Source organism: Lactuca serriola, chromosome 5 (genome assembly GCF_051521515.1).
Source record: "Lactuca serriola cultivar US96UC23 chromosome 5, Lser_US96UC23_V15, whole genome shotgun sequence".
NCBI lineage: Eukaryota > Viridiplantae > Streptophyta > Magnoliopsida > Asterales > Asteraceae > Lactuca > Lactuca serriola.
The window spans coordinates 126,986,136-127,058,224 of NC_136412.1; the positions used below are offsets into that span (position 1 = coordinate 126,986,136).

The 72,089-nt window shown below is 40.1% G+C and overlaps 3 protein-coding genes across 8 annotated transcripts; all 3 read left to right on the forward strand.

Moving 5' to 3' along the window:
• Positions 1-6,659: 6,659 nt before the first annotated feature.
• Positions 6,660-9,391, forward strand: LOC145052949 (uncharacterized). Of its 5 annotated transcripts, none has more exons than XM_079000887.1 (6): positions 6,660-6,960; positions 7,503-8,434; positions 8,519-8,569; positions 8,645-8,743; positions 8,832-8,984; positions 9,063-9,391. In XM_079000887.1, the coding sequence occupies exons 2-6, from the start codon at positions 7,571-7,573 to the stop codon at positions 9,210-9,212; spliced, it is 1,317 nt and encodes a 438-aa protein (XP_078857013.1). In that variant the 5' UTR covers positions 6,660-6,960; positions 7,503-7,570; the 3' UTR covers positions 9,213-9,391. The 5 variants fall into 5 exon arrangements, with proteins under 5 accessions (XP_078857013.1, XP_078857011.1, XP_078857010.1 ...); XM_079000885.1 differs by having other exon boundaries at positions 6,661-6,960; positions 7,546-8,434; XM_079000884.1 differs by having other exon boundaries at positions 6,958-7,101; positions 7,546-8,434.
• A 7,443-nt stretch (positions 9,392-16,834) lies between these two features.
• EMB269 (GTP1/OBG family protein) lies at positions 16,835-19,851 on the forward strand. The gene is made up of 7 exons (XM_079000889.1): positions 16,835-17,881; positions 17,968-18,241; positions 18,344-18,632; positions 18,775-18,934; positions 19,097-19,205; positions 19,331-19,479; positions 19,608-19,851. Exons 1-6 carry the CDS (start codon positions 16,851-16,853, stop codon positions 19,418-19,420), a joined length of 1,953 nt encoding a protein of 650 aa, XP_078857015.1. The 5' UTR covers positions 16,835-16,850; the 3' UTR covers positions 19,421-19,479; positions 19,608-19,851.
• A 12,125-nt stretch (positions 19,852-31,976) lies between these two features.
• Positions 31,977-33,839, forward strand: LOC145052952 (NADH dehydrogenase [ubiquinone] 1 alpha subcomplex subunit 8-B-like). 2 transcript variants are annotated; one of them, XM_079000890.1, is made up of 4 exons: positions 31,977-32,077; positions 32,243-32,431; positions 33,080-33,112; positions 33,498-33,839. In XM_079000890.1, exons 2-4 carry the CDS (start codon positions 32,244-32,246, stop codon positions 33,628-33,630), a joined length of 354 nt encoding a protein of 117 aa, XP_078857016.1. In that variant the 5' UTR covers positions 31,977-32,077; position 32,243; the 3' UTR covers positions 33,631-33,839. The 2 variants fall into 2 exon arrangements, with proteins under 2 accessions (XP_078857016.1, XP_078857017.1); XM_079000891.1 differs by lacking the exon at positions 33,080-33,112.
• The last annotated feature ends 38,250 nt before the right edge of the window (positions 33,840-72,089 follow it).

A 72,089-nucleotide genomic window follows, 5' to 3' on the forward strand; every position in this document is an offset into this window, starting at 1 on the left:
ATTACTATACAACCGATTTAAATGGGTCTTAACACATCAAAAACATAGATATGGCCTCCTAATGTCCCTTTTACACGTAAAGTTCCAAACTTGATGCACATGCATGGGGTTTTTGGCTCAAAAATCCATAAAAGGTGCTCTACAATGTGCATGGGGCTCTCATGGCCATAGAGTTGGCACCTTTATGCCATGAGACCCCACCAATGACTCAGATCTGGAAGTAGAACCCCATGAATCACTTCACAAATCCGAAAATGGCTTAGGAAGCCCTAAATGCACCCAAAATCTAAGCCCTAAAGATGAACAACCAAATGGAAGACCAAAACAGGGGGCATTTACCTTGATTGAGCTGAAGATGGAACAAGATCTCTGGATCTACAAGCCCCAACTCGAATTCTCAAGCTTCTTCCTTTCCTTCAAGCTTCACAAACCACCCAAAAGCACCAAAATGGATTTAGATCACACAAAAACGCATAGGGTTTCGATATACAGCTTCTTAGGCTGAGTTAAGTTGTTTAAATAGGGTGCAAACCCTCAGATTTAGGGTTTTCCTCAAACAACACCTACTCGCCGATTCAGTCTCCCGACTCGTCGAGTAGGTCACTTAAAATGCCCGCGGATCACGAACCTACTCGACGAGTTGGGCCTCCAACTCGTCGAGTCCCAGAGAAAAATACAGAAATGCTTAAATTAAATGCGTATTGGGAATCAGGTGTTACATGGCGGCAGCCACAACGGCTGTCACTGTTGCCTGGAACACAACAGGATCGTACTGAGGAGGTGGCGGCGGCGGATTTGTTAGAGGATTGTAGTTCTTTCTGTTGGACTTCTTCTTCGGAGGCATCTTTCTCTAATAGATAAAGCATTCTATTAAGCGATTTTACAGAGGAAGTAGACTAATACAAGTAAACAATCGCTAGAAAATAAATAGCAACACTTGGAATGAAATGTCTACAATGTGTTTGGCTATAGATAAAATACTCCTATAGTATTTTAGGTTGTATGTTATGTTCTGTTGTTCCATTTTTGTATGGAGTTTGGTAAGTTTTAGACTTGTCGCACACCACTATCACTCCCAAACACATGTTGGTCGTATCTCAAATAAATCTAGTTGATCAGGTTATATTTATCCCAGATATGATTACATAACTGTCCAGGTTTAACAGTAGTGTCCAACATCTAAATACTTTTATTTTGTTCTTCTAGTGATATTGTTTCTGGTATATATGTATACTTGTATACTTCTTATAAAATACTTAGATTTTAAAAGTATACTTTTAGTTCAGAGCGCTTCGGCCCCTTAGTGTTTATAGTTGTATACCATGTAAGGTTTGATATACTTAGTTCACTATAAACAATAGCTCTGATACCAATCTGTCACACCCCCAAACCGAGACGGCGGAAACATTCGGGGGGTGGAGGATGTCATGTATAGTATCACAACAATTGCATTATAGTAATCAAAGTAAGGACAACCATTACATTGAATATATATAAGGTATTTACATCTGTTTGATACATAATTTGTATACAACAAAAGTATAAAAGACGTGACTCTATATGCTCCGTCTTCTCAAAAGCCTGCGGGTGTACTTGTCTACTAGTTCCCTGAGAATACAAGCGATTTTGAAAGAGTATCAACATTTAAGTTGGTGAGTTCATAAGAATGTTTTTGTAATGAAGACTTGTCTTTGAATTTGTGAAAACGTTTGTATGTTTTCTCAAGAAAATCCAATATTTTTTTTAGTAGTGTAAAGTAGTCTTAAGCCCTAAGACCCGGAATGTATGTTCGTTATTGTATCATGTAGTAGTATATGAAATTATTAGTTTGTATGTCTGGTTACCACCAGCTATATTATATTGAATTGTTTTGTATGAAAACTCTTGTATGAAAACCCTAGCTACCACCAATATGTATAGTATGTTCTGTATGAAAAACCCTGAATAACACCAGTATGTATAGTATGTTCTGTATGAAAAAAAACCTTGGCTATCACCAGTATGCATAGTAGTTTTATTACTTAAAATAAAACCATGAGTTGTAATCCCTGGAATCATCCAGTTGTAGTGTATGATAGTTCTATTAATTCAAATAAAACTATTTGAAGAATGAAATCCTGTAAACAAATGGTTAGTGTATACTGTTGTGAGTTTGGTATAACCATGCTTGATGTGACCTAGTGACATCTACGACGTTGTTTAAGCGTCAGATGTTATGACATTTGTCACCCTAGGCATGCTTGCCTAACTGTAGCTAGCAGTTCAGGTGTGGGATTGTCAATCTTGTATAGATCTATACACAAATCTCACACCCTCCCTTGAGGAGACTTTGGTTATACTGTAGTAGGATTTATTTCCGTACTCTCGGAGGGTACAATTGAAGTAGTGCCTCACAACCTTGTATTAACTAGTTTACATGTAGTGTAGTGTTCTCTTGTACTTGAAATTGTATGTATGTATTGTAGAGTAAAAATAATTATACTTAAATAATTATTTAGTATTGTACTCTTGTATTCGGAAAATAGTATTGTATACCATAAACTATATCTACCATATTTTATATGTTTGTTATGACGTAAGGTTCTTAAATTTGTAAAACTGTGTATTGAATCCCAAACTATACCTATTATAGTTTACATGTATGTTATGTATTTTTTTTGAACGGCATGTATGTTATGTATTTGATTCACGTATTGTACTGAAAACTTTGCAATTATGATTGTATGTTGAAAACTTCCTTTATGCTCAACATGTTACAAAAAAGATAAAATATCTAAATATTTTATAAAATGTAGTGATCTCTTGGTTGAATCAATTGCATAAGTTTTAATTCTATTGAAATCTTTTATATAAGAACACAAAATTTCCTTGTGTTTTGCTTGTATTCCCCCTGAAAACGTTAAAAACAGTAAAAGTGTAGGGGTATGAACTCACAGTTGGTTATGTGTATGTGCCGGACAGCGAGACTTGGAAAGACGACCCTCGAGTTGTTGTATGCGGAATTAACGGAATCTGAGACTTGTTTGAAGTGGAAAAAGAGAGTTTTCAGCCAAGGTTCCCGGCTCAACGCTATTTGCGGCCGTGAACTAGGTTTGCGGCTGTAAATAGGTTTGCGGTTGCTTGAAGATTTGAAGATTTTCTTGGTGAAAATATGAAGATTTGAAGGTTTGTTCTTGAAGGTATGAATGTTCTTGGGAGGTTCTTGGGAGCAACTTGAGAGAGTTTTTGGGTGAAAATTGTGAGAAATGAAGAATCTATCTGGGAAAAACCTTTATACCGGTTAGGTTTACGGCCGAGAATGGGTTCTCGGCATGTGAATGGTTTACAACCCAGGGGTTTACAGCCCAGGGGTTTACAGCCGTAAACGTGTGGCTGAACGAGTTTCGCTGATTTTTCGAGGGAAATCTTGATTTTTCGTGTGTTTTTGGTTCTGAAAATTCATATAACCTCTAATTATATATATTAGTTATTTTCTAACCCACATGAACTTAATGGAACAAATAAAATTCGAAATTTTATTTAACAAAATTGACTTTTGTTGAATAAAAAGTATGGGGTTGTCACATCAAGATGATGGATGATGATTCTCTTGAAAGGATGAAGAACACTAAGTGAAATTAGCAAGATCCTAAGGAGAAAATGGTGAATTTCCGTATGATATATGAGAGAAAACAAGTTCTCGGTTTGATGATCTTGGGAGAAAAAGAAGTGTTTTCGGTTTGAGGGTGAAGAAGTGAGGATATGTTTTCGGTCCCATGAATAAATAGGAAGGAAAAGTTGATGGGATAAGTTCGTTGGGATGCACAAATTTCCTCAAAACCCGTGACAAGTGGATAGGAATTGCCTGATTTCGACCGAGAATCGTTTGCGGTCCGAGGTAGGTTTATGGTCCAAGAGGTCTGACCGAGAATGGTTTTTGGTCCAAAGATTTGAAGGTTTGCGAGGGTTTTCGGCTTGAATGATTTTACTTCTAATTCTCATAACACCTTTAATAGAAGGTTTATACATACTAATATTATTAATTTAACTTAATTAAATTAACAACACAATAACTTTGACTTTTATTTGGCATGTTTGACTTTTACAAGATAGAAAATAACGGGTTGTCACATTTCAAAACAATGTCAAGATATCGTGAAAGATATTATATCAAATTCACTGACGACTTCAGTTGATTTGGTTATGTGTATTTCATGAAACATAAACATGAAGCATTTGAAAAGTTTAAATTGTTTCAAAGTGAAGTTGATAATCCAATCGATAAACCAATCAAAATCCTTCGTTCAGATAGAGGTGGCGGGTACTTAAGCCAAGAGTTCCAAGATCATCTTAGGAGTCATGAGATTATCTCACAACTTACTCCATTCAGAACACCACAACTTAATAGTGTGTCTGAGAGGAGAAATCAGACTTTACTTGATATGGTCTGATCCATGATGAGTAGGAGTATTCTCCCTTTATCCTTTGGAATTATGCCTTACTCACCGCAGCTCGTATCTTGAATATGGCACCAACTAAGAAGGTAGATAAGACACCTTATGAGATGTGGTATGGAAAAGCTCCATCCATATCTTATATGAAAGTTTGGGGTTGTGAAGCCTATGTTAGACAATAGGCTTCCAACAAACTCGAGCCTAGGTCTACCAAGTGCATCTTTGTAGGATATCCTAAAGATTGTATATGATATTGTTGTGATATGTTCTTTGAGCTTAACGTCGTCCCAGAATAGCTTCACCTAGGTTAAGCCTAAGAATCATAACAAAGAAAGAACCGATGTTAGTCGTCGTCCGGGAGGTGGTCTTGAAACGAAGCTCCGACGGTCTAGTTAGTGGTCGTATGAGATAATTAGGTTTAGTCGTTTAGGTATGGGATAGAGAATAAGGCGATCCCTTCTCTTGTAGAAGAAAGGGTCATTTTATACCTGTTGTCTTCTACGTATGATCCCGACGGGATCCTTTGTCCCATCTGGGCTAAGAGGACATGGAGGATTCCTATTGGCGGATCTGTCACTACTAGCGGTTATCTGCTATTGGTGCATAATTAACAGAGGACAGCGCCTTGGTCGCTACACTTGTTGCTATGGGGAGTGGTCAGTACTATTTGGTCTTATTTTAGACTGGAGTTTCTTGTTCTGAATTGGACCTTGGTGCTAAAGCGATGGGTTCTAAGCGTGAGGCCGCGAGGGTGAAGGACCATGACCTAATTACTTAAATTGGGTAGTGACCATTACCTAGATCGTCCTTTAGATAACCATTTTGTTATCTTTGACATATTCCTAGAGGGATACGTTAGCAAGTCTCTTAGGCTAGTCTAAGTCAGCGTTAGCCTGGGATAACTGAGTTGTTATAGCTTAGATCACGACACATGGTTGGTGTAGATGGTTCTGATGTCCATTGATGTGACGGAGCCGTCTGCGCAAACGGTTTCATCATGACAATTGTTCGATTTTCCCGCTTTGTATTTAAACCTTCCTTTATCAGGATCGATTTTACTTTCTTTTTTCTACTTCCTCTTCTTCGATTGCCTCTACCTTCTCCTTGCTTATTTTCTCTTTCGTCTTGTCGTCGTTATTGGAAGGCAATGACGTCCGCGTGATCTGGGAACGATCCGACACCAAAAGAGTTCGAATCCCTTTAGTTTCGGTTTGGGTTTATGTCAGAGCACGATATGTAATTTCCGAAGGAAGGGCTATCATCTATCAACCACCGGTAGGGAAGGTTGGAGTCCTTGTGTCGATTTTCGAGGCAGTGCTGTGGTTGCTAATATCAGATTGCTTTGATGAAGTCATGCATGAGTATGGATTCTCTGTGGATGATCTTACTCCTAATACCGTCAATAAGATCGTCGGGTTCGAATTAAACTGCCAAGCCTTGGGTATTCTTCCCCAACTTCGGGATTTCCAGACTTTCTTCAATTCGTCCACCCAGTCTGGTGTGCATACTTTTTCTCAGCGGCAAAATAATCACGCGTTCATCGTTAATCAAAGAGCGAACATGAGGAATTTGCAGGATCGGTGGTTGTAGGTTAACAACGACCTGGTCGGTCCTGGTTATCCTCGCATGGTCATCTCCTTGGATCGAGCACCTCAACTGTCGGGCGTCAGTTTGTCTGTGGTTCAGGCGTTGAAGGACATTTGCTTCAACGGAGGAGATTGGAGGACCGCATCCTGGTGGCGGGGGGGATGAGCGTTGCTCGTTTTGTCGGTTCATGTTATACAATGTAATATTTGAGCTATAAACATTATTTAATCAATAGAATGTTATAATTTGTATTATGATCTTTGTGTAATTATCATTTACTGTTTGTTTCTTGATTCAACAAGTTGGTTGGGGGCTTGGGGCAAGCCGTTACGATGTATTAACATAAAAAATGCTGTGGTTAAAATATACTTAAAATTGATATAAGTATTAAGCGATAGTGGATTAGGTTGTTTTTTTAAGTTAATAGATTAGGTTTCTATGAGATTTTCTATTTTTCTTAAAATAAAAAACTAAACAAGATTACAAAACATATTTTATTTATTTTTGTTCAAAGATTTTACAACCTAAACCACAATCAATTCCAAATCGTTTCAAATCCCAATTCTTTCACAAATTTAAAAATATTTCGACAAATTCAAATCCTCACAAAAAAACCATCAAGCAATCCAATCGTCCTTAAAGTTCTGGTTTTAGTTGCAGGCCAAAGGCAACCGACCCCACCGAGTCCATGTCCATGATAAGCTCCGGATCATGATGCCACGATCCACCTGAGACGGCCGTTGACATTGAACGAACGGATTCTGATTCTGAGGTTCAAATGCGACAATTTCTCTCGGCAGGCCGGAATTTTAGCTTCTTTCAATTTTGTCATCTTTCCATATTCTAATCGTCATTATTATATAGTGGATGGATTAGTCCCACATCACCTTCGGATTCTCTCTCCTCCTGTTTGCTTTATCTCATACACACGACCAATAAGGTAAAGCTATAACAAACCCTATTCATTCTAATTTTGTATCATCGGCGATTCAGGTTTATCGTATTTTTTGATCAAAATACATCTTCTTCCATCTCTTTACTTGATCAAAATACATCTTCTTAACAAGCGACTTAATATTAGGTTCGTTGATTTGCTTTTGACGTTTGATGTTTAAGGTTGATGAAATACGTTAGGTAAATTCATCGATGATCGTGATTACGATCGTATCGATATCGAAAGACGGAATAACTTTACGTACCTCGTTCTTCGAGTTTTTTTTTTTTTTTTTTTTTATGATTCTTTAATTGAAAAAGATAAGAATCATATGATATACTTTCTTCTTTGATTATTTACCTCAAAGCATGCAAATAAACTTTATATGTGCATCTATCTACACACGCAGTTAATCAATCGTTTCGTTCTGTTTATATTTCTTCGAGGAGTTATTGTGAATTACTTGTTTCTGTTTGGGATTTTAGGGTGTATCCTAGAATCGTTGAGCTTTCTGATTAGTAATTCGTATATTTCTTGCTTCAATTTAGGATTTTAGGGTTTTCTATGGCTTGATGATGAGTTTTGTGGCAGATAGGAGGCTTAAAGGGGCAGTTATATGGATGTAGATTATAGTAAACAGGCTGTTGGTGGGATTGCTGCCCCAAAAAAGAGATCAGTCACTGCTTTGAAAGATACTGCTGGCTCTCAAAATGGAAGTCCTCAATTCTGCAACCGAATTGGTTGCTGTGGCAGACTTAACCACACTAAAGTTGCTAAAAACAAATGCCTAGAGAAGCCAAAAGCTTCAAGTTCAAAGCCTTCCCTCCGTTCATCTTCTCTCAAGGAAGTTACAGGAAGCTCATCAAAGACTTGTTCTTCAGTGACCAATGTGAAAAAATCTCCACCAGAATCCGAGAAAAAGAAGATAGAAAGGATCCCTAAAGACTCAAGTAGTCTTCCAAAAGAGTCTGGAATTCAAGAACGTAAGTTGAAATCTAGAAACACTGAAGTTGCATCATCAAGCTCAAGGGTTAAGAAGGTTTACACTCAAAGTGGTTCCTCTGTGATGGAAAATAGTCAAAACGAGTCAAACAATGGCAGGAGGAGAAGATTCTTTCAAGGAGAAAGCAGTTCATCTGGTAAAGGGAAGAGAGTCATTGGGGTATCAGCAAATGAAGGACGCCCTGTTGTCTCTACTTCTGGAATTTCCATTTCTGACCCTAAAAACTCAAGAAACTGGACCGCTTGCAGAGCAAACAGTGTTTCATCAGTGAGGACAAAGAGGTCATTGAAGATGGACCCTTCAAAAGAGTCCATTGACTTATCATCAGTCAACTCTGCTGATGTGGTTTCTGATTCATCGCATGTTGAAACACTTTCATCTTCAGAAGAAACTTCTGTTACTTCTTCAGATCATCCTGTTGTCCGATTTGTGAATCAAAATCGAACACGAAGCTATAACATTGATGGGATTGCAGATGTAATTTCTCTCATTCTGTCCAAAAGACATTAATACCCTTGTGGCGTGTATGTGTTAATAATAATCTTGTGTGGTGATTTGTAGGTACTACTGGCACTTGATAGGATTGAACAAAACGAGGAGTTAACATATGAGGTAATAAATTAGTCTTTAATCTCTATTGGAGGGTAAACTTGTAAATAGTTCTTGACTGAACTTGTTTATCTACAGCAATTACTCTCACTTGAAGCAAATTTATTCCTTGGTGGGCTTAACTTGTATGATCAACATAGGGACATGAGACTGGATATTGATAACATGTCATACGAGGTTTATTTTATTTTCTATTCTGTCATTTCTATTTTTAGAAAATCTGTTTCTTTTATGGTTTTATGGGAATTATTTTTTATTGTTACAGGAACTACTAGCACTTGAAGAGAAAATGGGTACAGTGAGCACAGCATTATCTGAAGAGGAATTATCAAAATGCATTAGAAAAAGTGTGTACGAGTCTGATGAAAAAATGAGGCATAGTTTGGGTGCAGAGGACAACAAATGCAGTATTTGTCAGGTGATTATTATTATTATTATTATTTATTAATTTTGATGTAAAAAATTTGAAATAAGGGTTACATAAAATGTGTTACAGGAGGAGTTTGTGAGAGGAGATGAAATAGGAAGACTGGGATGCAAACATGGTTACCATAATTCATGTATAAACCAGTGGCTCGCATTAAAGAATTGGTGTCCAATTTGCAAATCTTCACCAAAACCTTCTTCATCTTCTTCTCTTTTATAAAGAATCCGATATGATAATCGTACAAATCACATGTCATTTTAGTCTTTCATTTTCTTTTCATATGTACATACATTAAAACATAGATTTCTTTTTGGAAAAAAAAAACATTAAACCCAGGCTTCTTATATATATATATATAGCCTTGTGGACCCATTTCAGTGGAATTTACTTTCTCTTTATTGGTTTGGATTATTTTTCATGTTGGGTTTGCAGGGATTAGCAATGTACTCTAGTTTATACCTATAATAGCAACACACTTATATTAGCATTGTGGTTTATTTGTTACATGTTGCTATTATCAGTAAAAAAAATGAAAGTATGTTGCTATTATTTGCAAAGAAATGGAAGTTGTTGGTATTATAGGTAAAAGGTAATGTATGTTGTTCAACTTACTTACATTTCACTACAAATATAAGCATTATGCTATTATTTGTAAAGAAATGAAAATTCATTGCTATTATAAGTAAGGAATTGTAAGTATATTGTTGTTAAGTGTAAAGGAAATGCAAGTGTGTTGTGGTAATGGGTTACATATTGTTATGTGTAAATAAAATATATATGTATGTTGCTATTATGGGTAAAAACCGAAATACATTTTCTATATTGTTAAAAAGAGTAAAGTATGTTGCTATTTATTGCAATTTTGTTTTTCTTCGATTAAATACAAGGAATATCAATGTAGCTTCATTAATTTGTTGATTACAAAGTTCTACTTTCATTTCTTTATCCAAATGCAAAGCAATTTTTAAGGCCATATTTGGGTAGATTTTTTAGACTAAAATGCCATGACTAAAAAAAAAGTGAAAGTATAATGCTATGATTTGGTAGATTTTTTCAAAGTACAATATCTTATTAACAAAGGTTTAAAAGTATTTAATGAAAATGAAAGTAGGATGTTATAATAAACAAATAGATGAAAGTAGATTTGCCACGTGGTAAGATTTTATAATACACAAATAGATGAAAGTAGGATTTGGTAGGTTTGAAAGTAGAACGTTATAATAGAAAATGAAAGTAGGATGTTATAATTCACTATTTTTACTGATGATAATAATAAGTTGTAGGGTAGAATATCTACCTTTTTTATTTTATTATTATTATTTTCATGTCGATTTTTAGAGTACATAAAAGCTGTGGCAAGATGAAAAGTGTATTTTAAGAGTGTTAAAAGCAATTTATTTTCAGGATCGATAGTATATAATTGTTGGGTTTAAAGGAAATTTACATTGGTTTATAATTACCAACCTAGATGACTTGTTATATCTATTAATTTATACTTGATAATATTCCATGAGTGAAGGTAGATTGCCATGTGGTAGTGTGGGCATACCTTTTAATATTTAGTAAGTTGGTGAATTCATGAAAACATTAATTTAATTAGATTACATTCATACAATATATATTACAAGTAAATAGTGAGTTGATACTTGATAGGGTTGAATGTGCATCTATATCATAAAAGTTTTTCCAAAATTTATTGGACAACTAGGTTAATGCCGTGTGCATTTTGTATAATATAAATTAATATTAATAGATATATATCTTAAAAATAACTAATATATCGCTATTAACTATGATAATTATTTTTATACTAAAATAAAAAGTTTATGCAGATTAGTTATTGTATTAATTAGACCATATGATGAAGGAGATCTATTATTAGACTGGACGGAGTGGGAGCGGAAAAGGGAAAGGGGTGAAGGAAGTTTCCCTCACCTCTTGAACACCACTCCGTGGGTGAGGGAAATGAGTGCGGGAAAAGAGGTGGGGGAGGGGGTGTCACACTCTCTCTCCTCTTCTCATTGGCCAGTTTTTTTTATTTTTTTTTTTAATATTTATAAAATTATATACCTATTATAAAAACATAAAAAATATATCAAAATTCATAGTTTTTAATTCCCTACAAAATGAGTATAATATATATATATATATATATATATATATATATATATATATATATATATATATATATATATATATATAAAGTGAGGGAAGGGCTTCTCACCTATTCCTTGGCTTTTAGGTGAGGGAAAGGAAAGTAAGGGAAAGAGGGATATGACCCACCAAAAGTGAGGGTCCCACATTAGAACGCTGGAAGGGAAAAAAACTATTACTTTAATTATTTTCAATATTGATAATGATGGATTTTTCAAACCATTATTTTTAATGTAATGTAATTTTCAATTTTACATATATTTTAGTTAAAGTTAAGTATTGATTTAATATTTTCTTCAAGTATTTGTGCTATTTAAATTAAAAAATAACTTTTGGAAAAAAAATTATTTAAGAAAATAGTATCAAGCCATTTTAGTAGTTTATTTGATATTTAGCACCATATTCAAATTAAAAAAAATTAAATACAATAGGTTGGAAATTATAATTTTAGTATTATAATTAAATTAATAAATTCAAGATATTTATAAAAAAAAGTATTCTAATTGATTACATATTAATAATTAACATGCTACCTTGAGAAGTACCATAAATTAAACATTTAATATCACAAAAGCCTTATATAAATAAAGTAAGTTTATGATAAATAATATATTGCAACCATTTTACGAAATATGTTATATATTGATGCGTTGTTACCCTGCCGACTCCTGTTATGTGTGATGCGTTGTTACCCTGCCGACTCTTTCCCCTTAGATGAAGAGGTACTGAAACCAAAACTAAAAACTGTAACCACAAAGCTTAGTGAGTTCCCCCGTCATACTCATACCAAATAATGCATAATCTTCGGTCACTTTCAACCGGTAACTGTTGGGCATAGCCAAGAGATGGCTCCTCCTCGGTATCTTTCAACCGGTAACCAGGAACTAACCTCCCTTTTGGTATTTTTCAACCGGTAACTGGGAGCTACCCTCTCATTCGATATCTTTCAACCGGTAACTGGGGACTATTTCACCCCTACTACTACTAACACATATCAAGCAAAGTAAACATATCAAACACAATAATCATATTGGGCACAACAATCATATCTCATATCAACACTAGATAATTATCACAAAGACAATCATCTATTCAACACTTTTACTTGTGGGTCGGCATTGTGGCCGTAGACCCACTCCTACTAGGAGAAAACTCACCTAAAAGTCATGTAGTGTCTGCACTAATCTCGGTATGAAAACTAACTCTCCCCGAATCCTCAATCCCTACACAACAACTCTTCTAACTTAGCAATTCGTACTCATAACCCTTACAAGGGACAACTAAAGTCCAAGATAAAGTCAAGGTCAACATCGAGTCCATCTTTATGTGGTCGGGACATTGCCCTGAACTCGCCGAGTCTGTTCATCCACTCGTCGATATCTATGATTTCCATGTCCCTAGTGAGCCTAAACAACCGAAGGACCTTCGATCTTAGCATCTGGTCCATCAACAGAAAGGATTTTGTGGAAAATACACCCCGACTCGCTGAGTCCCTATTTGTCCAAAACTATACAGTCGATTATAATGGGTCTTAATGATGGGTTTTAGCCATAAGAACTTTCCTATGTGCGCATGCAAAACCCTAATGCTTGGATCTAGGCTTTCTAATTAAACATGCTTTGAATCCAAGACTTCTAATGACTAATTAGGTATAAGAACAATACAAAATCAGATCTAGAAGCATACCTTTGAATCTCTTGTTTGATCTTGTTGTCTTGGAGCTCTAGAGTCACAATTATCACTCCTCTAATGGCTTACAAACACCAAATAGCAAAGAGGATGATTTGAGAGAGAGAGAGAGGCTAGGAGGAAATCGGCCAGGGGTTCTCTATTCTCAATGAGGTGCCGATTTCCCTAAGCCATGGGGTCTATTTATACTTGTAGACTCCTTAAGGGTTACAACTTAAACCCTAGTTGGATAATCTTCTCTTAAAGCAATCCATATCCTTACCATAGATAGCCTTGGACGATTTTGAGCTATCCTTAGCTCTAGAATTCGTCCAACCCCTATCCAATAAGGATTTACAGTCTAAAGTTTAACTATCAAACAATTGACAGTTTATACCCTCTTATTTAATTAATCTCTTTAAGTCACCAAATTAATACTAATTAATTTATGACTTATATTAATCAAATAACAATATTATTATTCCTTATATTATTCTCATAATATATTAATAATATTTATTCTCTCTTAATAAATCATCCTATCAAATTGCTATGGTGAAGACAACCCAAAATGACCATACACAACCGGGTCAAATACTTGCCTAATATAGTTGCAGCCTTAGACACTATTCCAACAGTCTCTCACTTGGATAAGTCTAGTAACTATATGCACAAGTACAATTCGATTTGCAATCGTAGCTCTCAAAGACGCTGTCAAACTCTGATCTAATCAATCTTGTCCTTTAGATAAGGGATCGTACAGTCCTCTGTTAGATATCATGCTGACAATTCTATGGAATGATTAGTCAAGCATTTAGGTTTCTCGATCTCTGATTTATTCGACATAGAACTTAATCGAACACATCAATTCAGTTCTGACCGGGCCCGACACATAAGTCAAATCAAATCATCGAGCGGCCGAGATATCGCTTTTACCCTCTTGGGATAAAAGTTACAGATAAACTTCGACTTATATGCATTTACTTATTCATTAACCAACTATACACAACAATGCGTTTTATAACATCAAGTTACTGATGCGTTTTCGCATTATCAATGTACAATCAATTAACAAATAACAAACCATATATCTAGGTTTTAAGACTATATGATATTATCGTCTTGCGATCAGCCTTTTATATCATATTCCATAAGGTGATTCCAGCAAGCGTGAGTTTGTTCCAATGCTCAAAACTAGTTCATAAGCACTCATGAACGTTGCAGCAATCCTTTGCTATGTCTAATACCATTTAGACAATCTACACACCAATTCACGACAATCTTCATTCATATTTACTTCCAACATATGAACGATTGTGGACAATTTGAATAATTCGATTATTCTTAATAAATTCAATTATTCTGGAAGTCAAAACATGCAAAGTGAAACAATAGTTAAACAATTAACATAAGATAGTAACATTACTCATAAATAAAACTCCTTTATTTAATCATCAAATGTTAATTACATTTATCTATTACATGTTTCTAATACTATCTATCTAATCTATGCTAATATCATCCTTCAGTCCAATACTCCTAGCATGCTGCAAGTGCTTAACCCTACTCAGTCCCTTCGTAAGCGGATCTGCTGGGTTATCTTCTGATGATATCCTTTTCACTACGAGTTGTCCTTCTTCTACACGATGTCTAATAAAATGATATTTTCTGTCGATATGTCGTGATCTACCATGATCCCTTGGTTCCTTGGTCAAGGCAACCGCTCCTTCATTATCACAGAAAATCTCCATGGGCTCCTTTATGGCAGGTACAACTCCAAGATCACCGATGAAGTTCTTCAGCCATATTGCCTCCTTCGACGCTTCGCTCGCTGCAATGTACTCTGATTCACACGTTGAATCAGCTACGGTTTCCTGCTTGGTACTTTTCCATGTCACTGCTCCTCTATTCAAGGTAAAGACCCAGCCCGACTGCAAACGGTAGTTGTCCCTGTCGGTCTGAAAGCTGGCGTCACTATACCCTCGCACCTTCAAGTCATCACTCCCTCCGAGGACTAAGAACCATTCCTTCGTCCTCCGAAGGTACTTAAGGATATTCTTCACCACAATCCAATGGGCTCTGCCAGGATTCCCTTGATATCTGCTAACCATGCTCAAAGCAAAGGCTACATCAGGGCGAGTACAAGTCATATCGTACATGATTGAGCCAACTGCGGAAACGTATGGTACTCGGCTCATTTATGCTATTTCAACACTTAACGCATCAAAACCATAGATCTGTCCTCCTAGGTCCATTTATATGTAAAGCTACAAAGTTGATGTCCATGCATGGCGCATTTGGCTCAAAAAGCCACAAAAAGAGGTCTACAAGATGCATGGGTCTCCCATGGCCATAAAGTTGGCACCTTTATGCTATGGAAACCCTCCATGGTTCCAGATTTGAAGCACAAACCCACTTCTACACCCAATCCCGAATATAACTCCACTAAGACTTCGAAAAATGTAGAAAATAGCCCAAAATCAAGATCTAAACAATGAGTAGCCAAGGTTTCAGCTTTATACCTCAAATAAGCTGGAAATGTGCCCAAAACTCTGGATCACTCACAAGCTTCCTTCTCCTCCTCAAACTTCAACCACACAAAAATGGCACCACCAAGCTCAAGAACACTCAATAAATGGCTAGGGTTTCGAGTTAGGGTTTTCTCTGGGTTGGGAGGGACGATAAGGGCTGGGTTGGGGTGTTATAAGGTGTTTAAATAGGGTGCAAACCCAAATATTAGGGTTTCATCCAGACAATCCTACTCGTCGAGTCGGTCTCCTGACTTGTCGAGTAGGTCACTTAACCCCCCGATTAAAAGTCGAGTCTACTCGACGAGTTGGGCCTCCAACTCGCCGAGTCCCAGAGTAAATTACAAAAATTACTTGAATTTAAATACGTACCAGGAATCGGGTGTTACAATTTTGGAATGTCATTCACAAAAAGATAGTTCATTGGTTGTCTGCATTTGATGTTGTAGTCTATCTGATATTATTTATTAAGCACTTCAGCCTCGAAATGGTAAACAACCAAATTTTGAAGGTATAATCCATTTTCATATGTTTTTGTAATATATGATTGTAATTTACTAATAAAATTATTGTTTTGTCAGTAGGTATGTGATTTTTTAAAGTTAATTTGTTACTTTCTTTCACATTGTCTAATTTTTTATTAACGAAATCTAAATCATTATCGATGCACACACGTGTGGTTTCATCAACAAATGTATCACTCATAAACAAAGACAGGTGGTTTCCTCAACAAATGTATAATTCTTAAGGCTTTGGGGTATCATCACAAGTGGTTTCTGAGTGAATGAAGAGGAGGCCATGACATTATTTAACCATTTCACAACCAATCCACTGAGCTATAAATGGTGTTTACTAGTAACTAGACAGTAAAAATGCAAACATAAGAGAGAAAATGTGAGGGAAAGAAGAGGGAACCAATCAAATTGATCGTCTTACTCCGTCTTTAGAGCCACTTCAAGCCACTCTACAACCAAATCACCGGTCCATGAGGCGGTGTTCACGTGTCCTTTGAACTGTCACGTCGAAAATCATGTGTCTCTTTGCCCACCATTCCGATAGCCTAAACAAAGACAATACAAAATCATTAGAAAAATATCAAACTTACTTGAAAAATCTAAATTATCACGTAAACTTACTCGAGTTTCATCCATGAAGGTATGAAGGGGCACCAATTTTTATCGAAGAACGATTTTTTTAAGGCTTTTACGGTTTATGGGGTACCAATTCGGTACAAGAATATGTTGGGGCCGATTTATTTATTTATTTTTGAAGATTTTGTATAATAATTTGTGTTAAGGTATAGTATTAATTTCCGGTTTGGGTTCGGTATCTTCGGGAAAGAAAAACTCAGCAAACTAACTGGGTACTACCGAATAACGGGGTACCAAGGCAAGTACCGGTTCGGATTTGGGTCTAAATACCGGTTCGGGTTATGTATTTGATCCGCTTTCGAAATGAAGTGTCTGACTTGTTCCGGTTGTGCTGAAGTCTGAATGCTAGTGCTTTTATGCTCAAAACATCGATTGAGACCCAGAAAATGGCGTCTGTCTCTTCCTTATCCTTATGCTTCCTTTCTGCTCATGCCCAAGCTCGCTCCAACAAACCTCGTAAACAGCTTGCCCCCAAAAAACCTAATCCCGAAAAGTTCAACAGCATTACTACCCCTCGTCCACAGTCTATTTTCTCCCTCTCAGGCGGCCAAGCCACCACCTACACTCGCCTACCTCCCAGAGACGATGACTTCTCCGATTCCTTTGCAGAGATCAAACTGTCCGATTTGGCAGCATCGATGCAAAAACAAAAGAAGCCTTCCTCCGGTAGTAAAGATAAGACAGAGGATAATGCAGAAATAGTTAGCGATGAAGAGGATTCAGGGTTTGATTATGGGAAATTTGAGTTATATGAGGTAAGTTCCGATGATGAAATTGACGGAGACGAGTTTGAGGAAGACGAATTAATATTTGAAAACAAAGGGGAAGATGAATCAGGATTTGAATACAAAGGGGAAGAAGACGAAGGAGAAGGTGAAGGAGAAGAAGAAGATGAGAGAGAGAAGGAGAAAGGAGTGCCTGCAGTGATGAGATGTTTCGACAGGGCGAAAATCTACGTAAGGTCAGGAGACGGAGGTAACGGCGTGGTGGCGTTCCGCCGTGAGAAATTCGTGCCTTTCGGTGGGCCATCCGGTGGTGACGGCGGACGAGGAGGCAACGTCTACATGGAAGTCGTTAGCTCTATGAATTCTCTGTTACCCTTTAGGAATAGCATTCATTTTAGGGCCGAAAGAGGGAGTCACGGACAGGGGAGCAAGATGAATGGAGCAAAAGGAGAAGATGTCGTTGTGAAGGTACCACCTGGAACGGTGGTCAGAGCCGCCGGAAAAGATGGAGCTCCCGGAGATTTCTTGTTAGAGCTGTTACATCCAGGGGACAGGGCTTTATTGTTGCCTGGTGGAAGAGGTGGAAGAGGAAATGCTTCCTTCAAATCAGGAGCCAATAAAGTGCCTAGAATTGCAGAAAATGGTGAAGAAGGCCCTGAAATGTAAGTTCTCCATAACTTTTGTAAATCATTCACTCAATTTCCATAACCCACAACTTTTAATCATCTGTAATGCTGTTTTTTTACAGGTGGTTGGAATTGGAGCTAAAATTGGTTGCTGATATAGGAATAGTGGGTGCTCCAAATGCAGGAAAAAGCACCTTTTTAAGTGTTATTAGTGCTGCACAACCAAACATTGCAAATTACCCCTTTACCACTCTTCTTCCTAATTTGGGTGTGGTTTCATTTGATTATGATGCTTCCATTGTTGTAGCAGATCTTCCAGGTTTACTAGAAGGGGCCCACAGAGGCTTTGGTTTAGGCCATGAGTTTCTTAGACATACCGAAAGATGTTCAGCTCTGGTATATTTAATATTTCATTTCGCATCGATCCAACATTTTTGCTAAAAGACCAAAATACCCTTACTGTGAACTAATAGTTGTGTGATGGAAATGGAGGCTTAGGTACACATTGTTGATGGGTCATCTCCACAACCAGACTATGAATTTGATGCAGTTAGACTTGAGATAGAAATGTTCAGTCCAGAACTTGCTGAAAAACCTTTTATAGTTGCATACAACAAAATGGATCTTCCGGAAGCTTTTGAAAAGTGGGAATCATTCAAAGAGAAGCTTCTTTCAATTGGTATTGAACCTTTTTGCATTAGTGCAATCAACAGAGAAGGGACTCGAGAATTGATTAATGCTGCTTATGAGCTTGTAAGACAAGGAATTGAAGATTCAAAAGATGAAAGTAAGCTGAGTTTATTAGCCACATGTTTTTCTGTTTTATATGGACTTTATAATGTTAAAACACAAAATGAAAATGAACATGTTCAAAAATAATGTTATATTTATTATTATCCAATTTAATTAGCAAGTGGTGTCTAATGCAGTTTGGAGAGATCCTGTAGAATTCAGCCACGTGGCTGAAATGGTGAAGAAGCAGCGAACTGCTCCCATTGATGAATTTGAAATTTCTCATGATAGTGCTTCAGATACATGGCGTATTGAAGGTGCAGGATTGCAGCGATTTGTTCAAATGACAAATTGGAAGTAAGTTTTTTCTCTCTCCTAAATAAAATATTAAAATAAGATCTTCAATCCCAAAAGTTCTTATAATATGTTGTTTTAGAAGGGCTACTTTCATTTCTTTCTGTTACATAGTTGTACTTTTAGTTTTATTCTTATTAAAACTTTTTACTTGTTGTATAATAGATATATGGATTCCGATAGAAGGTTCCAGCATGTTCTAGAAGCATGTCGTGTTAACAAGACTTTAATTAAACGTGGTGTGAAGGAAGGTGATACAGTCATCATTGGCGAGGTATGTTACTTTGTTCTCAAACTGATTTCCCAAAAATACCCCTCACAAACTGAAAACAAACAAGAAGAAAAAAAAGTTTTTCTCAAATTTGGAGTAATTATGGAAATGTTGTTTGTTTATGGTAGATGGAGATGATATGGCATGATTCTCCAACAAGTTCTGGTCCAAACAGGAAGGTATCTACAGAATCTGTTAAATGGGCAGACTGGAAATGATCCACGTGTACTTCCATGTTTTTATTTTACTCAAACAAAGGTGCTGATTATTTATAAAGGTATGTGTATATATACCATTAATTATTATTTCAAATTTATAACCTAGTGCAGTGCTTTAATCTCAAAAACATTTAGATATTTTATCTTTAAATCTTAATTTTTTTAATGCACGTATCATTATGTGCAGTGCCTGACGTCATCAATGGTCACTGACCAAGAGCAGCAGTTCCTATACAAGTTAATGGTGCAAGGTTACTAATATCTTTATCTATCAGTCATTTTAGTAGAAGTATTATGTTGTAGTTCTATCTTTAGTAAACAACTGATATATGCATAGTCATTTTGGTAATATTGTGCTTTCTATGTTTGAAGCAATATAATGTTTGATTTGACATAAGTTTTATATAAATATGTAACTAGTTTTCTCAAAACCATGTCTTTGTATTTGCCTGTTAAAATTAATATTCCACACTGTTCATTTACATGCAACTCACCAATGTATGCTAGTGCTATGGTTGATTTTGCGAACAAAAAGACATTTTACTATATCTAATGTGATAATATTCATCTTAATTCCACAATTGGTGATCACATTGAAGTCATCTTGATTGATCTTGCATCCTGTCCCATAGATGTAGTGTATTCAAGAATCTTAATACCTTTCAAGAGTCGTACACACCACTCTTTTGGACAATATGAGAGCATTCTACTTCTCCTTCTTCCTTGTTTTCTTAGAACATCATACGACTAATTTCTTAGGACTTACACGTGTTAGTAATACAACCAACACACTTTAAGAAGTGAGGAAATATAGGAACACATGAACTTACGTTGTATGCTTCCTTCACGTCAAATGAACCATTTATCTGGTTTGTGACTAGCATTGAGTATTTTTTTCATATAGGTTTTTCGCTTCTTTTTTGTGTTGGTCTTAGACTAGCTATTTTTGCCTTGTTATTTGAATATGCATCTCGTGAGGTTAACCTTGATTCTAATTGTGAGAATTGTGTAAATGTCTCTTGTGTAACTACAATACATGTACTTTGGTCTGATTTCATCCTAAGACCATGTCGTCTACATAGTCATCTATGTTTCTTCCCTATATGGTTGGTGTCTTGTCTACTAGCCTATGATATTTCATTACTGTATTCTTGAGTTTGAAAGACATCTTATGGTAGCAAATTGATCCCTTGTCTCAATAGAACATTGTCTTTTCTTTGTATGTTATAGCCATTTGACTAAGGGGAGTGGAGGTCTAGGCATAAATTTATGCCAAAAGGGTAAAATGGTTAATTATGAGAAAAATATGAGAACATGAAGTTTGACTTCATGAAAATGACCAAAAAAAGTTTAAGTCGGTTAAAAGAGGCTAGATGAGTAAGTTCAAGAGAAAAGAATGCATGAGAAGATTCATTTTGGTCAAAAGGGTAAAATGGAAAATTTTATGTTTTGGGCCAACTTTGTGACTTAATAGATTAAGATCTTAATAAGTCAGTGAGATATGACTTAACAAAAGTCTAAAGTATGTTTCCACCTTTGCGTGGATATAAAGAACATCGAAAACGGATAAGAAACAAAAAAGTTATAAGGGTTAGAAGTTGGGACAAAATTGCCACAAGGCTGGAATGAAATCAACCAAGGGAGCTGTTGTCAAGCAGCTACCGCGGCGCAGTAGATAGATAACAATGTCACGGCGAGACTTTGTCGTAAGATAGAAAGGCAATGCACTTTGCCCCGTGGCGCGATATATGGGTGTCACGGCGCGGTGGTCAAAGTAGGATGCTAGTGGAGGAAGGGCACCACGACATGGCAAGCAGATCGCCACGATGTGGAAAGCAAGTGACATCCATTGAACAAGGTCAAATGGTATATATGATGATGTTATGTTGGTTATATGATAGATAGATAGATCTATATGATTACTTGTACTTGATGGTTATGTGTTTATGGTTATCTGTTGCATATGTTGACATATTGTGATTGAGTTGAGGCGGTCCAGTTTTATGCTGAAGGCCAAGATACCCGGGGCGGTCGCGATGGGCTGTAGGTCCTGCGGGGAGGTCCAATCATAATGAAGGCCCGAAGAGCGGTCCATATAGGTTGTAGGCTCTGTGAGGCGGTCCGGTCAGGCTGAAGGCTCATATTTGTATGTTGTTATCTGTTTGGTTGTGTGTGGTGCATTGGGGGAACTCACTAAGCTTTGGCTTACAATTTTATTTTATGGTTTCAAATAGTAACCTCTTGGTTTTTAGAATCTTGATCTTCCTCATTGCTGCTACAAATTTAAGGAAGTATATGGCTTAAAGCTAGCACCCAAGGCTTGGTATGAAACTCTTTCTATGTTTCGTATTGAGTCTGGATACAAGCATAGGGTCATTCATCCTACCCTCTTTCAATCTTCAAGTGACAGGGGCAAGTTGAAGGCTTGATTTTGCACATCATCTTAGATAGCATATGTTTTTATGATTTTGAGATACTTTGATTCACGATAGTGACTTTTGGGAACTTGTTTTGTAAAACTTATGGATTTTGGAATGATTTTAAAAATAAATTTTTTCCTTGATTTCTAGGATGTTACTAGATTCAATTTGTAATCAAATTACCTTCCCAACCTTCCCTTTTTATTTAATAGCCCTAACCTTTTTAATACTTACATAAATAACCCTAATATGAGTAAGTGTTTGGGATTTGTCCTCACGGTTCCTACCATTTTTTGAATTCTTAGGTGATCCTACCTCTCTCTCTGTGTGTGTGTGTGTGTGTGTGTGTGTGTGTGTATATATATATATATATATATATATATATATATATATGTATATTATTTGCATTTAAAAAATAGATATATTTAATTATTAATGAAATCTGATTTCCTTCTTTCTGTATTCGTAATATTTCGTATCATTGACATTATATTGAATTTGAACATCAATGAAGACAATACGAAAGCTACAAATTCAAACATACTTTAAGTTGTCATTTGGTTCGTTCTTTTTAGTATAAATAGTAGATGACATAAAAGTATTTATGTAGCTTTCAAAATATCATAAATTTAATTTTTTATATTGTTTTAATTTGAAGGTCATCATGAGGAGGTCGGTGTTGGAGGAAGAAATAGAAATTCTAGCATGAATGAAATATCAAATTGGTTTTTGGATATTTATAACAATTGAACTCTGTATGAATGTTTTCATTTTTCAGTTTTGTTTGGATGTTAACGACTTAACGACTTTATGTTGAAAACTTTTTTTTTTATGTTAATCATTTTAAACACTTTATGACTTTATGTTGAAAATACCTCATTTTATAAATGTGCTGCTTATTTATTAACCATGTTATGTGGTTTGGGTTCGACACAGTAACCTGTGAACATGCATACCCATATACTTAAATGGGTTCTATGGGTTGGCTTGGGTTGAGGTAGGGATGACAATAAGCTGTGTTGGATCATAAATGGGTTGACCTGTTTAATTAAATAGGTTGAAAATATCTATTAAACCCAACCTCCTTAAGTAAATGAGGTTAAAATTCTCAACCCAACCCACATTTTTATTAAATGGGTTGAAATCGGAATGACATGTTTATTGTTTTTCCAAATTAACTTATTTACTAAACAAGTTAAACCAAGGTTGACCCGTTTCAATTTTCACAAAAAAAACCCCTTAAAAATCAAATAACCCTTCAAATAAAATTGTTTCAATTTGCACAAAAAAAAACCCCTTAAAAATCAAATAACCCTTCAAATAAAATTATATACAATTTAAAAGCTATAATAAATTTTCAAGTTTGAATATTATACAACTATAACTTGATATGCAAATCAAACAAACACAAATAAGTGTTTACAACCATAAAATATTATAAATGATTAATTTTTAAATTTTAAGTAACCTGACTATCATTTTACCTACTCGAATTCTAGTAATGGTTACTAACTTATGATTTTTTGATAAATAAAATGTAACGTCCCAAAAATACAACCATAAAGTTTTTCATTTTTAGATTAATAAAATATCAAACCATATCATTATCATAAAGCCAAAGTTATCAAAATGTATCGATACATTATCAATATCAGATTAAATCACAAAATACGGAATCGAGTGGTGTGTGCTCTACAATCATCCTGGGCTTTTCCCTTTGGAACCAGAAGTATCTGAAACATAAACTGAAAACCATAAGCACAAAACTTAGTGAGTTCCCCAAATACCACATACCATACATACATAAATAAACATATAATGGGCCCCGTCGGGCATCAAGCCCCGCTCGGTATACAAATCAGCCAGTCATCGGAACCCGCTTGACATACATATAAACATATAAACACATAACACATGCAATAATCACGAAGATACATAGCATACAAAATGGTCATCGGGCTCTGCCCGGTAAGCATACGAACACATAACACATGCAAGAGTCACGCAAACATCTAGCATCCTAACATAACAAAATAATGGGTTGGAATTGGTGCATTCGACCCGCTAAACATAGTGAGGACTCACCTCGCACTACCGAATCTCACATAAATTATCTCTAGCAGCTGGCCCGCTAAAATCCTCGCGCTTTCAATCATAAAATAATTATCTAATCAATAACTGGATCCCGACTCACACAAAGAGTCTAAACTAGGGTAAAAGACCTTTTTACCCTTTACCTAACTTGACCCAAAGCCTAGGCCCAATCCAATTGTCCAAAAGCCCAAATTCCAAAATAATCACCTTAAGCCCAATTATGGAATTATGGCCCAATTTTCCAAATTGGGCCCAAATCTCTTTCATGGGCCTTTTCCAAGTGAACCTAAAACAAACATCAGCCCAAAAACTTGATGGCCTAAAAAGGCCCCAAAACATCTAAGTCCAAACATGGCCCAAACCAAAAGCCCAAGCGTTTGAAGCCCAACCTGCTGAGTACGTGGGGCATACTCAGCACGTATGCGCAACGTACTCGCTTTAGGGCTTATACTCTAAGCGTACCTTCTTGTATGCCCAACGTACTCCCCTATTTGGCCAACTTCGATTTTTCCAGCTCTTAATCGATTAACACTTCAATCCAAACTCAGATCTGACTTCCTTAAGATGGTTTATCACGTAAAGTTGCCAACTTTACGTGCATGCATGGCTTAATGAGGCTCTTAGAGCTCAAAAGAGCTTAATAAATGACTTAATGCATGCATGAGACCATAAACACCATAAATTTTTTATGTGTGTAAAACGAACTAGTTTTAATCCTACTTTTAAAATATAATTTAGACACATAAAGGCAGTGGACCTGTCAATTAGTGGTATAATCTAGCAAGCAGGGTATCGAACACGGGGAATTATAATTAAACTAATAACTAGAATTAACTAAACCAGTAATGAAAGTAAAAGGCTTCTCTAGTTTTACAAGACTAGAAACTTAACAAATTGACTAACATGCAAATTAAGTAACTGTCAGCTAAAGCAAGTAGAAACCAACTAAATTCAATAATAAAAGGCTTATGTTTAGGTTCGATTCATTTACTCCTATGACTGATTTTATGGCAAGTGCAATGGATTAATTGTTATTGGCTACCGATTAAAGTGATTAGATTCACATTCGCTATTACTAATCCTTAGAAAACAAATTAATTTAAGCAGTGATCAAGTGATTAAACTAATGAATTTCCTAGTTTATTTATTCAGGTTAAATAAGACTTGTAATTAGCTAATCAAATTACTAATTCAATTAACTTCTTGTTGATGGTTTATCACACAAGCTCACACATTAATTTAGCCATTTTCTAGTTAACCCTAGTTTCACATTCGCTATTCCTATGCACATAACAATGTTTTCACATAAATCATATGATATAAGCAATTAAGAGATGTTCATGCAGCTTAATTTTGACGGATTTTAGGAAAAACAAATAAACTAGAAAACAATTCCTAAGGTCACATGCAACCTACTTTGGATCTATGTTTTAACTATTGAACATACAACTTTGAATTGCAAAACAAGAACCCTAGAGGAGAGAGGCTATTTTCAAAATCTATAAACTAGGGTTTAGTAATTACATACCTTTCAATTGTTATAGTAAACAATTGATAATTCCCTTGATCTTGATCTTCTTGGAAGCTTAGCACCACAAGTGTAATGCCTCTAATGGAATCACGCCAAAACTAGCAAGAAGGAAAGTAGAAGAGAGAGGGGAGAGGGAGTATGCAAAATTTCAGCCCTTAGGGTTTCTTCAAAAGAAAGAGTGACCAAAATATGAACAAGGAGGCTCCTTATATAGCTGAGGGATCTAGGGTTTAGGAGAAACCCTAGTTATCCTTTGCTTAGGGCTTAAGCAAACCCAAGGGCCTTATCCAAGCCCCTTTGGACGAAATTATTAGGGTTTCCCCTAAAGACTCCGTCCACCCTTATCCAAGGGGGTTCTAGAGTCTTCCACTCAACTATTAGATAATTGCAAACTAGTCCCTGCACTTTATAATTAATTCTTTTAACCCCAAAATTAATTCTAATTAATTTCTGGCTAACAATTAATTAAACAAAATGATTTCTTATTAATATATTAATCTTTTAACATATTAATAAATTCATTTATATTAATTTATTAATCGTATAATAAATTAATATCTCTCATTTCATAATTTCCTTGTCCGATTGCTAGGTTTGAGGGCAACCCAAAAGGACTGTGTTGCTATCAATTCAAGTACATACCAATTATAGTTATGGGCTTAGACACCTAATCCAACAAATTTCTTGCTAATTAACAGAAAATAGTTGTGGTTAATGCATAAGGTTCGTTAACAAGCTTAATAAAACATAATTTACCAATAAACAATTAATTCAACCATAAATCAATCCAAAGTTGTAAATTTATCTACCTTAAACAAAAACTATAAGGTTTAGCTCATAATTATAGCAAAAGGTAACTCAAAATCGAAGTCTACTAATTCACACATGGTTCAATTAAAGAATAAAGTAAAGAGTAAAGCTTGTGTTGCCTTAAATCTCCTTAGAATTGAAGGTTAGGGTTTCTCTCACGATTTCCAGAGCTTCAGCTGCCTTCTTAGTCGCAAAATACTTCCCCAAGGATTCCAGAGAGAGTTTGAATTCGGGAATTTAACTTCTATATATAGACTTCAGAAAACAAGGGCTACTCGCCGAGTAGGTAACCGACTCGCCGAGTCCCCTTTGTGGAATTCGTGTATGGCAAGAACTTTGCATTTGATTCGCGAACATTTGTGGGGACTCGTCGAGTAGACGTTCCGACTCGCTGAGTCCTTTAGGATTTTGGCTCTTTTTCTTCTTTCTTCAATTCCCGAGCTCCCGATTGCATCTCTTGCTTCCTTTTGCTTCAAAGCACATCTTTTAGACTGCAAATACAATTTAAACATAATTAAGTACCTTTTGTCTATAAATTGCAATAAATAATAAAATTCTATATGAAATAAATAGATAAATATGCACATATCAAGTTTGCACCTTTAAATTTAAGTAACCATCCAAACATCCAGATCTACAAGATATAAATTCTAAAACGGTCTTAAATCATCAAAACCAACCAAAAGGGACTAAAATGACCATAAACAAGTTTAAAAAGACCCATAAGAGAACTTGTCAAGATAAGATCTTTATACCTCAAATGACTTGCAAAAGGAGTGGTGATTCTGGATCTCTAAGCTTCACACTAAGCAATGAATCTTCAATGTAACATTTGTAAAATTTTGAAAAATTTAAAACTTTTACATAAATCCAAAAAACATCATTTTTTACATATTGTTTTCAAATTAGGTTTCACATCAAAGTTTTTCCCATAAATCACAACATGAAATATGAGGAGATGCAAGATCAAGCCTTCGCCTTCCCGCGATCATCTGAAGTACCTGAAACATAATCAAAATCTATAAGCCCAAAGCCAAGTGAGTCTTCCTCAAAAAACCATCACATAAACATAACAGACAACATCATGCATAAATGTGCCTTCAGCCTGACTGGACCGCCTTACAGGGCCTACAGTCTATCTGGACCGCTCCCGATCCTTTGGCATGTCTGGACCACCTTGTAGGGACTACAGCCTATCCGGACCGCTCGTCAGGCCTGCGACCTAACTAGACCGCTTCGCAAGCCTGCAGTCTATCCGGATTGCCCTGGGTCTGTTGGCCTACAACACAAAGCAGGACCGCCTCAGCCCAACCACACACATGTCGACATATACATAACTCATAAACACATAATCAATTGACAGTCAAGCATAGATCATACAAATCAATAAGTATAACATCATCCTATCTACCAGGATACCAATCTAACAGATCGTAACAACATATTAGCATCCTAAGATAACCAAGATAACAGTCCAAAAGGGTCAGCATTGGTGTCTTCGATCCATGAATATAGTAAGGAAACTCACCTCACAAGCAGCACTGAATGATAAGATCCAACTCTCAAATCTCAGCTCCTAACTCAAATGCCTACAACCAACATGTGACCAATTCTATCAAAATCCTGAAATACCCAAAATGCCCTCAAGGTCAAACTTAGTCAACCATGGTCAAATTCAAAGCCAACAGTTAAGGTCAACAGTCCATGTTGACCCAACTCGTCGAGTGCACTTATCAACTCGTTGAGTTCCCTCAGAACTCGGAAAGTTGGGAAAACCCTAGCCAACTCGTCGAGTTGGCTGGACAACTCGACGAGTTTTCCCCTGATAAACACATTCAGATGATCCTTCGATTCCAGGGACTCTAAGGTTCAAATCATAACTCCAAATGTGTCTTAAAGGATAAAGTTTCCAACTTTATCCTTTGGGGTACCCCAAATGCTCAAAAGCTCTTATCCAAGGCTTGAATCTCAAAGTGCATCCCAAAATTTAGAGCCAAAAATTTCATTTTTAAATAAGTAGTTATAAAAACCAGTAGTCTAAAACATCGATAGTGTCAACTCATTTCATGAACAAAACCAGTATTTTCAATAACCAAAACATGTCATAGAAAAGTAATATCAGAGTACAACTCCCAAAGATCTCGTAAAGCAAAAATCATAGTGTGATGCGTTGCGATCATGCCGGCTCCTTTCCTTTCGAAGAAGAAGTACCTGAAACCAAAACTGAAAACCATAAGCACGATGCCTAGTGAGTTCCCCCTTCATACCATATACCATATCGCCTAGCATATCCGGGTGCTGGGCTACCCTTTCGGTCTCTTTCAACCGGTCACTGCCTAGCATATTTGGTTGCTGGCCTACCCTTTTGGTCTCTTTCAACCAGTAACTGCCTAACATATATGGGTGCTGGCCTACCCATTCGGTCTCTTTCAACCGGTTACGGGGTCTATTTCACCCTAACCACTACCACATAATATCCTAGCATATAAGCACATAAATCACATACTGCCTAGCATATCTGGGTGCTGGCCTACCCTTTCGGTCTCTTTCAACCTGTAATTGCCTAGCATATATGGGTGCTGGCCTACCCCTTCGGTCTCTTTCAACTGGTTACAGGGTCTATTTCACCCCTACCACTACCACATAATATCCTAGCATACCAGCACATAAATCTCAACAGATAGTGGCATACCAGACAATTATCACAAAGACAATTATCTCTACTATAAACAACTACTAGTGGGACGACATTGGTGTCTTCGACCCACTCATACCGGGAAGGAAACTCACCTAAAAAACTGGAAGTAGTTGAACAGTTTCCGGCTCCGAATATCAACCCAACTTAATCCCCTATGCGAAAAAGATTTCCTTAATTACCCTTTCATAATCATAACCCCTTAAGGGTCAACTTGGTCCAAGTCAAAGTCAAGGTCAACACCCAGGTCAAAGTTAAAGTCAGCATTCCAAGTTGACTCAACTTGCCGAGTTACTCTTCAACTCGTCGAGTTCCATAAATCACATAATCGTGATATCACGATCCAACTCGTCGAGTTTCTCCTACAACTCGTCGAGTCCCTCTTTTTCAAAGAGTTGGGACACTTCCAGAACAATTCGTCGAGGTCTCTTATGAACTCTTCGAGTCCATATTCTTTAAACCAAGACCCTATCTTCTGGATACAAGTTGGAAATACATCTAGAAGGGTAAAGTTTCCAACTTTACCCATTAAGGACCTCTCCCCAACGCATAAAACTCAAACCCTAACCCAAAATGGCTTGGATCCAACTCCAAAAAGCCATCAAACTTCAAGATAGACCATGAGGTCATAGATCTGGACTCAATGGACAAATTGCTCACGTAAAGTTCCCATATTTCTCGCATACATAACTTAATAAGGCTTAGAAATCCGAAATGATGGTCCAAAGGTTGTTTGGGACTTCCATGGCCATAAAGTTGGCACCTTTATGCCATGAAGTCCCGTCATGACCATAGATCTGAAGGGTTTGCCCAAATGGGACGTCTAAATCCCAACAACCAATAAACTTGGACCAAAACATGAAAGAAAGCATCCTAAAACTAGATTTAAGCATGCCTTGGACAAGGTTGAAGCTTTATACCTCATATGAATCATAAATGAAGCCCAACTTCTGGATCTACTCTCCTCCCACATGTTCTTGCTCCTCCTTCAAGCTTCTTTTTCTTCAAACTCACCAAGAATGCACGATATTAGCTTACAATCACCAAAAATGGCTTAGGGTTTCGAGATTAGGGTTTTGGACAGTGGAGGCCGGAGATGAGGCTAACACCTTGGGGTTAAGGTGTTTAAATAGCGTGCAAAACCCTGTAATTAGGTTTTCATTTCCTGCCAGCTTACTCGTCTTGTTGAGGCCTCCCAACTCGTCGAGTAGGTTTCCAAAACCCACGGTCCAATTCATCTCTACTCGACGAGTCTGGGGCTTCTGACTCGTCGAGTTGCTCTATAAAAATGAATAAGTTATAAGTTTAAATACATGCCAGGAACCAGGAGTTACACAAAGACATAAACCATTAAGCCCAAATCCCTAGAGATCTGGAACCCATCCTTTCCAGAAGAGTTTCTCACCTCAAAAACGTCCCAAAGATTGATGATTTATAGGCATGCATGTATAATGCATGTCTAGAAGCCAAAATGGGCCAAAAAGGGGAAATATGCCCTAAAATCCATGCATGTCATCAAAGCTTGACAAAAACCTAGATCTAACCCACTATGAGGCCATCTTGTCCTGGAGATTCATAAATTTGCAACCTTTTATGAAGCCTATGCATGCAACATTTAAATAAAAAGGGCTAAAAGGAAACATACCTAGTTCAAGTGTTACATAGAAAATAATCAAAATATAATGATAAACTAAATGATAATAATAAATAAATATAAATTTAAAGATATTTTAAAATTTTAAATGGGTTGGCGGGTTGTAAATGGGTTATGAATTTAAACCCTAACCCAACCCATTAAATTAAACGGGTTGGACGGGTTGACCTATTTAGTTAAATGAGTTTAAAATCTTTATGCAACTTGCTATTTATTGGGTTGGGTTGACAGGTTCATGTTGGGATTGCCACCCCTTGGTTGAGGTTTCCAACCTGTGACCCATCAATCCATATATTATATGGATTGTGTTGAGTTTATATTTTCTGATACGCCAACCCGTCAATCCGTGACTCGCTAACTCGAACCTAACCCGATTGTCAAGCCTAATAATCATACGTGTGTATGTGTGAAACTATTAGATTTCTTTTTATAAACTTCGAAGAATAGGGTAGCTAGAAAAACCATGTTAATTGGAGAAGACGATTGGGGACTCATCGAAGATATGGATTCTGGAAACCGGCTAAACCTATACCAACCGGTCATAATGAATGATATTTTTTGAACATAATAAACAAGTTTAATTACATAAAAAATATAAATGGCTAAATATATACACAAACTAGACTATATTTTTTTTTAATCGGCGGAGTTAATATATGTTGGCGTACAAGGGAACGTTAGACTCGGGTCTGCAAAGCGAGCAACCCAAAATCGCCTCCCTTTCCACCCCTTATTTTTCACCACTTTGATCCGAGCAATGTTCGAACCCACCACCTCCTAGGAGAAAACCCCCTAAGGGGAAAAACCTGGATGCATCTTACTAGATGAGGTGGTAGTCATTTGCACAAAGTAAACTATATTATCTTTATAAATCATTAACCCATTAAAATAAGAGAAATTAAATATGTTTTTATTTATGTTCTTACTTATCCTCTTATCCATATGAAATAATAAAAATGTCTTAAATTTTTATTAATTTTATCAAAATATGACACATATCACTATTTCACATGTATACGGGGATAAACAGAAAAAAAAAATTAAGAAATATTTAATTTATTTTAAAACAATACAAAACCAACTTCATAATATTTTTTTGTTGAAATTTTCTAATATGTCTTAAAAGAATATAAGAAACATTAATTGAAGTGCTAATTATAAGAAATATTATCATAATTAAATGTTATAAATATTAGTTATAAATAATATTTTTTATAATTAATCTATTTTACATTTAATTATGATAATGTTACATATAATTAATATTTATTATATTTAATTATGGTAATATTTTTTATAATTAATATAAAATCATTTTTTTTATTTACTTCTATTTGAAATCAAGGTATACGTACATGATACGAGTATACATGTGTATACAAATTTCAGGGTGATACCCATTCCTGCCTTATTGTTACTCTCACTTGAATCAGTTTCCCGTGAAACTTACAAGGTGAGTAAACCCTAATATGATCTCTAATTTCTATTCTTTATCTTCTATTCTAACACCCAAGTAATCGAAATTCCTGCTTTGCTATTATCGTTGATTCGATTGCTTTGCGCATGTGAACTGCAATTACGAAAATAATGACATCGATTTTGGTGCGGATGTACATAGGATGGCGAGTGCGGTAGATGCTGTTGGGGAACCGATTCCGACATCGGCGGTGCTAATGTCGGCATCGAAGCACATCGCCGGTAGATGCAGAGGCGAAAATCTAGCCTTCCTCAAATGCAAGAAGGATGATCCCAACCCTGAGAAATGTCTCGACAAAGGCAGCCAAGTTACCCGTTGCGTCATGTCCCTGTAAGTGTATAGTTTCCCCCAGGATATTACCTTGATTTCAATGAATCTACACACAACAAACTAATGAATTATAGGTTCACTAATAAGTGTACTTGCATAATATAGTAAAGTTTGTCTGCGTACTTGATGGAAGCTTGTGTATTCAGTGAATTAAGCTGTAACGAAGCATAGTACTTGTATAAATCTGGTGATTGAGTTAAGCCGATTAAGCTACTTTTGACCTTTTGGACTTATGTGGTGTTCTATAACATTTTCTAAGCTATTTCTAGGCCTCTTTTTATGCACCATGTTCATAGGAGAGCATCAGCATTTAGCTAATTGAATAATCCTGAACTTTGTGGATTCTATAGTATCATTTATAGAGATAAGACCGGGATATAGTGTCTTTGGTACTGTTTATTTTACTTAATGGAATCAATCAGAACTTAATCCATAAGCTAGATATGAGTGTTTCTTTTGACTTATAGCAGAAACCACTAATACATTCTCACCTTGCTATACATCAAATATTCTTGATGGAAGGATCAATGATCGCTTAAAATCTAAATGAAACTTAAGCAATCTAAAAAACAAGAAAATCTTATACATTATAGCACTCTAGAGGGTTCATGATACTGTATGTAATGTAATGTAATCTTGACTTTCTAGGGGCTCTTGTTGGTGTTGGAGTGCTTTTTTCAGGTAATATATAGGGAAAATTGCAGGGGAGAGCAACATTCTTTAAAAAGGATTTGTGCCATTAAAAGTTAAATTATAAAAATGAATTATATTAATATTTTCATTCCATGATGGAATATGGAAAAAAAACCTCTAGATAAAGAATGAAATATTATAAAAAAAAAAAGAATGAAAGGAATCACATTATTTCCGGAATATTCCATTTCATCTGATCACACAAATCAAACAATTTATGTCATTTTTTACCCATTTCCATAATACCAAAGAATTGCAAATTTTGTCAGTGTTTGTAACTCTATTTCAGATGTACTTTTTGTATAAAGAAATCAATAGAAGTGCATTGATATTTTCTTGGATTTAAGCCTAAATCATGTTATATGGGTTGTAGGCTGAAAGATCTTCATCAGAAGTGCACAAAAGAGATGGATGCTTATGCTGGGTGTATGTACCACAATACAGATGAATTTGAATTATGTCGCAAACAACAGAAAGACTTTGAGAAATCTTGTCCATTAAGTTGAACCCATGCTGCCCGAATTTTCCGGGCAGTGTTTTCGGTTATCGAGGTTGCCCTTGGAAAAGCTAATTTGCATTGTTCTGATTGAAAATAAGATATGAATGTGTAAACTTTGGTATCTGATTGGAGTTTCCATGTTGTCATTGGGTATTTTGTTGATGATTGTTGTATGGAGTAAAACGTTTGTTTTATTGGACAACATTTTTGGTATTATTTCCAAGGCCAAATATTATAGTTTGTGTTTTTTTAACCACATAAATATTTTTTTTCAAATATTGAGTTTTTTTTTTTCAAAAAAATATCAACACGTGTCTTCCGGTAAATTTTTTAGGGTTGTTAAATGGAGCAAATTTCAAAATATAACGGTTTTTCTAGATTTTAAAGTTTTATGCATCGAGTATTTTGAAAACAAATCAAAGTCTAGTTAAATAAATAAAAAACCTTCCAATAGTTAAACTAGGGGGTGTTTGAATTCTGTCTAACTAGGCTCATTCAAACATTGTTCTACTTGGTGCGGGTAGATGCATTTGATACCAAGTTTCATTTGCCTTTTATTTGGTTCGTGGATGTGTGGATGATTGACTCGGTCCTGACGAAAAAAAAAACACACTAAAACGTTGATTGAGATAAAAAAAAATTCTTTTCCCTCCTTTGCTCTTTTCATTCTCTTCCCAAACGCTTTTTTCCTTTAGCTCCGTGCCTCGTTCATTCAAGTAGCTCCTCCCTTGCCTTTGTTGTCGTCGTCCACAGTTGTCCACTGATACCCAACTCTAATGGAACCCCTCCTCTCTAACATAGTGGGAGGAGATCAAGTTCCTATGGAGTTTTGCGATTGAAGGTAATGCTTGAACCAAAGCTTGAATTTGTTAGGGCCATAGGTTTTATGGATGTGTATTGTTGTTTGATTCATTCATGTACTCAACTTGACTCTCCAAGACCTCTAAACACCAACCGAAATTGGAATTGCACTTGGAAATTGGAGATAGGAACTTTTTTCTCAGCATAACCGCTTGATCCCTCTCCGGTTAGCGATTGATATTTTCTATCCACCTAGGCCACACAAGGGGTAGCTAGCCTCAACTTATGCACTTGAGGATTATGTAGGAATACTCACAACAAACAATACAAACCAGTTGTCAACTTGGATACCCCGGATTAGTCCTAGCATGATATGCATAAGTAGGATGCTTAAAACAATTTCCAAAAAATATAGTCTTTTTGCTTCTATAATCAATTCATTTTCAAAGATGTCACTTCATGAATGCACATATAGTTCACATAACAATCAATCTTTACATATAATATACCATATAATGAATGCCAACAAAACTTATCAAAATTGCAAAAGCAAGATAGGGTGTGTGTTCTCAGTAACTCACCTTGGTCCAACTCACCTTGGTCCAATTTTAGTAATACTACAATCTTCATTATTTGGCTAGGTTTCTTCAAACATTATGCTTCCAAATCAATTAGCTAAAATCATTATTATAATGTTGTCAAAAGACCAATATACCCTTGTATGGGCCAATTCGTCATTCTAAGGGCATAAATCTCCTTAAGTATCATAATATGAAGGATAAAAGTAGGGATGACCGTGGGGACGGAACCGATACCATCCTCTACCGTTCCCGATTTCCCGAAAACCGAATTTAATCGAAAGTCAATCTGTTACACCCTGTTTCGAGTCGTTTCATAATTCGGGACCGTGACATGAAGATCAAGTATCATAAGGCTTCAGGCTTTTGGGAAAGAGATGTTTAGACCTATTTGGATGTGGGTAATGTAGATTACAGGATCCAAGAGTTTAGTTTGTGCTGGAGTCAAAGGGTAAAACAGGAAAAGTGATGTTTCAGACTTCGTGCATGAAATATGGATTTTTGTTCGGGAAGTTTATAGTCCAAGATATCTAGATAATATTTTGGGGCTCTTCAATACCTTTCTGTGGATATAAAGATCGTCGAAAACGAAGTTGGAACGAGAAGTTAGGAAGGTTTTGGGCTTAGTCTAGTACGTTGGGCGTACAGTATGTACGATGGGCTTTTTTTTACAAGTCATACTTCTCTCTATATTCAAGGGACTCATGATTGTGCAACGAAGTCTCCTATTCAACGATATTCACATTGATTCTGGAATAACCTATCATATGTGGCCTCTGCTGCTGTTCACAAGTACAAGATAAGGATCAGCAATGACGTACTATGCATACCTAGAGTACGTTAGGTGTATCTGGAGTTCTTTGGTTGTACTAGGCATACCTGGAGTACGTTGGGCATATACGATTAGTGCCTAAACCCTATTTTCATGGTTTGAGCCTTATTTAAGCTCCTTAACTTCCCCAAACCCATTCCATTCTCAGCCTCCACCTCCCCAACACTCTCCCTTGAAAACCCTAACCCTACTTTGAGCCTTTTGAGCAAAAGAAGGTGTGTTTGAGTGCTGTAACATCCCAATCTTCATGTATGAGTTTAAACTCTTATTTTCATATTTTCAAGGCAACTCGATGAATTGGAGGGTTCCAACTCATCGTGTGTAACACTCTAAATTTTCAAATAAAATTTTCATTGTTAATTCCACACAAAACACAGTTTAACATCTCTCATACTCAATTTATAAATGCTTCAAAACACAACATAAAAACTGTTTGTCATATATCCCAGAATCCTCAAACATAAATCAACAAGCTGGTGTGTACAATCATGTCAACACCTTCCCGCAATCTGAGATGTACTTGAAACACATTTCACACAACACTATAAGCACAAATCTTAGTGAGTTCCCCAAAATACCACACACAAATAATTAGACTCTCATGGTTATATCTCGATATGGACCCTCCGGTCATGTGTCTCAGTGAAGACCCTCCGATATCACGGCTCGGGTTGGACCCTCCAGTCTTGTATCTCAGTGAAGACCCTCCGGTCTCACAACTCAGTTTGGACCCTCTGGTCCTATCTCAATAATGTACAAAATAATATACAACATAAATCACAAAGACATAATACATACTATCACATATCTCAGTATAAGCACATAATACCCTCCGGTCAGTAACACAAATAAGACCTTCCGGTCGCACAGTAATTACCACTCAGGTAAGTATAGTGAGAAGACTCACCTCGTAAGTAAAGCAAGTATGTCTCGTACTTAAACTGTCGGTCTAGACTCCGCCTACATATATCACACTCATCTCTAATTAACAATTTATATTAACAACTCCAAAGATGTTAAGCTAACTCCTTTACTAACTCTCAGAAAAGGTGAAAGACCATTTTACCCCTCCATGGTCTCCAAGTCCACAGCTTGACCAAACCCTAAAAGTCAACGGAATTCAGCACTCTAGTCAACAGTCCCTGTTGGCTCAACTCGTCGAGTGCATCTATGCGACTCGTTGAGTTCCTTTTATTCTCAGAAAATCAGGAAAATTCGAGTCAACTTGCCGAGTTGTCTCACTAACTCGTCGAGTTTGTACAGTGTCCAAAATATCGGGGAAAACCCTAACCAACTCGTTGAGTTAGCTAACCACCTATTCAATTTCCTTTGGCCCTTTTTCTCATTCATATGCTTTTAAGCAGGATTAAGGCCCCAAACTCTAGATCTAGCCTTCTAGGGCTGAGATACCACGTAAAGCTGCAAGCTTTACGTCCATGCATGGCATTTAGAGGCTTACTTCGCCAAAACAAGGTTCAACAAGGGGTTTAAGGAATGAAGATTGGCCAAAGCTTAATAAAGCTTGAGTCCTTAGGCCTAAAGGGTCTAGTAGTGTCCAGATTTGAAGTCTTAGCTTCAAAGCATGCACAAAAACAATAATGACTCAAGACGAAGCTAGAAATGGCCATAAAATCTCTAATGGAGAGATCTAACAAACAAGTGATCAATGTAATGGCTTTTTACCTTCAAATGGATGCTACAACTGAATGGATGCCGGATCTATATACTCATTCTTGTTCGAAGCTCTTCACTCTTAAAGGAATGCACCAAAACACACACTCTTAGCCTTACACACTCTCAAAATGGAAGGTAACTCGATTAGGGTTTGTCTCTGGGTGATAAGGTGATGAGGGAGGCGGGGTGAAGGACTTAAGGTCCTTTAAATAGGGTGCAAACCCAAAAATTTAGGGTTTTCACACTCAGCTCCAAATCGTCGAACTGAGTCCTCCAACTCGTCGAGTTTCCCTATCAATATTGATAAGTTATAAAACAAACTTGATGATCGATTAGATCTATGAAACAGTTAAATGATGAATATAAAAACAGTAAATAACCCAAGTATGAATCAAGATGTGTCGAATGATTAGATTACTCAATCCTCAGCAGAGCTCGACTAAGAACTTCCGCTGTAGAGGATATTAGGGTTACAAAAACAAGAACGATAAACTTGCTGAATAATAAATCTCTGATCGTACTCTTCTATCGTTATCTTCTAGGATGCATGCAAGTACCTATATATACTAAACCCTACAAAAACTCACGGATGGACAGGCCCATACCAGAGATATATATTAGACTAACTAACGAGCCCAATAGACGCAACACAAAATACAAAACACGACCCAACAATCTCCCCCTTTGCGTCAAATTGGAGCGAGACTACTTCTTCTTCTTGCTTAGGCCAGCAGTGGGAACTTTCTTCGTTGTATCAAACAGACGCGAAATCAGCGATAGGATTGTCTGTCTGAACAGAATGTACCATTGAATCATATCATCAAAGTACTTAACATCATCCGCTGTGTTCTGCTTGCAACGATGGATAATCCCCAAAACGTGTTCCAAACAGGCAGTGGTGTAGAGATGTTTGTCTGCCAAGGAGAAAAGTCATTTCTGTCCTTCGTTCCTGGTAAACATGACCGAGTTTCTCTTCGGGTCAATCTTCCCTATCTGCATTAAGTTGAGATCACTGGCAGAGCCAACAGGAGATATGGTTGGTTTCTTCTTGAACACGCTCGCAATCTCCTGATCCATCAGAGCAACTTCCATGATGTAGCACACGAGCATCCTCTTAAAGTGGTCGATGATCGGACCATATTCAGCTTCGTTAGTGAGGAGGATGTTGTGCAAGATAATCCAATCATGGGGATTAAGGTTGGGAAGATCTGCAAGTGAAATAGCATGTTCGGTTTTGGCAGATCCCTAAAGTACCTTGAAGCGAACATTGGTGAAGTTACCTTCCCTGTACGGCTTCAAGACCCGAACAATGACGATTTTCTGAGCGCTCCAAGTTTGATATTGGGGTTGAGCAGCCTTCAGATAAAAATCGATTATGTCCCGATCAACCTGTGGATGAGGATGAGTGAACTCTGCAACGTTAGAAAAGACATGAAAGATAAACGCCTTTCGGGTCAGTGGCATGTCGAACTGTGAGTCGACAATATGGGAACGATCTAAGGAGATCACAGGTTCCAGCCACAAGATACTTGGTGTGTCAATGGCTTCCTTAATCAGCCTCTCAAGAGTCCAGGAAGGAAAAAGAGTTTTCCTGCTCTCAAGAAGGTCGTGGGCTTCCTTCTATTTACGTTCGGCTTCTTCAGCCTCTCTAGCCACACGAGCACTGATGTCAGCCTCGTTATTTCTACTTTGCCGCTTCAGAATGTCGGCAATAGTCTCTTGATCATCATCTTCACTCTCCTCAGCAATCTTTTTGCCTTTGTCTTTCACACCGGAACCGGAGGCTTGGCCTACTGGAGGAGGTTCGGTGGTGTGTGTTGTTGTTGAAGTAGGAGGTGGTTGAGACACTTTTTCTTTTTCTCCCCCTTGTTTCAGAATGGACACGAAATCAAGGAGCCCTTCGATTTTGCTGAGTAGAGCGAGGGCGGGGGCGAGCTTCTCTGCAAGGTCACGCCTCACAGTGTAGTTTAGAATGGGATCATGTGCTTCAAGGATGTTTGAGATAGCAGAGTGGACATCCGAAACACACGATTTTACCACCTCTCTTTCAGATCGAAGAGACTTAATCTCCTGTTGAGAGTTGGAGAGTTGAATGCTCTTGACCTTTAGAGCAGTAGTTTTCCTTGCAAGAACATCCATTAGAGTGTTCTCGGCAGCCAAGTCTTCTTGAAGCTTGGAAAGACGTTCTTCAATTGCTGTTCTGAAAGCTGAGTTGTCTTCAGAAATGGATTTTCTGAGGGAAGCGAACGACTTCAGCTCAGAAGCGACTGATGTAGCCAACTGGGTAATAACGGGTTCCAGCATAGTCTTGGTGGCTTCAGCACTTTCCTATAAAGACTTCAACAGGGAAGAGGCATTAGTAAATAGTTTATCGACTTTTTCGGTCGCAACCTGACAGGCTTTGGTGGAGGCATCTATGGCAGCGGTGGCTGAATCAAGGGAAGCTTGCTGGGCTTGTGAGAAAGCGTCAACAATTTTCTGAATTGCAGCTTCAGATATAGATGACTGAGAAGTAGAAGAGGAGGCAATGAGTGAGTCGATTTTGTCATGTAGCTCCTGGAGATGCCTTTTGGTGACAGGAGCGTCGTCATCGTCATCACTCTGTACTTGAAACGGACTATAATAGACCGAGTCAAAAGTCATATTCTCCCCGCCAAGGAGTGGTTCTTCTTCCTCTGATGCGTGAGCAGGAGAAGATGGTGGTGGTGAAACTGTTGGTTCGGTAGTATGGGTAGGTTCGGGTTGGGTTGTGTGTTCGGGTGTTGGAGTGGGTTCGGGTGCTGGGGTGGATTTTGGTACATCAGTATGAACCCCCGTATCAGATACGTTGGTTGTTACTTGAGTAGTGGTGGTGGTTGTTGTTTCGGTAAAGATAGGTGGTGGTATAGGGATGGAAGTAGGTGGAATTTGAGTGGTGGAAGTTATGGGGGGAATAGAAATAGGTATTGTGACTTGTGGAGATGAAATAGGAGAAGTAGAAACATGAACTTCTGGGGTTGGAGATCGTGGTGGAGTGTTACCACGAGGAGAGCCTTCAGAATCAGAACTCTGTTCCTCAGAATCGCTTGAGGATGAAGCGATAACCAGCTTTCGCCTCGGTTGAGTTTTTCTCCTTTTCTGCTGTGGAGACTGAGCAGCTCTGGTATTTTTCCTCTTCTTGGGAGAAGGGCCTTTCGCCCCCTTGGCCACATGTTTTCCCTTATCAGCCTTCTTGCCTCTTGGAGCAGGCTTGTCGGCGTCATGAATTGATTTCAGCATCTCCGGAGTTACATCCCTTGGACCAGAACGCTTGAACTCCTTGTACGTCTTGATAATCCGACTATCAGCAGGAACATCCCCATACATCGTTTCCGGGATAGACCCATTGAAGGGAAATATGGAAGCGTCCGACACAATGATCTTCGTGGTATGGAAGGTACCAATCGAAGACATTGGAGCACCAACGACAATGGGGATGTGGTGCTTGTCCATCACCCATTCGTGACAATGGGCTAGAACCGGGCATAAGAGATCTCTGAGTGTCTGGAAGTAGAGGAGAGACTCTGAATAAGTTGTTGCCAAAGGACTGACCCGTAATCCATGTTGATGCCATTGTAGATCCCATACATGATGGAGAGAAATAAACGACTGGCCCCATCAGATCCGACACTTCTTTCAGATAAACCCTTGAATAGAACAGTGAACATCCCATTCCACTGTGGAGGTAGGCACGACTTCTTGAATTTCGTCACCGTAGTAAGCACCTCAGTGTACCCCATGTTGTAGAACATGTTGAACAGATGACCCATTGGAATAGATTCCAGATTGACCCTTGAAGAATCAGCGTCAAACCCTAACAACGAGCAAAACCGCTGCTTTGAAATCGATGCCTTGTGCTCAACGACATTAAAGAAAATCCTGTCAACGACCTTGTCGTAGTGTGCTGTAGCAAAGATTTGAGATAGGAACTCCATTGGAACAGCTTCAGCCCTGGTAAGAGTAGGAGCGATGGAGGAGAACTTCAGGCACTCGATAATGGGATACATGAACGCATCATACACCTGAGGAGTGAGATCGATGATCAAACTCTGCTGTGGGCGAATGGGCAAGATGTGGGATGTTGCGTGAACGGATGAAGAATCTGCCATTGCTGTGAAGAAAGTGGGAGAGATGATGAACAGTGAAGGTTGAAGGATTTCTTGCTCTCTGGGAATTTAGTTGCAGTAAAGAGGTAAAGGGTAGATTACGTAGCCTTTTATACTGTGGGTAAAGGAGAGAGAAAAATCTTCCCAAATATTCGATTGAAAAACGAAGGATTTTTCGAAGGTGACTGACGCGTGACAGTTGGCGTAGCCGATGATCACGCATGAGAGAGAGTGTCAGGCCCTGATTACACGCCTTCCCATCAGGCGCCGTTTGGAGATGAAATAGTTCCTATTCGCACGCTTTCCCTCTTGCGCCGTTTGAAATCAAATCGATTGGACTCCCGCCTGAGTCATCATGTCATCATCTTATCTCTTTAGAATAAAACGATATCTTTTAAAGTAAAATCCCCACGTGGATCAATATTAACCACAACCTTTAATAAACTGCCAAACCAATTAAAATGCCTTGAGATTAATGAAACCTGAATTTTGGAAAATCTAAAAGATTTTCGTGCTGAGTGTGTAAAAGAAAAGAAATAAAGCAACACTTTTGGGAAAATATGTGATGTCAATAAAGACACGAAACAAAGGATCATGGGCACGAATCTCTTCCTTCAAAGTCAAGAGAGACCTTAAAGTGTTTGTGTGGTTTCCTGTTGAATAACGATCAGACACTTATTAAGAAGTGTTGAAAGGCTTCTTTTAATTTGGCTTATGAGGGTGGCTTTCGCTTCGATTCAGAATTCCTAATCTTGATATAAGATAGAAATTGAACGAAGTACTTGTGAGACCAATGTAGTCTGTTGAACAAGTAGGTTGGAGATAATTTAATTGGCAAGGTAAATTAAAATGTGTGTGAAATCTCAAAAAAAATAAAACTGGATCCCTAGGGAAGAAATGTTATTGGACTTAACAATTTCATAGGAATCACTCAAAAGAAAAATAGAGATTTAGTGTTGTACCACCACGGATAAGTCTGTCAATTCATTAGTGAAAGCTAGAGAAAATTAATTGTTCACCATCAATGCATAATAGGTATTGAATTTTGGGTTTCACTTAGCACGTAGTGACACGAAGCTAAGATCATGAACGCATAAATTGTGTAACCATAAACCTCAGTGGTAATTTCTGAGAGTCTCAAGGGTTACGTTTGTGAAGCGAATGTAATGGAGAAATGTAGTGTAGATGGTGTAAAGAAACCAAAGTACCTCTGCTATAAAAATAGGACCAAACAGAAAACTCTTATCTCATGTGAGAAGAGAGTTAGGTAGCTCATGATTAGAATAAATATGAGAGCCTAATTGGGAAGACAAGGTTTGTTTGTACCAAGTCAGTAAGGCTATTATTCAGAATCAGATGAGGCTTTGGACACATACAGCAACATGCTTCTAGGGACACTTAGCTAGTGAAATAATTTACCCAAAATAAAAAAATAAAAAAATAAAAAAAATAAAAGCCAAAATAAAAATAAAAATATTTTTGGAGTTTTTAGATTTACGAAAGAAAAAATAAATAAAAAATATTTTTGGAATTTTTGATAATAAGAATAAGAAAAAAATTAAGACATAAAAAATGATACAAAACAAAATGTTGGAACCGAACCCGAGCGTTCGGTCTATTTCGGGTGAGAAAAATTTTGTAACCGAACCGAACGTTCGGTCCATTTCGGTTGCCAGAAAAATTAAGTTTGAAAAAGAAAAGAAATTTGACAATAAGATAAATGAATTTGAAAAGATAATACAAAAGATTTACGACCAAGAAAACTACCTTTGAGTGATAAGCGAAGATCAAATGATACAACCGAACCTGAGCATTTGGTCTATTTCGGTACATCAGATCAAGACCCGAACCCGAGCGTTCGGTCTATTTCGGCATACGAGAAACCCGAACCCGAACGTTCGGTCTATTTCGCTTCTTACTTTTGATCTTGAGAGGTAATTTTTGGTACTGACTCCGATTCCATCATTCCAAGCCCTTGTAAAATTTTGTTAAAAGATGCTTCAGGAAGAGCTTTGGTGAAGATGTCAGCCAGTTGATCAGTGGTTCGAACAAAATGAATTTCGACGTTCCCATCTTCCACATGATCCTTAATGAAGTGATACCTCAGTGCGATGTGCTTGGTCTTGGAATGTTGCACTGGGTTATGACAGATCCTAATTGCACTTTCAGAGTCACAATATAGTGGGATCTTTTTCATATTGAGTCCATAGTCCCGGAGTTGGCTTTGGATCCAAATCACTTGATATGTACAGGAGGCAGCTGCAATGTATTCTGCTTCAACGGTAGACAGAGATACACAAGTCTGTTTCTTAGATTGCCAACTAACCAATTTCCTGTCAAGGAATTGGCAGCCTCCAGTGGTGCTTTTCCTGTCTAGTCCACAACCTCCAAGGTCTGCATCTGAGTAGACTTGAACGAAGAAACCTGAGTTGGATGGATACCATAAACCGAGAGAGGTAGTTCGTTTGAGATACCGGAGTATGTTCTTCACTGCAAGCATATGAGGTTCACGAGGATTCGCCTGAAATCTAGCACAATAACAAACAGAAAACATTATATCAAGCCTGCTAGCAATAAGGTACATTAGAGAACCGATCATTTGGTGATATAGCGTAATATCAATTGCTGGCTTATCCAAGGACGGAGTGAGCTTGGTGCCGAACGCCATTGGAACTTTAACCTTTGAGTCTCCCATCATGCCGAATTTAGCAAGGAGAGTCTTGGTGTAAGCTTCCTGATTAATAAAGATGCCTTCGGGTCCCTGTTTAATATTTAAACCAAGGAAAAAGTTAATTGGACCCATTGAGCTCATTTCAAATTTAGTCTCCATCAGCTTTCTGAATTCAGCTGTTAAGCTAGGATTCGTTGAGCCAAAGATGATATCATCGACATAGATTTGAACAATCATACGGTGGTTACCTTCCTTCTTACGAAAGAAGGTTGGGTCAACCGAACCTTGTTTGAATTTGGACATCTTCAAAAATTTGGTTAGCGTTTCATACCAGGCCCTCGGTGCTTGTTTCAGTCCATAAACCGCTTTGTCCAGAATATAGCAGTGATTGGGATATTTTTCATTCACGAATCCCGGAGGTTGTTCCACATACACCGTTTCTTCAAGTTCTCCATTTAGAAATGCGCACTTTACGTCCATTTGGTAGACCTCAAAGTTCTTGTGGGCAGCGTAGGCAAGAAATATTCGAACAGATTCCATCCTAGCCACAGGAGCAAAAGTTTCCTCATAGTCGATTCCTTCCTCCTGGCAATATCCTTTCACCACTAGTCGAGCTTTGTTTCTTATCACATTGCCTTCCTTGTCCATTTTGTTCCTAAAGACCCATTTGAGACCAACAACCGAGGCATCTTGAGGAGTTGGAATAAGGCGCCAAACTTTATTTCTTTCGAACTCATTAAGTTCGTCTTGAATAGCTTGAACCCAATCAGAGTGATCAAGAGCAGCATTCACTGTCTTTGGTTCAACTTTTGAGACGAAGGAGTTAAACATACAGAACTCCACTTTTGAAAATAAGGATGTTTGCTTTGCCTTCAGTTGTGATCGGGTCAGGACCTTTTCAGAGATATTACCCACAACCTGTGAAACAGGATGGTCTCTGGTCTATTTGAGAAGAGGAGGGTAATTTGGATCATAGGATCGATCTAATTCGGCATTTACCATCTCTTCTAATTCAGATTGACTGTCATCGTCGAAAAACATATCGGCATTCTCCCCCTCGACTGATGAGCTTTCAGGTGTATCATGTCTTTCCGGTGCTACAGGAGTTTCGGGTGGTGTTGAGCTTTCGGGTGTTGCAGTACCTTCGGGTGGAGTAGAGCTTTCGGGAGCTACTGTACCTTCGGGTGCAGTTGGAGAAGAGTTCTCCCCCTCAACTTGAGAACTTAGCAGTTTGGAAGAAGATGGATTCTCCCCCTCAACTGAAACACCGTGCTGAGAAGGTTTAGTTGGAACTGATTCTCCTTCACCCAGTCGTTTGGCAGCGTCATCGACAATTTGCTTCATATGATCAACTTTGTTGTCTGCTGCATTATCTTCTGAGAGAGTAGCCTTTTCCGGTTCATCGAACAACTCCATAAACTGCTCAAACAAATTTGCAATCGAGGCTGTGACTTGGCCTGTTTGAGAGAAGATTTCTCCAACTGTTTCTTCCATGACCTTCAGCTTCTTGACATAGCTGTCATCGAAAGTCACATAATACGTTTCTTCAATTTTCCTCGAACGCTTGTTTAAAAACCTGTATGCTTTCGAAGTGAGAGAATATCCCAGAAAAATCCCTTCATCGGCTTTTACGTCGAACTTGTTACGATGTTCTTTAGAATTGAAGATAAAGCATCGTGAGCCGAATACGTGGAAGAATTTGACGTTTGGCTTTCTATTGTTGATGATCTCATAAGGAGTGAGAGTAAAGCGCTTACTGAGATAGGACCTGTTCTGCGTAAAACATGCTGCAACAATAGCATCAGCCTAGAAATATAAAGGTAAAGAAGCGAAACTTAGCATGGTTCGGGCCGCCTCACACAAAGATCGGTTTCGTCTTTCGACAATCCCGTTTTGTTGAGGGGTGTAGGGAGCTGAGAAGTTGTGACTGGTTCCTTTTTCTGCCAAGAAGTCTTCGAATTCTTTATTCTTGAACTCCAGCCCATTGTCGCTTCTGATGTTACGAACGATTTTCCTCAGCTGCACTTCAACCTGCTTGATGAACGTTTTTAGCTTGAGAGTTGCTTCAGATTTGTGCTTCAGAAAGAACACCCATGTAAAACGTGAAAAGTCATCAACAATAACAAGAATATACTTGCTACCGCCAATGCTTTCAATAGATGATGGACCACACAAGTCAATGTGAATCAACTCAAGTGGTTCAACGACTTTAGTGTTTATGATGGATGGGTGACTTTGACGACTCTGCTTCCCCATTTCACACGCAGCACACAAATGTTCTCGATCGAACTTGAGTAATGGAAGACCCTGAATGTGACCTCCTGTGACAAGTTTGTTGATATCCTTAAAGTTGAGATGAGAGAGCCTTCGGTGCCACAACCAGCTTTCGTCAGAGTGTGCTTTGGATAACAGACGGATAGCTGGATTTCCTTTGATAGGTTTGAGATTAAGAGGAAACATTTCTCCTTTGCGCTCCGATTTGAGAATCACTCTTTTTGTTTTCTTCTCTATTATTTCCGAACCCTCATCATCACACGAAACTTTAAGACCGGTACCTCCAAAAAGTTGAGATACACTGATGAGGTTATGCTGTAGTCCTTCAACATATGCAACTTTTCTAATCATGAAGTCTCCATTTGTAATCATCCCATAACCTTTTATTGTGCTGTATGAGTTGTTCCCGAATTTGACATTCCCGCCGTTTGGAAGAGATCGAAATTCCCTCAGCTCTTCCTTCCTCCCTGTCATGTGACGTGAGCAGCCACTATCAATATACCATTCTTCGTCGAACTGCTCGTCACTGATAACCTGCAAAAATCAAGCAGATTTACGAACCCAAAGTTTCTTGGGTCCACGTGAGCCTTTCACAGGAACAGGAATAGTAAGAGAGATGTCAACAAGATATGTTCTTTTAATTAAGGTTGTTTCATCTTTCTTCTTAATGGTAAAAACTTTAATTTTGTTGGGATTTGTTACAGACGGTTTGGGTTCAGGTTTAGGCATTTGGACCTTGGAATGCTTTTGATCATTCTTGACTGAGGAAACCTTCGATTTTCCTTTCAAATCCGTTGAAGATTTTGGATTTTGAGATCGAACAGAATTGGATTTAGAGAGGGGTTGAGAGGAATTAGAAGAATTAGAACGAGAGAAGTTAGACTGAGAAGTTTTCTTGACTTGAGGTCCTAAGTGACACTTTTGTTTTTGGTCATTTGTGGGACCGAACCTCGAACTTTGGTCGCATTTGCTTTCGGAACCGAACCTCTGCTTTCGGTAGCTGGTCTTCTCTGAACCGAACCTTTCCCTTCGGTTGTTATTCCTATCAGAACCGAACCTGTCCTTTCGGTTGGTATTATTCTCAGAACCGAACCTGTCATTTCGGTTGTTATTACTCTCTTGCTGCTTAACAACACTTTTCTCTGACTTTGAATTTCTGTCATGATAAGAGAAATGAGCGTTTTGAGATCGCCAAAACTGTTTTCGTTCTGAGAGATTCTTCTTGTATCTCAGATTCCTTTGCTGCTTCGGCTGTCGGTGGATGTTGGCCTTTTGCTTTTGCTTTTTGTCAGCCGGTTCACTTTGAACTGATGATGTTTCTCTTGAAGGAGTGACTTCTTCTACAGGAACTCCTTTTTCTTCAGGAACTTCTTTTGTACCACTAGTACTTGGCACGTCGAAGTTGTCAGGCATGTTTAGCGGCTCCGGCACATATCTGCCTTTGGTTTTCCAGGATGTCCGTTCTGACAGACCGACGGTTTCATCTGCATTGTCTATAGAAGCAGACCAGAAGAACTCATCACAACCATCTGCATTATCTTCGTTTACAATAGCTGTGAGTTCGGCTGTCTGATGTTCGGTTACTCCTGTGACCTTATATACCTGATTTGGAGTCGTCCTTACTTTTTGGTATACAACAGCCTTTTCTTCAAGGATCGGGGACTTATTTTGGGACAAACGAGCAAACTCCACAGAATTTTCTGAAATAAGATTTTTGTGGTTTTCGGGTTCGCTCTTGACAAACTCAGAACAGTCGACTTCATCCTCTACATAAATTACGCTCATATCATCATCCTCATTAAGCTCAGACGCGTTTTCAACATCTATTTTATTTTCTGAGATCAAGTTGGCATTCAATGAGTCAAATTTTTGTATGGTTTCAGTCCTTAGTTTCAGTTTATCATTTTCATCCAAAAGATTTTTCAACATGTCCTTATGGTCCTTGGATTTTATGAAAGATTCAATTTTGTCTAGACCATACATGTAAGTTGGATTCACATCATCAGACGAAACTACACTTTCACAATTATATGATTCAGCATCAATTTCATCCTCCTTAAACTCAAGGAAGGGCAAAATCATGCGATGAATTTTCTGTCCTATTTTACAGTTAAGATGAAGCTGAGTGATGTTAGAATAAAGACGCTTAGCAATCAAACAAAACACATTTCTTTGTTTCAAAAGTTTTAAATTGTCTCTTTGTAGATAAATGTTTTCGTCTTTGGATTTGATCAACTCCGACTCCTTCAGTTCTATCCACATCCTCCGTTCCTCACTCTTTGAAGACACCCTGCTTATTTGGTCAGTAAGGTTAGAATTGGTGACCTGTGTTTGTGTTAAACTGCTGTCTAGATATGAGATTCTTGAATTTACACTTTTTAATTCTTTTTCATATGAATTTGGTGGGACTTTGAATGAAACAAAAATGGATTGTACCTTCTTGATCAATTTATCAAGCTCATTAAACTGCACGCTGAGAGGTTTTGCTGTGAAGCACAAGTCCTCTCGCTCCTTCGTGTCTTCATTCCCACCGTCTGTATTGTATCCCCTCATTTGAGATACATCCGTCACCATCAAGCACTTCCCACTATTTTCTTCACCTCTAGCCACATAAGCCTTTCCATGAGATGGCTTCCTGACTTCATCATCCTCTGAGTCGGTTGACCAGACCTGCACGCCACCGAACTCATCATCCGCTGCCGAACCCTGCACAATTAAAGCATTCATTGAAGGGTTAGCAGTAGTTTTCTTTCTCTTGATCTCTTCAAGCTTTTTCATCATCACAGCCTCTTCATCATTTTCTCCATCCTTCTCTGCCATTTTCTTTAGGACACAGTCTTTGGCATAGTGGTTCTTTCCTCCACAGTAGTAGCAGTTCTCACCCGAATCCCCTTCGACTTTCGGCTCTTTCTTTGGTTCTTCTGCCTTCGGTTCCTCCCTCACTTTTTCAGAACTATAACTTCCCTGCCAATTTCGGTTCTTATTGGTAGGAAACCTTTTCTTGATAAACCTCTTTGGATTTGACACCATCATTGCATAATCATCAGAGGTAAGGTCATAGTCTTCTAAGTTAAGGTCTTCATCTTCTACCACACTTTTGCTTTTAGACAGAAGGGCCAAGGATCCCAAGCTTGAGACTACATTTTTCTCCTACAAGACAATCTTTTCTTGAGATTTCAAAATCCCTACCAGCTTTGCCAATGAATAAGATTTGAATTGCTCATGAGGTTTAACAGTTGACACAACCGCTCTCCACTCAGATCTAAGACCATTCAAAAACATAACTTTTTGTTCAATCAACTTCCTTTCTATATCGTGTTTGATCATCTTACTAAGACGATGATTGAAGCGATCGAACGTCTGAGTAACAGTTTCATCGGGATTCTGCTTAAATTCGCCAAACTCAGACAAAAGTAAGGTCTGAATGGAATGCTCCAGATCTTCGTCTGTGGAATATAGCTCTCGCAGCCTATCCCATATTTCTTTAGTGGTGCTGCATGAACTCACTAGCCTGAATGTGTCGGATTGAAGAGCAAATCGAATCAGTCTCAATGCTTTAATATTGCACTGAAACTTATCCTTTTCGTCTTGAGCAATATCTTTTACATCCTTTAACATATCATTATACTCTTTCTGAGTTTTAATGATTTTTGACGTTGCAGAATGAGCAAATGGTCCAGAAATTATTGCTTCCCAAATAAGGTATCCGTTGTCTTCCGATCCAATGACATAATCTTCAAAGTGATGTGCCCAGACTTCATAATCCTGGGTGTAAAGAATAGGAATCTTCGTCGTTGATCCGATGCTGTTTGAGATATTGATGGGATTTGATTGTGACTCGTCCATGATTGATTGTTTAACCTGTTTGAAAGATCAGGCTTGTAATGAATAATATTAGGGAAAAACGAATAAATGCTGAGTTACGTCAATTATGGAATGACGGCTCAATAAATATTAGTTAATGCGGAATAACCCTAATCACAAACTTTTTCACAGAAAAGATGTGTATGAATTACACAGCCTCCTGCTCTGATACCAATTGATAAGTTATAAAACAAACTTGATGATCGATTAGATCTATGAAACAGTTAAACGATGAATATAAAAACAGTAAATAACCCAAGTATGAATCAAGATGTGTCGAATGATTAGATTACTCAATCCTCAGCAGAGCTCGACTAAGAACTTCTGCTGTAGAGGATATTAGGGTTACAAAAACAAGAACGATAAACTTGCTGAATAATAAATCTCTGATCGTACTCTTCTATCGTTATCTTCTAGGATGCATGCAAGCACCTATATATACTAAACCCTACAAAAACTCACGGATGGACAGGCCCATACCGGAGATATATATTAGACTAACTAACGAGCCCAATAGACGCAACACAAAATACAAAACACGACCCAACAAATATGAATATAAAAAAAATTTAAATTATACCTGGGAGTCGGGATGTTATATTGTGTAGAGTTTTAATGGCAGCATGGGCGAAGCTTGCTTAGAAATAGCCCTTCCACTTTAGTTTATATACATATTTAGCCTAAAAATATAAAATTTATGTTGTGCCCCCCTGCTTTCCGATTTTCATGTATATTATACTTTCGCCCCCCCCCCCACAAAGTAAATGTCTAAGCTCCGTCACTGAATGGCCGCACATCTTTCAGGGTCTACTCGACGAGTTGAAGGCTGAACATGAAAACCCTAATTTTTAGGGTTTGCACCCTATTTAAAGGCCTTAACTCTTATTGTTAGCCTCCCTCATCGTCCTCTCAGTCCATAGAAACCCTAAATCGTGCCTCATCTATTATTTTGAGTGTGTGAGAGCTTATAGAGTGTTCTTTGAAGTTTTTCTTGAAGGACTTGAAGTTGGTGGTGCATATTCAGAAGCTTTAGATCCGAGATTTCAAGTGTTGCTGCAGCCATTGAGAGGTATAAAGTCGATACCTTGATCATCCTTTTGTTAGATCTCTTCTTTTGAAAGTTATAGCCATTATTAGCTTATTTTGGGGCCATTCTTGGAGTTGAGCATGTTATGAAGCCATAGTTTCAGATCTGGACACCTCATGGCCTCCATGGACTTAGAGTTGCCAACTTTATCAAGTCTTGGCCCTCTTTCATGCCCTAAGTCCCGTAATAAGCTTTACTTGAGTGTTTTAGCCCCTTGATGCCTTGCATGGATGTAAAGTTAGCTACTTTATGTGGTATCTTAACCCTAGGGGACCAGATCTATTGTTTGGAGCTTTAGACTTGCTTAAAAGTGGCTGAATGAGTTAAGACAGGAAAACGATGAGTTGCTTTGCCAACTCGGCGAGTTGGCTTAGGGTTTCTCCGATCTTCTGGACATTGTATGAACTCGATGAGTTATCTTAATGACTCAGGGAGTTGACTCAAGTTTTTCACGATTCTATGAGTTCTGAAGGAACTCGACGAGTCAGTAGATGCACTCGACGAGTTGGGTCAACATGGACTGTTGACCTTGACTGTTGACTGTTAACTTTGAACATGGTTGACCAAGTTTGACCTTAAGGGTATTTTTAGGAATTTAGGATCTTGATGGAGTTAGTCACATGGTGGTTGTAGGTGGTTGAGTTTGGAGCTGTGATTCGAGGGTTGGATCTTGTCAGTCGGTGCTACTTGTAGAGGTGAGTTTTCCTCACTATACTTAGGGGTTGAAGGCACCAAGGATGACCCATTAAATTGATATCCTAGTAGTTATTGACATGTAGCACCTGGTTCCTGGTACGTAAAATTTATCTTAGCCTTTTTTTTCATTTTTAGCCTTGGACTCAGCGAGTTGTAGGTCCGACTCGCCGAGTAGAGACGGGATCCGGAGCATGTTTAAGTTGGCGACTCGGCGAGTCCATATTCCGGACTCGGCGAGTCCCCGCTGTCTGATGAAACCCTAATCCTAAGGGTTTGCCCCCTATTTAAGCTAGCTTGTGCGGCCCAAGCTCGCCCCCTTTCACCCTCAGAGCACCTTACATCAAACCCTAACTCGTTTCTTGTGAGATTGAAGTGATTAGAGTGGCTTCTTGAAGATTTTGGGAGAAGAAGGAGAGTGGATCAAGAAGAGAAGAAGGAGACCAGATATCTTAGTGCTATTTCAGAGTTCTCTGAGGTATATCTCTGCTCCATTCTGTTTGTATGCTTAAAACCCCATTATAGCACCTTTTGAGCTCTTCTTGAACCTTTTCCAAGCTTGTGCATGAGGTAGAATTCGTAATAGGTTGATTATCCACTAATCTAGTCATGTTTGAGCTCCAGAAGCTCAGATCTATAACCTTTATGGGAGTAAATTGCTTGAATGTCCTAGATCTACCTTCTTAGCCCTTTTTTTGCCTTTAATCCCCATTCTATGCATTTCTACACGTAAAGTTGGAAACTTTACGTGAAAATCCTGCCCTAAGAACCCAGATCTGTAAATGGCATGAACTGGATTCGAGCAAGGTCGAGTGTATAGTATTTGCATGTGGCAGACTTGGCGAGTTGCTCATCAGACTCGGCGAGTCGAGCCACGAGTCCCCGAGTTTTTCCCCCTTTTCATTTATGCCGAGTAGAGTAGTGAGTCATGGGTGGACTCGGTGAGTTGGAAGCCGAACTCATCCATGAAGGAACTCGACGAGTCAATTCCTTGACTCGGCAAGTTCAAGGCAACCTTCTTAGATCAAGAACAGACTCGACGAGTTGTTCATCCAACTCGATGAGTCACAGCATAAAGTGTTCATTGGATGAAGATGAACTTGGCGAGTTGTTCATACAACTCGACGAGTAGGATGAAGGACTTGGACATCAGTTTAGAAGGCGAACTCGTCGAGTCAATGCCTAGCTCGACGAGTAAAGACGGGATTAAGGACAATCGAATGGGTTGGACTCGACGAGTTGGCGAGCCAACTCGGCGAGTCGGGTCAACTGGAAGTTGACTCTCACTTTGACTTTTGATTTGATCAGGGGTAAAATGGTCATTTTACCCCAAGGGTCAATTAGCGGTGTTTGACTGAGTATTTTTGTAGGAATTATAGCCGGAGGAGTTCCGGAGCGGCAGCAACAGCAGGCAGTCAATTCCCACACCGATCAGCAGCTACTTTGAGGTGAGTTACCTTCCACTAGCGGTGGGTCTACGGCCACAACGTCGGCCCACCAATAGGAATTGTATGATAGATGATTGTCTCTGTGATATTCATCTAGGGTTGCTACTACCTGTGATATGTTATTGTGCTAGTATGATATGATGCTATGTGCTAGTGACAGTAAGGGGGAGATAGTCCCCCAGATTACCGGTCGATAGGGCCGAAGGGGCGGACATGCCTAGCCATGCTAGATAGATTATCTGATATACGTGTTATGTGGTAGTAGTAGGGGGTGAAATAGTCCCCAGAGCCGGTCGAGAGGACCGAAGGGGAGACCAGCACCCAGATATGCTAGTCAGTATCCGGTCGAGAGGACCGAAGGGGAGGCAAGCTCCCAGATATACTGGTCAGTATCCGGTCGAGAGGACCGAAGGGGAGGACAGCTCCCAGACGTACTAGACAGTATCCGGTAGAGAGGACCGAAGGGGTAGGTCGGGCACCCAGATATGCCTGACAATATATGTATGTTATGTGATTGTATGGTATGTGGTATGTTGGGGGAACTCACTAAGCTTCGTGCTTACAGTTTTCAGTTTTGGTTTCAGGTACCTCTTCTTCGAAGGGGAAGGAGCCCGCGCGGTAGCGGTACATCACACACATGCTTTATATTCCGCATTATGATATCATCTGGGGATTTGTACTCTGACACTTTTATGTTTTATAAAAAATGTTTTCTGGACATACAATATCTTTTATGAAATGATATGATCGTTGAACGTTTTAGTCCTAATGCTTTGCTATGTACATGTTTTAAAAATGAAATTTTTGGCTCGTATTTTTGGGATGTTACATGATATGTTGAGTATGAGTTAGATATGCATGCTAGTTTGATATGCTAGTCTGGTAATCTGTAGGACTACCTATGATACTGTCTGGTTATCTGTATGTGTACTTATATGTTAGATGTCGACATGTTGTGTGGGTTGGGTTGAGGTTGTACTGCTTTGTGCGGAAGCCAACAAACCTTGGAGTATGCTAGATATGAGTTGAGGGCCAGGGAGGGCATGCCAACTCATACTGAGGACTCCTGAGCATTCCACATACGAGCCGAGGGCCGGACAAGGCATGTCAGACTTGTATTGTGGGCTAATATTTTGTATTCTAGTCCAAGGACTGAGGGAGCAAGCCAGACATAAGCTGTGGGCCCAAGGGGTAAGCCAGACTTATGTTGTGGGCTCGGGAGCAATCCAGACATAAGTTGTGGGCCCGGAAGGAAAATCAGACTCATGTTGTGGGCTCAGGGGCAATCCAGTTTGTATAGTTGTGGACCCATTACATGTTGTTATTATGTGTGATATTTGTTATGTATCGGTATTTTGGGGGAAGTCACTAAGCTTCTGGCTTATAGTTGTGGATTTTGTTTCAGGTACCTCGGATGATTGTAGGAAGTCGAATGCTTGATCGTTCACCTCCTCACATTTTATGACATGATTTATGGGATTCTCTAATGTTATACTGTTTTGAAAGCAATTTGTAAACAATGAATGGTTTTCTGATGTTTTAAGAAGTTAAAAATTTTCATTAATTTTACGGATGTTACAAGTTGGTATCAGAGCTTTGGTTTGAGTGACTTGGAGGAACACTCGTGTGAATCCAGTCTCAAACTAAGGAAAAGGTTTTCAAAATGATTTTCAAATGGTTTTCAAAATACTAAAGGGGGATGCGATATGTACGATCAGCCAGAGACAGTAAGTAGACCCCAAAATACCATACTGTTATTTAATTTTGTGTTATGTTAGAACAACATGCTAGTGATAGGCTAGGGATCTTCAGGAATTGCATGATAGAATTGCCTAACTATATGATGCCTGATAGCCTAGAGTTTTCCTTATATGAAATTGACATCATTACTGTAGTGCTTAGTGTATGCATTACAGTTGGATATAACTAAGATCTTATAGCCTGAGAATGTTTGGTTTGACCTTATTTCCTGTTCTTGTCTGATGAAGGGATTAGGGTAGGTTCGGATATTTGAATGTCTATAGGGTCCAGTGTTATGTATGGCTAGCATATACTAGTGTTGTAGGGTTCGTGGAAGTTTCATGGATGTGTTGTACAGGGTCAGTCGACCAGTTATGAGATATTTAGCCTTCCTCTAGGAGTGAGGATTGATCACTCGCCTATGTTTATGATTATTGTTAGGGCGTTGTGATGATCCCTGAGATGAATACGTGTAGGTGTGGAAGGTAGTATGGGCCTCTATTACTGAAAGCACATGACTCGTACACGTAACAAGGAAGTCACAACCCCTTGGGTTTCATTGGGAGTTGGTTTTCCATTGTTTATGCAGATTATCTGATATCTTTCTGGTGTATTTTTAGTATGGTGGTTACGAGGCGTCTTGTGATCGGATCTGGGTCGGGTTCAGGAGCTGGCAGTCAGGGCGAGCCAGCATCATCGGGGACCATTGGCCAGATGAGACCAAATGAGTTGTCTGCCAGGATTCGGGAGATCCTACATGAGGAGGTTGTTGCACTTTTCCGCGCTGAGTTGCCAGAGATGTTTAGGTCTATTAAAGACCGCTATGGTGGATTATTTCGATGAGTGTTATGCAGCCATTGCTGAGGCGGCTTCCACAACCGTAACAACTGTAGGTGGTGGGGCCGATCAAGCCTTTCACTATCGGGACTTTGATAACACGAAGTCCCCGACTTTCAACATAGTCTAGGACCCAATAGTAGCCAAAGGTGCCTATCTGACGTGGAGGGATGCTTTTTCACGTGTTCATGCCCTGCTGACCAGAGGGTCAGGTACGCTCTGAACCTGATGAGGTCTGGTGCGAAGGATTGGTGGAGACTTGTTATGGGGTCGATTTCTGATGAGCAGAGAGTTGCGGTGTCACGGGATCAATTCAAGGAGTTGTTATGCACTCGCTACATTCCTCGGGTTGAGCGCGAGATGTTGACTCATGAGTTTTTGGACTTGAGACAGGTTACGGAGTCGGTAACGGAGATCACCCAGATGTTTACCGAGACTGATGTTTTGCCTGGAGTTTGCTTGTGAGTAGGCTCAAATTACTCATTATCTAAGAATGATCAAGACTAAAATCGGATAGTTTGTTGCTACCCAAAGTTGTGATACTTTGCTGGAGTTATAGGGGGCCGCTAGGCGGCGTGACCTGGAGATCGAGCTTCAGTTGAGGGAGCAGAGGCAAGCCCCGAAACAGTCGCAGCCTGCGCCAAAGTAGTCTAAGACTGCTGATACTGGATCTGGGGGCTAGAAGGGTCGAACTTGTGGCAAGTGTGGCAAGGCGCACAAGGGTATTTGTCGGCCGTCATCCGGGTGCCACAAGTATGTCCGACATGGTCATATGGCGAGGGATTGCCGCCAGCAGACATCAACACTCAGCTCTAGGATTTACTATCATTATAACCAGGTTGGCCATGTGAAGGTCAACTGTCCTTTGCTCGCTGTCAGGCCGGCGCAGGCTCCAGTACCGGCTACTTTGCAGATCACTGACAGGATTCAGGGTAGTGCGGAACCCCCGTGGGCTCGGGGATATGGTTTCCAGCTCAGTACCGAGGAGGTCAGGACAACACCAGATGTGGTGGCTGGTATGTTTCTATCCCTTATCTCGTGGATTATGTTTATTGTATGCTCATGTGTTTGCACCTATGTTAGGTATGTTCTTAGTGAACTCTTTTCCTGCTCTAGTATTGTTTGACTCGGGAGCGAGTTAGTCTTTTGTCTCTCGATCTTTTAACAGGGAGTTTGGTTTACCTTTAGGAAAGCTAGAGTGGCCGTTGCGAGTTTCCATCGCCAACGAACATGGGGTTTCTGCTTCATCAGTTTATCGAGGCTGTGTTCTAGAGATATTCAAAGTGTCTTTTCCGATTGATTTGATTCTGATTCCCATGGGGGATGTTTGCGTTATAGTGGGTATGGACTGGCTGAGTCGTTTCAGTGCCATGATCGACTGCAAGGGTCAGCGTGTGGTAGTTTGAACCCCAAGTGGGGGAGAATTGGTTATCTATGGTGAGGGTACCAGGTTGGGTTCAGGGTTTTGCTCAGCTGCCAGGGATCGACAATATATTCAGCATGGGTGTGCAGATTATTTGGCGTATGTGGTGGATACGCGGGCTAGGAATCAGGTCTTAGTTTCAAGGGCTCCAGTCGTCAGAGAGTCCGCTGGTGTATTCCCGGAGGAGTTAACCGAAGTGCCTCCTGAGAGGCAGGTCGAGTTCAGGATCGACCTTGTGCCAAGTGTGACTCCTATTGCCAAGGCGCCATACCAATTGGCACCGTTTGAGATGCAGGAGCTGTCATCTCAGTTGCAGGAGCTGTTAGGCAAGCAGTTCATCTGTTCGAACAATTCTCCACGGGGAGCACCGATCCTTTTCATCAAAAAGAATTATGGTTCACACCGGATGTGCATTGACTACCGGGAGCTGAACAAGTTAACGGTGAAGAACCGTTATCCCCTTCCATGGATATGACCTCTTTGATCAGTTACAGGGAGCATCTTGGTTTTCCAAGATAGATCTGAGGTCCGGATACCATCAGGTCAGGGTGAGGGAAGAGCATGTGGAGAAGACCACGTTATGGACTCGCTATGGACATTATGAGTTTGTGGTGATGTCGTTTGGGATTACCAACGCACCGACAATATTCATGGACCTGATGAATCGGATATGCAGACCAATGCAAGATTGCTCAGTTATTGTGTTCATCGATGATATCTTGGTGTATTCCAAGAACAGAGAGCAGTATAAGGAGCATCTCTGCGAGCTTTTGGGAGTTTTGAGGCGAGAACGGCTTTATGCAAAGTTCTCGAAATGTGAGTTTTGGTTGCGAGAGGATCAGTTCCTTGGACATCTCGTTAACTAGGATGAGATTTTGGTCGACCAGCCAAAATCGAGGCGGTGATGCAGTGGGAGGTCCCAAGATCTCCCTCAAATATCAGAAGTTTTCTGGGCTTGGCAAGGTACTACCAGAGATTTATTTAGGATTTCTCCAAAATTGAAGTACCCCTCAATCGTCTGACGGGGAAGGGGGTAGAATTCCGGTGGGGCCCTGAGCAGAAGACAACATTTGAGACCCTCCGATAGTGACTTTGTGAGGCTCCAGTCTTGAACATTCCGGAGGGAGTAGAGGATTTTGTGATTTTATGTGATGCATCCATCACCGGATTGGGAGAGGTTCTCATGCAGAGAGGGTGAGTGATAGCCTATGCGTCGCGGCAATTGAAGCCGAATGAGACGAGATATCCCACGCATGATCTTGAGTTGGGAGCAGTAGTGTTCGCCCTTAAGATTTGGTGGCATTACCTCTACGGGGTCCGTTGTACCATCTACACGGAACACAAGAGCTTGAGACACAATATGGATTAGCTGAGCCTGAAAATGAGGCGGCTCATGTGGCTGGATGTGGTCAAGGATTATGACTGTGAGATCCTTTACCATCCGGGTAAAGCGAACGTGGCGACGGATGCTTGAGCCGCAAGTCGGTTGGATCTTCTGTTCTGACATCATGTATGAGGATTTCTATGGACTCTCCACTAGTGGGATTGATTAGAGAGGATCAGGTCGAGGAAGTGCAAGAGTAAATTTGGAAGATTGAGAGGATCAGGGGCGAGATCACCCGATTTTTTCAGGACACTCGTAGGTTGTTGACCCGCTATGGTGGGGTATGGGTTCCAGTGTCTGGTGGGGTTAGACTAATGTGCTGGAGGAGGCTCATAAGTCTCATTTCTCTATTCACCCACGGGGCACCAAGATGTATCGGGATCTGAGTTTGAGTTACTGGTGGCCGTGCATGAAGCGTGAGATCGCTTGGTACCTCGATAGGTGCTTGACCTGTAGGATGCTCAAGGCCGAGCATCAAAGGCCTCATGGAAAGCTGCAGCCTCTGGAGGTTCCCATGTGGAAATGGGAGCACATCACGATGGACTTTATCACAAAATTGTCGAGGACGGTGAAGGGATATGATGCTATACGGGTCATCAACCAAGAGTGCCCATTTTATGGCAATTTGGGAGAGTTCGTCAGCCGAGAAGTTGGCCAATGTGTATATATGCATGATCGTTGCTCGCCACAGGGTGCCGGTCTCTATTGTTTCAGACCGTGATATTCAGTTCACCTTTCAGTTCTGGCAGAAGTTTCACAAGGAACTAGGACGAGACTGCATTTCAGCACCGCTTACCATCCACATACAGACGGCCAGAGCGAGCGGAACATTCATACCCCTGAGGATATGTTGAGGAGGCTCATAAGTCTCATTTTTGGTGGGAGCTGGGACTCCCACCTACCCCTTGCAGAGTTCTCCTACAAAAACAACTTTCATTCAAGCATTGGTGCTCCACTTTTCGAGCTATTGTATGGGCGGAGATGTCATACCTTATTCTGTTGGGGCGATTTTGGTCACCGAGTCATGGATCGGATCAAGGTGGTTCTGCAGACTACCGAGAAGATTCAGCAGATCAGGCAACAATTGCATACTGCTCGGAGTCAGTAGAAAAGTTCTGCCGACCGATGCCAATCTGAGCTGGAGTTTCAAGTCGGCGATATGGTGTTGTTGAAGGTCTCACCCTAGAAGGGTGTGATCCGCTTCAGGAAAAGGGGAAAGTTGGGTCCCTGATATATTGGACTGTTTCGGATTATTGACAGGGTTGGCAAGGTGGCATACAGATTGGACATTCCGGTGGAGCTCCGCCAGGTTCTTAGCACTTTCCACGTTTCGCAATTGCAGAAGTGCATATTAGACGAGGATGCGGTAGTGTCATTGGATGAAATTTAGGTCGACGAGCGACCGAATTACATTAAGAAGTCGGTGGCTATCTTAGAGAGGAAGATGAAGGTCCTGCGTAACAAGGAGATAACTTTGGTAAAGTTACAGTGGCAGTATCAGAGGGAATCTGAGTGGACCTGCGAGCCGGAGTCTGAGATGCGTGATCATTACCCATAATTGTTCACCACAGCAGGCTTTAAGGACGAAGCCTAGTTTAAGTGGGGGAGAACTGTAACATCCCAATCTTCAGGTATGAGTTTAAGCTCTTATTTTCATATTTTCAGGGCAACTCGAAGAGTTGGAGGGCTCCAACTCGTCGTGTGGAGTTTTGATGGCCGCATATCTTTCAGGGTCTAATCGACGAGTTGGAAGGCCCCAAATTGACGAGTTTAAGGTTGAAAATGAAACCCTAATTTTTAGGGTTTTCACCCTATTTAAATGCCTTAACTCTTATTGTTAGCCTCCCTCATCATCCCTTCAGTCCAGAGAAACCCTAAATCATGCCTCATCTTTTATTTTGAGTGTGTGAGAGTTTATAGAGTGTTATTTGGTGTTTTTCTTGAAAGAGTTGAAGTTGGTGGTGCATAGTTGAAGAGAGAAGCTTTAGATCCGAGATTTCCAGTGTTGTTATAGCCATTGGGAGGTATAAAGTCGATACCTTGATCATCCTTTTGTTAGATCTCTTCTTTTTAAAAGTTATGGCCATATTATTAGCTTATTTTGGGATCATTCTTGGAGTTGAGCCTGTTATGAAGCCATGTGTAGCACCTGGTTCCTGGTACGTACTCCTTGTAATTAATATTTTTAAGATAATGCATTTTGCCTTGGACTCGGCGAGTTGAAGAACCAACTCGCCGAGTAGGAGCGGGATAAGACGCGGGGTCTGAGCTTTGGACTCGGCGAGTCGGTTCCCGGACTCGGCGAGTAGACCCTGTTTGGGCAAAAACCCTAACCCGGGTGTTTGCACCCTATTCAAACGCTCTAACTTAGCCTCCTTTGTCCCTAACACTTCCAGAGAGCTGTAGAGCGAAACCCTAGCCCCCATATTGTTCTTGAGAGTGATTTTGGCTTTGTGAAGGAAGTTTGGAGCTTAGAAGAAGAAGGAGGAGGTTGAAGAGTGCAAGGAGGGGAGGTAGATCCAGAATCTACACTGTGAGAAGCTTTCATTCAGGTAGAAAAGTTCTTACCTTGATCACTAGTTCATTAGATCTCCTTTTTGTCCCAAATTGGTGGTTTTCAAGCCCTAAAATCTCAAACTCCATGTGTTTATGCTCTATGTTCTGAAATGACTTCAGATCTGGACCTTATGGGCATCTTAGAAGTATAAAGTCTCTATGTTCTGAAACCCTAGCCCCCATATTGTTCTTGAGAGTGATTTTGGCTTTGTGAAGGAAGTTTGGAGCTTAGAAGAAGAAGGAGGAGGTTGAAGAGTGCAAGGAGGGGAGGTAGATCCGGAATCTACACTGTGAGAAGCTTTCATTCAGGTAGAAAAGTTCTTACCTTGATCACTAGTTCATTAGATCCCCTTTTTGTCCCAAATTGGTGGTTTTCAAGCCCTAAAATCTCAAACTCCATGTGTTTATGCTCTATGTTTTGAAATGACTTCAGATCTGGACCTTATGGGCATCTTAGAAGTATAAAGTCTCTATGGTTGAAGTGATTGAGGTCCCTAGTGAGTGTATGACCTCATAAAGAGCTTGGATTTGCCTTTTGGAGCTTATAGGGCCATGCATGCACGTAAATTTTGCACCTTTACGTGACAAGCATGCCCTAGGAGCATAGATCTATGGTTTGGAAGCGTTGTATGTCTCAGATTTGGTCTGTATGGGAAATGGGTCGAAGGGACTCGGTGAGTCCCAAAGTGGAACTCGGCGAGTTCTATGAAGATGGTCTTAGACTCGGCGAGTTGGATGAACAACTCGGCGAGTCCTATGAAGATTGTCTGGAACTCGACGAGTTGTTCTTAAAACTCGGCGAGTCATATGAACTGTTACTGAGTAAGAGGGGTTTAAGTGTTGAAGGTCCAACCCTTCGTATCTGCATGCGGAATTTGCAATTTAACGTGTAGCAATAGTCCCAGAAACCCAAATCCTCATAAAGGATGCTCTGGTGAGGATTTGGAAGCGAGTAAGAGATTTGCTCGTGGGGAGTCGACGAGTTGTTCTTGGACTCGGCGAGTCGGATCGCGAGTCGGTTCAATCTTCCGAAGTAGTGAGTTAAGGGTAACTCAGTGAGTGGGAAGAGGGACTTGTCGAGTAGGACCGGGTTAGTAGGAGAAGGACTCGGCGAGTCTGTGCCATGGCTCGGCGAGTCCAGTCAACTGGGAGTTGACTTTGACCAAGGAGTTGACCTTTGACCAGGGGTGGGTCATTCATTTGACCTAAGGGTATTTATGAGTGGCTAATCTATGTTTATGTATTTATAGCCGGAGGATTACCGGTGCAACAGTCAGACGTCTAGCAGTCAGACTTTCGGTAGCTACTTTTCGAGGTGAGTTTCCTTCCAGTAGGAACGGGTCTAAGGCACCAAGGCCGGCCCGTATAGATGATATGTTAGTGTCGGAGTGTGGGCAGATCCCGTATCTCATAGTTGAGTTTGGTTATGATATATTCCAGTATGATAGAATTGTTTATACTCGTTGTCTGTGTGATACTTGTATGTTATCGTTGAGTAGCTGAGTGTGGGCGAGGCCCGTATCTCTCTGATAGTGGAGTGTGGGCGAGGCCCATATCTCCCTGATAGCGGAGCGTGGGCGAGGCCCGTATCTCTCAGATAGCAGAGTGTGGGCGAGGCCCGTATCTCCCAGCTAGCGGAGTGTGGGCGAGGCCCGTATCTTTTAGCTGTTCATTGTATGATTGCATGGTATGAGGTATTATGGGGGAACTCACTAAGCTTCGTGCTTACAGTTTATAGTTTTGTTTTCAGGTACCTCTTCAGCGAAGGGGAAGGAGCTGGCACGGTAGCGGCACATCATACACACATCTCGTTTTCCGCACTATGAGATTTTTCTGGGATTTCTACTCTGACACTATGGTTGATTTCATGTTTTGGTTTTCAGACACGTAATTTGTTTTCAGAAATGATGTGATCGAATGTTGTTTATTTTCAAACGTTTTGCAAAGTGTTTAATTAAAAAATGAAAATTTTGGACTTGAAAATTGGGTCGTTACAAGTTGGTATCAGAGCCCTGGTTTGAGGGATTCAGACACACCCTCGGGAGTTTATGGACTCAAATCGAGGGAATAAAAGAATTTTCTAAGAAAATGATTTTTCCCAAGAGGTAAACTAAAGAGTCTTGGGAAAAGTACAAAGTGTGTGATGTGCGAGACCGGCCGAGCTCAAGTAAGTATTCCCCAAAGTACGCATGCGAGATATGTTATGTTTATCAAAAGAACAACATGCTAGTATAGGACTAAGGATCTAGGAATGATGCCTTATGTGCCTGCTATATGTGTTTCTGCTTATGAAAATTGCATGCTAGTATGGAGTAGACAACAGTAGGGTAGCCTGTGTAGGATATACCTGAAAGTGTGAGCTTAGCATTGTATGCTAGTATAGTTTCCTGCTTTGAGGATGTCATTGTTGATGTCGTTTCCTCTTCGTCTGAATGTTTCTTGCTTTGTGCTTTGAGGGACTTCGGGTGGTGGGGATTAGCTATCAGGTGAATACATTAGGTCACATACGATCAGGGTCGGATAATTCCAGAGTGAGGGGTTTGACCTTATTTCGTAGCTCTTGTTTGAGTCCTAACCGTGGTAGGGGTGAGCCCCTTACTCGAAGGATTATCTGAGCCTCGTTGTACGTGATTGTATTCAGGTGATGGATAAGCACCATCACACAGAGACCTTCAGCAGCTGAGGACTGATTAGGGTAGGTTCGGGAGTTCCCTAGGCAAGCCTAGGACGAGGATAACAGAGAGCAGTAGTGATGAAGGGACTCTGTGGAGTCGAAGCAGTCCTTGAGGAAAGTACGGATAGATGTGGAAGGTAGTATGGGCCCGTACTACTGAAAGTAGAGGATCCGTACTCGAGTCAAGGAAGGCTAAGGCAAGACCAAGGAACTTGTTGTAGATGTGATCCCTCTAGTGGGTTAGTCTCACTGATGATTATTATGGTGTGTTGCAGAATGGTGGTACTACGTCCGAGGCCAGCAGTTGGCAGTTCAGGAGAGGGATCGGGTTCGGGATCAGGGTCCGAGCCAGTTGGTGAGAGCCTACGCGAGTTCATTACGTCAGAGATCACTAGAGGTATCCTTGAGTCGACCCCTATCATCTTCGGGTCGATCAAGGAAGGGATAGTTGAGCTGATGGAGGATCGCCTCAGGGCGTTCAGGAGTGATATGGCGTCAAGCCAGTTAGGATCCCGCACACTGTCCTTTAAGGACTTCAGGGGCAGTTGTGCACCAGATTTCCATGGGGCGAAGGACCCCATTGCGGCTAGACGATGGATAGCAGACATTGAGTCTGCACAGTTGACTAGCTTCTACCCTGAGGGGTCGAAGGTGAGGTATGCAGCGGGGTGTTTACGAGACCAAGTTAGAGATTGGTGGAAGTCTGTCGGTGACTCATTGGGAGCCTCGACTGTTGAGGCTATGACCTGGTCTGACTTTGTGACCAGGTTCAGGGCAGAGTTCGCGCCGGCTGTCGAGCTTCAGCAGCTGGCCAGGGAGTTTTCAGATATGAGGCAGACGACGGAGACTATGGCAGAGATCACCGCCAAGTTCCGGGAGAGGGCGTTGTTAGTGCCCCGGTACGCAGGTGATGAGGATATGAGGAGGACCCGCTACCATGACATGCTACGGGCTGACATCCGAGAGCATGTTAGCTTTTCAGCTTGCCCTACCCTGGAGTCCATGATTGCTAGGGCAAGGGAGAGGGAGATTGATTTGGAGAATATTCGGAAGAGGAAGGCAGAGACGGGGCAGGTGGCTGGGGCTTCGGGGAAGAAGCCCAAGGGATCAGATGGTAGGCAAAAGGCCAAGGAGGACCGGGCCGCTGTGGGAAATGCGGTAGGTTGCACGAGGGAGCGTGTAGATTGGGATCATCGGGCTGCTACAAGTGCGGCAAGACGGGACACTTTAGCAGGGATTGTACTGCCCCTGTTTCGGTTGTTCAGACATATGAGTTGCTGTGTTTCCAATGCAACTAGAGGGGCCACAAGAGGGCCAATTGCCCTCAGTTGATAGCAGCAACGCCAGTGAGGGCTCCATCTCCAGCGACCCTGCGGATTACTGATGGCCGGCAGGGCAAGGCAGAGGCTCCAGTGGTGAGGAGCCGGGCATTTCAGCTGACTACCGAGGAGGCACGCGCCGCACCCGATGTGGTGACGGGTATGATCCTTTCCCTCTATTTTATTTATATGATGTTATGATATTGATATGTGCTCTGTGTATATGCATTAGGATCGTTCCATGTGAACGGTACCCCAGTTCAGGTGTTGTTTGACTCAGGTGCCACCCGATCGTTTGTTTCTCTTGCGCTTAGCAAGAAGTTTACTGAGTCTTCAGGCATGTTCGATTGCCCTTTAGAGGTAGAGATTGCCGATGATCGATCGGTGCGAGCATCAACAGTGTTCAGAGATTGTGTTCTATGGTTGTTTGAGGAGCGCTACTTGGTGGATTTGGTTCCCATTCCGTTGCGTGGGAACAAGGCCGGTGATTATAGGCATGGATTGGTTGAGCCCTAATGGGGGCGGTGATAGATTGCGCACAACAGCTGGTGCGGATCAGGACCCCAAGTGGGGGAGAGTTGGTGATCCACGGCAAGAGGCTACATCGTGGACCCACAGTATGTTCAGCAACGAGAGCTAGGCGTTACCTTCAGCAGGGTTGTGCGGGATATGTCGCGTATGTTATGGATACACGGGAGGCGGGTAAGGCGGCGGTGAGCAAGGTTCCATTGGTGCGAGACTACGCTGATGTGTTCCCAGAGGAGTTGTCGGGATACCTCCGAAGCGTCAGGTGGAGTTCAGGATCGACTTAGTCCCTGGTGCGGCTCCGATAGCCAAGGCACCATACCAGTTGGCTCCTCCCGAGATGCAGGAGTTGTCTACACAGCTGCAGGAGCTGTTAAACAAGGGATTCATTAGACCGAGCAGTTCATCCTGGGGGGCCCCGATTCTGTTTGTGAAGAAGATGGACGGGTCGCATTGGATGTGTATAGATTATCGGGAGCTGAACAAGGTAACGGTGAAGAACCGTTACCCACTCCCGAGGATTGATGATCTCTTTGACCAGTTACAGGGAGCATCTTGGTTCTCCAAGATCGATTCGCGTTCGGGTTATTATCAGATGAGGGTCAAAGAGGAAGATGTGCAGAAGACCACGTTTCGGATGCGCTATGGCCATTATGAGTTCGTGGTGATGCCGTTTGGGCTCACCAATGCCCCTGCCACGTTCATGGACCTCATGAACCGCGTGTGCAGACCGATGTTGGATCAGTCTGTGATAGTTTTCATTGATGACATCTTGGTTTATTCCAAGACGCAAGAGGAGCACGAGGAGCATTTACACAGACCACAAGAGTTTGAGGTACCTCATGGATCAGCCGAATTTGAACATGAGGCAGCGTCGGTGGCTTGATGTGGTGAAGGATTATGATTGTGAGATCCTTTACCACCCGGGGAAGGCCAATGTGGTGGCTGATGCGCTTAGCCGTAAGGCGGCGCCGATCAGGGATATTTGCATGCGGTCTCTCAGTTGTGGAAGTGTCTGGTGGACGACTCGGCCGTGGTGCCTTTGGAGGATATTCAGGTCGATGACAGCTTGAATTACATTGAGAGGCTAGTAGCAATCCTCGACCGGAAGTGGAAGGATTTGAGGAACAAGAGAGTGGAACTTGTGAAGGTGCAATGACAACACCGGAAGGGATCGGAATGGACTTGGGAGCTGGTGGAAGAGATGATGGAGCTCTATCCCGAGTTGTTTCAGGGACGAGCAGCAGACTTCGAGGACAAAGTCTAAAATAAGTGGGGGAGACTTGTAGCGCCTGGTTCCTGGTATGTACTCTTTGTAATTAATATTTTTAAAATAATGCATTTTGCCTTGGACTCAACGAGTTGAAGGACCAACTCGCCGAGTAGGAGCGGGATAAGACGTAGGGTCTGAGCTTTGGACTCGGCAAGTCGGTTCCCGGACTCGGAGAGCAGACCCTGTTTGGGAAAAAACCCTAACCCGAGTGTTTGCACCCTATTTAAATGCTCTAACTTGGCCTCCTTTGTCCCTAACACTTCTAGAGAGCTGTAGAGCGAAACCCTAGCCCCCATATTGTTCTTGAGAGTGATTTTGGCTTTGTGAAGGAAGTTTGGAGCTTAGAAGAACAAGGAGGAGGTTGAAGAGTGCAAGGAGGGGAGGTAGATCCGGAATCTACACTGTGAGAAGCTTTCATTCAGGTAGAAAAGTTCTTACCTTGATCACTAGTTCATTAGATCTCCTTTTTGTCCCAAATTGGTGGTTTTCAAGCCCTAAAACCTCAAACTCCATGTGTTTATGCTATATGTTCTGAAAGGACTTCAGATCTGGACCTTATTGGCATCTTAGAAGTATAAAGTCTCTGTGGTTGAAGTGATTGAGGTACCTATTGAGTGTATGACCTCATAAAGAGCTTGAATTTTCCTTTTGGAGCTTATAGGGCCATGCATGCACGTAAAGTTTGCAACTTTACATGACAAGCATGCCCTAGGAGCATAGATCTATGGTTTGGAAGCGTTGTATGTCTCAGATTTGGTCTGTATGGGAAATGGTTCGAAGGGACTCGGTGAGTCCCAAAGTGGAACTCGGCGAGTTCTATGAAGATGGTCTTAGACTCGGCGAGTTGGATGAACAACTCGGCGAGTCCTATGAAGATTGTCTGGAACTCGACGAGTTGTTCTTAAAACTCGGCGAGTCATATGAACTGTTACTGAGTAAGAGGGGTTTAAGTGTTGAAGGTCCAACCCTTCGTATCTGCATGCGGAATTTGCAATTTAACGTGTAGCAATAGTCCCAGAAACCCAAATCCTCATAAAGGATGCTCTGGTGAGGATTTGGAAGCGAGTAAGAGATTTGCTCGTGGGGAGTCGACGAGTTGTTCTTGGACTCGGCGAGTCGGATCGCGAGTCGGTTCAATCTTCCCAAGTAGTGAGTTAAGGGTAACTCAGTGAGTGGGAAGAGGGACTTGTCGAGTAGGACCGGGTTAGTAGGAGAAGGACTCGGCGAGTCTGTGCCATGGCTCGGCGAGTCCAGTCAACTGGGAGTTGACTTTGACCAAGGAGTTGACCTTTGACCAGGGGTGGGTCATTCATTTGACCTAAGGGTATTTATGAGTGGCTAATCTATGTTTATGTATTTATAGCCGGAGGATTACCGGTGCAACAGTCAGACGTCTAGCAGTCAGACTTTCGGTAGCTACTTTTCGAGGTGAGTTTCCTTCCAGTAGGAACGGGTCTAAGGCACCAAGGCCGGCCCGTATAGATGATATGTTAGTGTCGGAGTGTGGGCAGATCCCGTATCTCATAGTTGAGTTTGGTTATGATATATTCCAGTATGATAGAATTGTTTATACTCGTTGTCTGTGTGATACTTGTATGTTATCGTTGAGTAGCTGAGTGTGGGCGAGGCCCATATCTCTCTGATAGTGGAGTGTGGGCGAGGCCCATATCTCCCTGATAGCGGAGTGTGGGCGAGGCCCGTATCTCTCAGATAGCGGAGTGTGGGCGAGGCTCGTATCTCCCAGCTAGCGGAGTGTGGGCGAGGCCCGTATCTCCTAGCTGTTCATTGTATGATTGCATGGTATGAGGTATTATGGGGGAACTCACTAAGCTTCGTTCTTACAGTTTATAGTTTTGGTTTCAGGTACCTCTTCAGCGAAGGGGAAGGAGTTGGCACGGTAGCGGCACATCATACACACATCTCGTTTTCCGCACTACGAGATTATTCTGAGATTTCTATTCTGACACTATGGTTGATTTCATGTTTTGGTTTTCAGACACGTAATATGTTTTAAGAAATGATGTGATCGAATGTTGTTTATTTTCAAACGTTTTGCAAAGTGTTTAATTGTAAATTGAAATTTTTGGACTTGAAAATTGGGCCGTTACACCATGGGTTCAGATCTGGCACCTCATGGCCTCCATGGAATTAAAGTTGCCAACTTTATCAAGTTTTGGCTCTCTTTCATGCCCTAAGTCCCATAATAAGCTTTACTTGAGTGTTTTAACCCCTTGATGCCTTGCATGGATGTAAAGTTAGCTACTTTACGTGGTATCTTAACCATAGGGGACCAGATCTATAGTTTGGATCTTTAGACTCGCTTAAAAGTGGCTGAATGAGTTAAGATAGGAAAACTCGACGAGTTGCTTTGCCAACTCGACGAGTTAGATCAGGGTTTCTCTAATCTTCTGGACATTGTATGAACTCGACGAGTTGTCTTGACAACTCGGCGAGTTGACTCAAGTTTTTCACGATTCTATGAGTTCTGAAGGAACTCGACGAGTCAGTAGATGCACTCGACGAGTTGGGTCAACATGGACTGTTGACCTTGACTGTTGACTGTTAACTTTGAACATGGTTGACCAAGTTTGACCTTAAGGGTATTTTTGGGAATTCGGGATTTTGATGGAGTTAGTCACATGGTGGTTGTAGGTGGTTGAGTTCGGAGCTGCGATTCGAAGGTTGGATCCTTTCAGTATACTATCTGATTATCTGTATGTGTACTTATTTGTTACATGTCGACATGTTGTGTGGGTTAGGTTGAGGTTGTACTGCTTTGAGCGCAAGCCAACAAACCCTAGAGTATGCTAGATATGAGCTGAGGGCCAGGGAGGGCATGCCAGACTCATACTGTGGACTCCTGAGCATTCCAGATACGAGCTGAGGGCCAGACAGGGCATGCCAGACTCGTACTGTGGGTTAATATTTTGTATTCCAGTCCAAGGACTGAGGGAGCAACCAAACATAAGTTGTGGGCCCAAGGGGCAAGCTAGACTTATGATGTTGGCTCAGGAGCAATCCAGGCATAAGCTGTGGGCCCGGAAGGAAAGCCAGACTCATGTTGTGGGCTCAGGGGTAATCCAGTTTGTATAGTTGTGGACCTATTACATTATGTTATTATGTTTTCTATTTGTTATGCATCAGTATTTTGAGGGAACTCACTAATCTTCTGGCTTACAATTGTGGATTTTGTTTCAGGTACTTCAGATGATTTTGGGAAGGCGAAGGTTTGATCATGCACCTCCTCACATTTTATGGCATGGTTTCTTGGATTCTCTGATGTTATACTTTTTTGAAAACAATTTGTAATCAATGAATGGTTTTTGTGATGTTTTAAAAAGTTTAAAATTTTCATGAATTTTATGGATGTTACAAGTGCTTTGGAGTGTTTTTGGTGTATATTGGAGAAGAATGAGCTCTTTCGAGAAGTGTTGGTTGCAATGGAGCTTGTAGATCCATACTTTGTTCACATTGAACTTTCTTCTAGAGGTATAAAGTTTGAAGCTTGATGATGCATTTGATAGATCTAGCTAGCCTTGGGTGTTATGAGCTTTTGGTCACTTTAGTGCATAAAGTTTAGATCTTGAAAGTTTGTGAACTTGTTATGTATAAAGTTGGAAACTTTATCCATCTAAACATCTATTGATTCATATTTAAAGGCTTGAGACTTGGACTTAATGGATTAAGTTGGAAAAAACACACTTTTGGTCCCTTTTAAGACTTAAAAACTAGATCTTGGTCGTTTGGACCATTCTAGTGGATAAAATTGGAAACTTTATCCATTATGGAGTTATTTGGAACCATAAAAATATGATATTGGTCCTTCTTTTCCTTCCATGCATTGGTTGGAGGTCTTTTTGATGAAGTTATGAAGCTTGGAGTTTGGTTTGGACCCCATTAAACCATGCAAAGTCATAAAGTCAGGAACTTAATGACTTAAGGCATCCCCTAGAGGTTAGACCTGGGTTTGGATGTTTCGGTCTTAACCATTAAATGCTTAAAGTGGGATTCAGTTACCTAGGGAGTACGTTGACGTATGCATACGCTCAGCGTAATGAATGTTTTCCCTTATATCATGTTGTGGCGGATTATACGTTAGGCATCAGCGTGTAGTACGTGGGGCGTACGAGTCCTGTAAGTGGGGCGTACTCGTGACACCCCCTTTTTGGGCCTTTTGGGCCTCGAGTCTTTTGGTAGTTGGGCCATGAGATGTTGGGTCATATATGGGAAGGGTAAAATGGTCTTTTACCCATAGGAAGGATAGGTTATGGAATTAGACCTTAGATTTTAGGGATTGTCTTAATTATTGATCGAGGGTAATTTGGTTATGTTCAGTATGAGGATCTCGATTGTAGTACCGTGTATGTTTCGGTTATCTTGAATTGAGGTGAGTCTCCTTACTATACCCGTGGGTCATAGACACTAATTTCGGCCCATTAGGATCTGTTATGCTAGTTGTCTTTGTGACTCTTGCATGGTATGTTGGGCTGGGCCCATGGATCAGGAAGGGCTAGGATCAGTATATGTTAAGGATGTTAGTTGTCTCTGTGACTCTTACATGGTATGTCGAGCTAAGCCCATTATGATGGGTTGGGCCCAATGTGAGGTCTAGGCCCAACGGTATGTATGGTATGTGGTATTTTAGGGAACTCACTAAGCTTTGTGCTTACAGTTTTATGGTTATGGTTT

What these genes read in the sequence shown, in the direction of transcription:
- LOC145052949 (XM_079000887.1), top strand. Translation starts at nt 7,571, where the DNA reads ATGGATGTAGATTATAGTAAACAGGCTGTTGGTGGGATTGCTGCCCCA. An exon ending in ACATTGATGGGATTGCAGAT is followed by an intron (nt 8,435 to 8,518) that starts GTAATTTCTCTC and finishes GGTGATTTGTAG; the next exon opens with GTACTACTGGCACTTGATAG. An exon ending in ACGAGGAGTTAACATATGAG is followed by an intron (nt 8,570 to 8,644) that starts GTAATAAATTAG and finishes GTTTATCTACAG; the next exon opens with CAATTACTCTCACTTGAAGC.
- LOC145052952 (XM_079000890.1), top strand. Translation starts at nt 32,244, where the DNA reads ATGGCGAGTGCGGTAGATGCTGTTGGGGAACCGATTCCGACATCGGCG. An exon ending in ACCCGTTGCGTCATGTCCCT is followed by an intron (nt 32,432 to 33,079) that starts GTAAGTGTATAG and finishes TTGACTTTCTAG; the next exon opens with GGGCTCTTGTTGGTGTTGGA. An exon ending in TGTTGGAGTGCTTTTTTCAG is followed by an intron (nt 33,113 to 33,497) that starts GTAATATATAGG and finishes TATGGGTTGTAG; the next exon opens with GCTGAAAGATCTTCATCAGA.
- EMB269 (XM_079000889.1), top strand. Translation starts at nt 16,851, where the DNA reads ATGCTCAAAACATCGATTGAGACCCAGAAAATGGCGTCTGTCTCTTCC. An exon ending in GGTGAAGAAGGCCCTGAAAT is followed by an intron (nt 17,882 to 17,967) that starts GTAAGTTCTCCA and finishes GTTTTTTTACAG; the next exon opens with GTGGTTGGAATTGGAGCTAA. An exon ending in ATACAGTCATCATTGGCGAG is followed by an intron (nt 19,206 to 19,330) that starts GTATGTTACTTT and finishes TGTTTATGGTAG; the next exon opens with ATGGAGATGATATGGCATGA.